Source organism: Meriones unguiculatus, chromosome 11 (genome assembly GCF_030254825.1).
Source record: "Meriones unguiculatus strain TT.TT164.6M chromosome 11, Bangor_MerUng_6.1, whole genome shotgun sequence".
Taxonomy (NCBI): Eukaryota; Metazoa; Chordata; class Mammalia; order Rodentia; family Muridae; genus Meriones; species Meriones unguiculatus.
In genome coordinates, this window is record NC_083359.1 from 2,479,572 (window position 1) to 2,545,534 (window position 65,963).

A 65,963-nucleotide genomic window follows, 5' to 3' on the forward strand; every position below is an offset into this window, starting at 1 on the left:
TCCGGCAGCCGCGGTCCCTGGCCCGGGTGGGCTCCTGTTGAGCTATTGTTCGCTTCTGTGAGGCAGGACCTCCTGGACCCTGGGCTGGCCTCGAACCCGCTAAGCTCCGGGGAAATGACCTTGAATTCCCGCTCCCGCCTCCACCGCCCGAGTGCAGAAGTCACGGGCGTGTCATCACCGCGCCTGCCCCAAGGGGATGCTAACGTGGGGGTGAACTCGAGGCCGCGTGGAAAAGAAGGGTGCAGCGCGGCTTGAGACATAAACGCTGAGGACAGACGGGAGAAGGTGTCCCGGAATAGCCACCCTGGGCTGGAGGTGGATTCCCGCCCCCGAAAGATGGAGGGGGATGCCTCCGGCCTCCCGGAAATCGGCTTCCGATCGTCACACGTGTGACTTCATTCGTGTTCACTCACACATGCAACACAGTTTTCTTTCGAGTAAAATGAAAGAGGGCGACGATGGAGAGATGGGTCGGCGGCGAGGAGCTCTGTGTGCTCTTCCAGAGGACCCGACTTCGGCTCCCAGCACCCACGTGGCTGCTCACAACTGTAACTCCAGGAGATCCAACGTCCTTGCACAGACATATGCAAGAAAAAAACACCAATTCCATAAAATCAAAACAAATAAATCATTAAAAAAGCCGGGTGTGATGGCACACGTCTGTGATCCCAGCACTCATGGAGACAGAGGCAGGCAGATGTCTGAGTTTGAGGCCAACCTGGTCTACAGAGGAAGTCCAGGACAGCCAAAGCTACACAAACCCTGTCTCGAAAAAAATAAATAGAGAAATAACAAATAAAAAGGAATTATGATATAAACTTGTACAAGGCCTTGGGGTTTGATTCAAACAGTAAATAAATGAACCAAAACGAAATCAATAAGTGCAGTAAAATGGAATGTTATACTGAAAAAACTTCTGTGGCCATTAGTAAGATACAACAAAGAAATTGTGTGTGTGCGTGGGAGAGAGAGAGAGAGAGAAACAGGGTTTCTTATATCCCACGATAGTCTCAATTTGCTATGTAGCCAAGGGTGACCCTAAATTATTTTATTTTTCCAAGACAGAATCTCTAATCCCAGGATGGTAATCAACTCTGTAAGTAGCTAGCCTTGAACTTCCAATCTTTGAGTCCTCCTCCAGAATACTGGGATTATAGGGATGTAGCAACACACTCCATTTTATGCGGTGCCAGTGATGAAAATAAGTGTTTGGTGCATGGCAGGCAAGTACTCTACTTACTAAGCCACATTGCCAAACCAAGAAAAAAACTTCTTTTGTTTTTCTGAGAAAGGGTCTCTCTGCATAACCCTGGCTGTTTTGGAATCCAAGAAAAAAAAATTTAAATAAAAAATGAATTATTAAGCCATATGCCTAGTAGGGTGGTGGTGGCTCACAGCTTTAACCCTAAGACTCGGGAGGCAGAGGCAGGAGGATCTCTGAAGTCAAGGCCAGCCTGGTCTGCGGAGTGAGTCCAGGACAGCCAGGGCCACACAGAGAAACGCCATCTTAGGAAAACAAAGCAACAAAAAGACCTAGACCTGAGCTTTTGTTTTGTGTTTGGAGATGTTCTGTTTTCCCTGGCGAGCCTGAACTCAATATGTAGGCCAGATTGACCACAACTCAAAAAGATCCTCCCCCTGCCTCTTCTGACTCCCCAGTGCTAGGATTAAAGTCAGGTGCCACAGGCCTGGCATAATGCTGGCTCAATTTTTAAAATCCTGCTTAAAACTGCCAAGCATGGTGGCGCATGCTTTCGATCTCAGCACTCCAAAGGCAGAGGCAGGCAGATCTCCCTTAGTTTGAGGCCAGCTTGGTCTATGTAGTGAGTTCCAGGACAGCCAGGGCCACGTAGAAACAGTCTGCCTTGAAAACCAGCATTTTTCAATTGTATGTTAAAGAACTTGATTAGCAATAGGCAGAGGCAGGTGGAGCTCTGTGAGCTCATGACCAGCCTGGTCTACATGTGAGTTTCAGGCAGTGTCTTTAAGCCAGGGAAATGTCTCAACAGGTAGAGGTACCGGCTGCCAAGCCTGGTGACCTGAATTCAGGTCCCCCATGGTGGAAAGTCAAAAACAAATTCCCGCAGGTTGTCCTCTGACCTCCACACACGAGCTGTGGCATGTAAGCATGGCCATACAAATAGATAAAATGTAGTAAATGTTAGCCATCTATAATTCCAGCTCTAAGAGACTGGACGTCCCTTCTGGCCTCTGTGGGCAGCAGGCACACATACATGCAGGCAAAACACTCATGTACATAAAAGTAAAGAACAAAAACCCTGTTATTAGGGGCTGGCAAGACTGATTGCTCAGCAAGGCTGCTTGTCTCCAAGACTGGTGACATCCACAGAACACTGTGGAGGAATTAAATGGAGACCTGGGAGGTGTCCTCTGACCTCCACCAGCAGGAGGGTGTTTCCACGAACATACGGGAAGGGCGTTTCCACGCACATACATACAAAACTATATTTTAAAAATCCTGTTAATTGGGGCAGTGGTGGCTGCCTTTGATCCCAGCACTCAGGAGGCAGAGGCAGGCAGTTCTCTTGAGTTCAAGGCCAGCCTGGTCTGCATAGTGAGTTCAAGGCCAGGGCTACACAGAAAAACCTTACCTGGGAAAAAAGATATAAAAGCCAAAATAGAAAAAAAAAAAAAAAAAACAACTATTAAGTAGAGTAGATCTTTTTCGTAATTCCATCCTTTGGGAGGCAGAGAAAGAAGGATTGCCAATTCCAAACCAGAGAGGGCCACACCAAGACTACAAACAAAAGAAAATAAACAGAAGCAATAACCCCTGTCAGAAGACAGGGGGTCTACATTTTACATAATGTGCAGGAGGATTATACGTGATGAATCTGGATTCTAGGTTAGAACGTGAAGTTGAGGCCAGTCTGGGCCCTTCATGAGACCCTAACTCAGAACTAAAAGAGGTTTGCTCACTTACTCAGTAGTGGTGCACTGGCCAGGATGGAGGTAGGCCTTAGATTCAATCCCTAAGAGACAAACTTTGCATATTTCCCTCATGTACAGAATCTATATTTAAACGTGTGTGTACACATCATGAAAGTGGGAGCGGGAAGACAGGTTCCCATCGGAAGAGGAAGGAGGTAATCCGGTGAAACAGCATTTCGGTTTTTTCTCACGAATCCAGACTCAACAGCACAAATACACTCATGCACGTGTTTATGACATGTAAACAAAAGGGGGCCTTCCAGGAGAGGAGTACCAGGGAAGGGAAGAAATGGGAGAAGGCAAGGGGCAGGGGTATTATGAGCAAGGAGCGATGATACGTGGATTTGGTATGCTAATAAAAACAAAAGAAAAACTTGAAAACAGGCCTGAGAACTTCCAGAAAGCTGAACATGAGAAAGCTGGTGGCCCACCTAGACAGGGTAGGAACGCCTCAACCCATCCCGCAACTCCGATTCCTCACCTCAAACATTTCTTCATCTGTATCATTTGCAGTGACATCCCTAATTTTTTCTTCTTTTCTTTTCTTTTCTTTTCTTTTCTTTTCTTTTCTTTTCTTTTCTTTTCTTTTCTTTTCTTTTCTTTTCCCAAAACAGGGTTTCTCTGTGTAGCCCTGGCTATCCTGGACTTGCTTTGTAGACCAGGCTGGCCTCGAACTCACAGAGATCCACATGCCTCGGCCTCCTTGAGTGCTGGGAGCACAGGCATGCATCACTGTGTGTGCTCTGCTTTGCTAATTCTGTTAACCAGGAGAGGTTGTGGGAACCTGATTTACAACTGGTTGGTCAGAAGCATTGTGAAAATGGCCTGGGACTTGACTTTGGCACCTGAAGTGAGAAACAGGCGGTTTGGGGGATTGAGCCCACAACCTGTGGGATCCGTCTGCGCCCTCTCCTGGCAGATGATGGAAACACACTCCCTCTCAAGGACTTCCCCTTAGTGTTAACTACGTGGTCTGTGTGTGTACACAGGTGTGTGTTTGAGCATCCGTGTACTCGCATGGGTATGGGTGCCAGAGGTCAATGCTGAAGGTTTTCTCAATCAGTTTTCACTGATGAAAAAGATTATTACATTCACTTGGAGGCAGGCACGGCATTGCACAACCCTCAAGGCTCTGGAGCTCCAACTCGGCCCCTCAGACGGAATGATCTCCGGAGCCTCTCCACCTTATTCGTTTAGTTATTTGGTTGGTTGGTTTTGTTTTTGAGTCAGGGTCTCTCTCTACATAGTCCTGCCTGTCCTGGAACTCTCTGCCTCTGGGGTGCTCCATCACCCTTGGTACCACTTTTTTTTTTAAGAATTATTTATTACTCATAGAGTATTCTGTCTGCAGGCCAGCAGAGGGCACCAGATCTCATTACAGATGGTTGTGAGCCACCATGTGGGTGCTGGGAATTGAACTGAGGACCTCTGGAAGAGCAGCCTGTGCTCTTAACCTCTACGCCATCTCCCCAGCCCGCACCTTGTTTTGATAAAGGGTCCCTCAGTGAACCTGGCGCTCCACCATTCCAGGAGCCCCTGTCTCCACCGCCCGGCACCGAGGTTGGGAGCACACTGCAGTACTGGGTTTTTACATAAGTGCAGGGATTCAAATGCAGGTCCTCGTACATCCCAGGCAAGGGCTTCACTAACTGAACCATCTTCCTAGCCCCTTCTATACCTGTTAAAGTCACAACAGTTTTCTGCTGACTATGGTGGTTGAAAGCATAGGAGAAAATGAATTTCGATTTAGTTTAGTAGAATCAGAAGTAAATGTCCTCATGGCAGAATTGTATTTAACCCAGAATAAATGTTCTCTTGTCTGAATTATTGGGTTTTTTTAAATATTTATTTATTATTGTTTATTATTTACACTCTGCCTGCATGTGAGCCAACAGGCCAGCAGAGGGCACCAGATCTCATTGTAGAGGGTTATGAGCCACCATGTGGTGCTGGGATTGAGCCTGGGTCCTCCGGCAGAGAAGCCAGTGCTGTAAGCCGCTGAGTCTCTTGAGCCCCTTGCTTCTTATTTATTGAGATGGAGCTGCTTCTGTAGCTCGGCTCACGTAGAGCTTACCATGGAGCCCAGGCTGGCTCCTAGACCTCATCTTTCTAAGGTCTAGGATTACAGGTGTGAGACACCATGTCTGGCCTCAGGTTGGTTGTGGAATCTGTTGTTTAAATTATTTTTTAATGTGCTTATTTAACTTAATGGGTGTTTTACTTGAACATATGTGTGTCGTGTGTGCGTGAGGTGCAGGTAGAGGAGAAAGGAATGCTGAATCCCCAGGGACTGGAGCTGTATGTGGGTCCTGGAGGCCAAACCCCGATCGTCCAGAGCAGTGCAAACTGTTTGTAGCTGCTGAGCCATTTCTCCGTCCCTTCGGCCTACTCTTGGCTGCTGTTGTTCTCATTTTATTTGGGGACTGGAAAGCAAACCAGGGCTTCCCAAGGACTCGGAAGGTGCTCTTCCTGGCCCCAGCTAGATGGGTTTTGTTTTTTAATGAAGATTTATTTATTTGTGTATTTTATGAATATGTGTGTTTTGTCTGCATTCACACTTGAACACCAGAAGAGGGCATCAAATCCCACTATAGACATTTGTGAGCTGCCATGTGGGTGCGGGGAATTGAACTCAGGACCTCTGCAACAGCAGTCAGTACTCTTAACCACTGAGCCATCTCTTCAGCCCCAAAAGACATTTTCCTTTCTTTTTCGTTCTTTTTTTTTAAAGATTTGTTTATTTATTATTTATACAACACTCTGCCTGCATGTGTGACTGCAGGCAAGAAGAGGGCACCAGATCTCACTATAGATGGCTGTGAGCCACCATGTGGGTGCTGGGAATTGAACTCAGGACCTTTAGAAGAACAGCCAGTGATCTTAACCTCTGAGCCATCTCTCCAGCCCCTTTCTTTTTCTTTTATTTCTTTTACTTATTTATTTATTTTTTGTTTTGGTTTTCTATTTTTTTTTTTTCTTTTTCAAAACAGAGTTTCTCTCTGCAGCCCTGCCTGTCCTGGAACTCACTCTGTAGACCAGGTTGGCATCAAACTCAGAGAGATCTGCTTGCCTCTGCCTTTCAAGTGCTGGGATTAAAGGCGGGTAGCACCATCGCCCATATACATATGTGCATATATATGTGTGTGTGTGTGTGTATGTATACATATTTTTAGTTTTCTATGTGCATTGGTGTTTTGCCTTTATGTATGTTTGTGTGGAGATGTTGGATAGGAACTGGAGTCACAGACAGTTGTGAGCTGCCATGTGGGTGCGAGGACTTGAACCTGCGTCCTCTGAAGGAGCAGCCAGTGCTCTTGACCCGGCCCTGCACATTTTAAGCAAGCACTCCAGCATTGAGCTACAGCTACAGCCCATTTTAAATCTTTTTATTTTGGGGGGTTTGGTTTTTTGAAAAAGGGTTTCTTCTGTGTAGTACTAGCTGTTCTGGAACTTGCTCTAAGACCACGCTGACGTGGAGCTCACGGATCCGCCTGCCTCTACCTCCTGAATGCTGGCATTTAAGGCCTGTGCCAGCACATCTGGCTGTAAAACATCTTTTCTATTTTATTCTGAAACAGGATTTCCCCAAATCTTTAAGATATCAAATCCACCCAGCACTCAGGGAAGCATAGGCAGGCAGATCTGTTTATTTTCATTGTTTGGGATTAAAGTTGCACACTACCATACCTGGACCTGAGCTTTTCCTTACATGAAACTTGCTCTATACCAGGCTGGCCTTGAACTCAGATCTGCTTGCCTCTGTCTCCTGGATTAAAGGCATGATTGTGTTCCAGCTGATCACACAGACCCAGAAGATTTTTGGATGTGATCTCTTGCCATAGTTATAAATTAAAATGCCTCTGCACACATGAATAAATAAATGAATGTAAAAAAAAAAAAAAAGCGAGGTCTGGAGAGATGTCTCAGCAATTTCGAGGACTGACTGCTCTTCCAGAGGACCAAGGTTCAATTCCCAGGAACCACATGTGGCTCCCAGCCATCTGCAACTCCAATACCTGACCCCTCACACAGACAGAGATGCAGGTAAAACACCAATACACATGACATTAAAATAAATTATTAAGAATGCTTTTGTATGTTTGTGCGCCCTGCGGTCCATCCCCGCACCTCCGTATAGCGGGCACGGTGCCACTCGCCAGTTCCCTCAGCACTAACAGGCAGAGGGTCAGAGGTCTAAGGTCATCCTTGGCTAACAGGGAGTCGGAGGCCAGTCTAGGCTAGAGGCCACCTCAAAACAACACAAAGAAGGACTGGCTGGCGGCACACGCTGTTAATCCCACACCCTCAAGGTGGAGGCAGTGAATCTCGGTGAGTTCTAGGCCAGGCTGGTGGTCCACACGGTGAGTTCCAGGCCAGCCGGGGATACACAGTGTAGACCCTTTATTGTCCCCAGGGTTTTAACGATTTGCTTTGGTTTTGTTTAGTTTTATTTTAGTGTAGGCGATGTCAACCTAGTAATAAAAAGAGTATTTATTTATTTGTTTATTTATTTTTACAAGACAGGCCTCATTTTCCCGGTGGGCCCTGAACCCCTGAGCTCAGGGGATTTTCCTAGCCCTGTCTCCCCAGTACTACACCGTCACAGCTACCTAGATGACCATGGCAGGCTGTCTGTGGTCTTTGGCACATCAGTCCTTCATGAAAGACCTTTGGATTCCCAAGACAACTAACAAGGTTGAGATGCCTATACCCTCTTGCTCTTTTCTCTTTCTCACAGGCTAAGACTAGGGTGCTCCAAGTCGCTAGGGCCCACCAGTGCTCCCAACTCTCTGGCTCTCCTCTCCCCCCAACCCCCCCGCCTCACCAGAGCAAAAGTCTCCAACCTGAAAAACCAAAGGAGCATCCTGTCATGCACTCCTCTGCCCAATACTACACCAGGGCAAAGCAAGCATGTTACATTTCATCCTCTACTAGTCTTTGCCCTTACTTCCCCTCTTTCAATACCTGAGGAATGTGCACCCCAGAGGCCTCTGGGTGAGTGTCTGTCTGGCTCGGCATCTGTGGAGATGGTCTCAGGACCCCAGTGCGGCAACAGCAGTGAGAGCTCTCCCCAGGGGACATCAATGTCCTGCCAGCGCCCTCATAGCCTCCCCTTCAAACCCAAAGCAGCGCCAGCCTTCCAATCCAGTCAGATCTTGAGCGCCTAGAGACTTGTACAAGCCAATGGCCTTCTCGTTCCAGTCCAGGACCGCCAGGCGGAACTGGGAGCACCCCTCATGCAGGCTGACCTGCAGGTGAACAGACAGACGCACTGTCTCAGACTCAACAGAGAAGGGTTCCGGCCACTGGCTGTGTGCACTTTTCATTCCTGCAGAGGCAGGTAGACCTGTGAGTTCCAGGCCAGCCTGGCCTACAGAGCAAGTTCTAAGACAGTCAGGGCTACACAGAGAGACCCTGTGTACAACAACAACAAGAAAAAAGGAAAATCTTTCCCATTTCCTTAGTCAACCTCTACACCCCCATTCTCGGGGTTGGTTGGTTGGTTGGTTTGGCTGACTGGCTGGTTTTTGTTTTTGTTTGGGGAGGAACTAGTTTGCAACCCCCACAGCTTTGCTCACCTCAGCCACCTTTTTGATAATTTTGGTACCAATCCCTTGACCTGTGTGGAGAAAGGGTGAAGGCACTATTATTTGAGCTGAAGTTGATATCAAAGGAAACCATAGGCTGAGGTTGGGGGCAGGGAAGGGAATGGGGTCTGAGGGTCCACGTGGGTCTGTGGGTACTGTGTGCACCCTTTAGCCCCTGCCAGTACCCCGATATTGCGGCATCACAAAGATGTCCTCCAGATAAACGTTGCGACCCGTCCACGTGCTGTAGATGAAGTAGTACAGCCCGTAGCCCACCACACGGGGCCCTAAGTGAGAGAGAAGGGTAAGGCTTCCACGGACACTCGGAGGACAGAGGACGCCTGGAGGGTCCCTTACCTTCTAGATCCCCAGGAGCTGGGACAATCTCTGCCACCAAACAGCGAAAGAAAGGGTTCTCCCCAAAGCCATCCGCTCTCAGGGCTGTGGAGAGTGGAGGTGAGGGCGGGGAGAACCCGTATTAGCCCCACTCTAGGAACCCCTCCTTCCACCCCGGCCTCGGTCAGGCCCCAGGTGCACAGCGCATCACCTTCCTCGTTGATCTTCACTTTATGGGACAGTTTCTCGTACTCTGCCAGTTCCTACAGCGGGAGTACCAAGGCAACGTTAGGGCAGGCAGGCCCTGGCGCCCCGGGAGCGGGGTGCGGAGGCCCAGCCCTGGCCCCAGGCCCTCACTCCGGCGCGCTGCGCCCACCCCTCGGCACTCTGTCTCCCGGCCCGCAAGTCCTCACCCGGATCATCCTCATAATGTGGCCGCAGTCTCCCTCCCGGGCCTCTCGGATCCTCACGGACGCCATCCGGATCCTCCTCACTGTCAGGGATCAAAGATCAGAGTCAACCCCACTTCCGTTCCAGCTCGCGCCTCAGGGCCGAGGGTGCGGGCCGGGGGGCTGCCGGGAGCTCCCACCCGGGGGCCCGGCTCCGCGGTCTCCTCTGCGGGCCCAGGCCGCGAACCCCCGGCCCTCCCTCCGCCAGTCGGTTGCTGTTTAGAGCGTTTCCCCGCACCCCCACCCCGGCCCCGCCTGGCCCCGCGGTCCCGTGACCGGGCTGGGAGCCCGCAGCTCGCAGAGCAGCAAGTGTCTCCTACACTGCTTGAACTCAAGTGTGCGCCCGCTGGCCGCTTTGGCTTTCACGCTTCGTAGTCTTGCAGCCCAGAACCTGCGTGAGCCCAGGCCCCCCAGCCGGCTCCGCCCCGGGCAGCCTAGCCTCTTCCGCTCTGTCCCTCCCTCCGTCTTTGGTTCTGGGCGTTAAATGCTGCACCTCTGCACTTGCTGAACAACCCCTTCACTTGCTTCCTATAGTTGTTCTGTGGCTCAGAGTGTTGTTCTCAAAGAAACATTTGTGTTTAAAATTTTCCACATTAGGTCCTATAATAAATACGTGTAACTGAGAGTACTGTGTAGCTCAGGCTGGCCTCAAACTCACAGAGATCCATCTGCCCCTGCCTCTCCAGTGCTGGGATTACAGGCGTGTGCCGCCTTTTCGGTGAGTGCTCTGTGTGTGTGTGTGTGTGTGTGTGTGTGTGTGTGTGTGTGTGCGCATGAGCAGCGGGCACAGGTGTGTGGAGGAGCAAGAGGCCAAGGCTGAGCGTCTTCTCCACCTTAACTTGAGACAGCCCTTTCGGGGCACCTGGGGCGGCTGGCCGGGGAGCTGCAGGCATTCCCCTCTTCAGAGCCCCACAGCCTCTTCTTCCCGGCACTAGGGGTGTCAGAGGCGAGCCCTGCCCTGTCCCGGTGCTATGTGGGTGGACAATCAGCTCTTCGCGTTTGTACAGCAAGCGCCTTACCTCTAGAGCCGTCACCCAGCTGAGCTCTGAGCTGGGCACTCAGACTCGGAGGCTGAGGTTCCATGTGCCGGCTTCTCTGGGCTTGTGTGTGTGTGTGTGTGTGTGTGTGTGTGTGTGTGCTGAGTGTTTGACCTGCATGTGTATCTGCACACCACATTTATTTCTGGTGCCCTCAGAAGGCGGAGGAGGAGTCCCTCTTCTGAGAGCCGCCAAGTGGTGCTGGGACTCAAACCCAGGTCCCCCGAAAGAGCAGCCAGACTCTCCAACTGCCTTTTTAAAATTTTAAAAATGCATTTATTATTTTATGTGCGTTGGTGTTTTGCCTGCACGGCGGTCTGTGTGAGGGTGTTGGATCCTCTGGAAGCAGGTTACTTACAGTCGTGAGCCTCCATGTGGGTGCTAAGGATTGAACCTGGGTCCTATGGAAGAGCAGCCAGCGCTTCAATCACCGAGCTGCCGCTCCAGCCCCTGTGCCTTTGGGGTTTGTTTGTTTGTTTTGTTTTAGTGTGTTTATTTTCCGGGCTGCAGAGATGGCTCAGCAGTCTCAGAGACACCAGTCACTGCTCTTCCAGAGGACCTGGGTTAGAAGTTGGGTTCTTCCTTTTTCATTTGAGACAGGGTTTCTCTGTGTAGCCCGGGCTGTCTTGGACTTGCTCTGCAGACCAGGCTGGCCTCAAACTCACAGAGATCTGCCTGTCTCTGCTTCCCGAGTGCTGAGACCAAAGGCGTGTGGCACCACGTCTTTTTAACATATAAAAATTTAAATTTCGTTTTATGTGTATGGGTGTTTGCCTGCATGTGTATCTGTGAACCGCTCACAAGCCTGGAACCTGCACAGGCCAAAAGAGGGTGTTGGAGACCGTGGAACTAGAGCTCCCGCTGGTTGTGAGCCATCATGTGAGAGAGGGGAACGGAAGCCGTACTCTGGAGGAGCAGCCAGCGCTCTGAACCCTCGAGCCGTCTCTCCCATGCCACCACCACCCCCACCTTTTTCTTCCTTTTGAGACAGGGCTATGTAGCCTTGGCTGGTCGAGAACTGGCTGGCCTGCACCTCCCTCTGCTCCTGCCTCCTAGCTGCTGAGAGTAAGGGAGGGGCCTGAGTTCGGTTCTCAGCACTCAGGTCAGGAGGCTGGCAAACACCTGTGATTCCAGCTCCAGAGGACCCAACGCCCTCTTCTGGCCTCCCCTGGCCCTGCAGCCTCATGCCACAGACAAATACACTTAACTAATGATCATTTATGGCTGGCCTGGAATTTGCAATGTAGACCAGGCTGACTTCAAACTCACAGAGATCCACCTGCCACCTGCTTCTGCCTCCCAAATGATGGGACTAAACAGAGTATTTATTGCTTCTTAAATTATATTTCTCCTTCCTTTAAAAAAACAAAAACAAAACATTTGAGTGTATGTGTGTGTGTAACATGTGCCTTTGCACACGTGTGCACGTGTGTTTGTGGAAGTCAGCAGAGAAGTTTCAGGAGTAAACCTTCTCCTTGCATCATCTGGATGCTGTGCTGTGAACGGAAGTCACTATGTCTGGCAGCAGGTGCTCTTAGCCACTGAGCCGTCTACCCCTCACCCCACTTTAGAGAACAGTCCTTCTGTGTAGTCCAGCTTAGGCGAGAACTCACGACTTTACCATCTCCCCAGTGCTTCGGTTATTGGCAGATTTCTTCTCAGCATCCACTAATACACATGGGGCTGTTCTTGTGGGAACAGCCCCATGGGTCTGGGAAAATGAAGGGAGGCATGCTATCAGCCCCTGGGGAGCTCTGCCTGCATGGCTGCCGTCTTCTGCACAACTCACGTAAAGGCGGGACTGTGCTCCTCGGCACAGACAAGGCCAAGAAGCAGAGGTGACGGGAGTCTCCCAAGGCCAGTCACCGAGATAGCTGGAGCCCACGCCTCGCTCTGGCCCAGATAGAGGATGCTAATTAAGCAGGAGGTCAGTTTCCAGATCTCGAGTCTACCAAGGCAGCCTTGTGTTTGGAGGAGCCGCACTGGACAGCAGGGGAGGGGAGGAGACTGGCAGCCTCACACACATATCTTGGCTGCAGGGGGACCACAGAGGAGGGACTCTGTCCCTCACCTCATTTGCCTTCAGAGAGGCCACAGGGTCAATGTCCCTATCTCCTGTCCCCCTTCTTCCCACGGAACAACCTTTAAGCCTCACCACCCCTGTGCAAGGCCGCCTCCCCCGTCTGGCTCTCCTCAGACGGCCTGAGCCACAGAGCGGACGGCAGCTAACTATGGGGACCGGAGACTCAGCGGGCTCCCAGCACCGGTGGCGGCTGCTGCTGCTGCTGCTGCTGCTGCTGCTCCCACCGCCCCACATCCAGCAGGGTCAGGCCCAGAGACTCGGAGTCCCTACCCAGGGGCAAAACGCGGTAGGCCTCTCATCCCGGTGTTTCACCGAGCTGCACGTGGCTCTGCCTTTCTCCCTCCTCTCCTCCTCTGACCCCGTGGCCTCTACCTTTCTGTCTCTGAAATGTCTTTGGTCAGCTCATTTATCTTTTTGTTTGTTTTCGGGTAGAGTGCTCAGGTCCCTCCTGCTAGGTACCTCAGCAATGGCCCAGGACCGGAGCCTGTCATTGTTATGACCGTCGACCTCACCAAAGTCAGCAAGTATGGGAGTCGCTTGGCCTCTCAACCTAGCTCCCACCCGGACCTCTCCCCTCATCTCCTAGTCCCCTTTCCCCATGTGTTATCTGCCAGGTACCTCTTTCCCCAGCCCCGAAACCCCACACGCCCCCCACAAAGCCTTTCCTCGGTGTCCCCCAGGCCCTATTCCTCCTTTGAGTTTCGAACCTGGGATCCAGAGGGAGTGATTTTTTACGGAGACACCAACACTGAGGAAGACTGGTTCCTGCTGGGGCTCCGGGAGGGCCAGCCTGAGATCCAGCTACACAGCCCCTGGGCTCGGCTCACAGTGGGCGTTGGCCCTCAGCTCAACGATGGGAGATGGCACCGGGTGAGAGCGCTTTTCCTGTGTGGGGCGGGGTCGCCGGACCCGCTCCGAGGGAGGACGTAGCGCGCTTTGGCTGTGGTCCTCCGTCTGGGCTGCACACAGTCCCTGTGAAGCAGCTGCCCCCGTCCCTGCTTCGTCAGGTGGCACAGTCAGCACGTCGGCGTGAGCCTCGGTCGTGCCCTCGAGAGCACCTTCTCTCGACTGCCCCTGAAGAAGGTGGCGGGCTCAGGGCCTCTCATTCCGCTTCCGACCCCCCCCCCCCTCCTGTAGGTGGAGCTGAAGATGAACGGGGACTCGCTGCTGCTGTGGGTGGACGGGCAGGAGCTGCTGAGCCTGAGACAAGTCTCCGGGTCCCTGTTGGACCGTTCCCAGCCTAGCATGAGGATTGCGCTAGGGGGGTTCCTCCTCCCCACCTCCAGCCTCCGGTTTCCGGTAACTACATCCCGGGCCAAGCTTCGGAAACCTGAGTTCAGGTCTCTGGGCGAGGGGGTGGAGTCAGAGCTGCGACGGAAAGCTAAGATGCCCTGGCTCCGCCCCCTCAGCTGGCTCCTGCCCTGGATGGCTGCATTCGCCGAGACACCTGGCTGGGCCAGGAGCCTCAGCTCCCACCCTCCGCCCCGGGGAGCCCGGGAAGGTGTGACGTGGACTGGCAACCTGGACTGTTCTTTCCTCCAGGGACCCATGCAGAATTCAGTCTCCGAGGTAGACTTTTAAAAATTCTCCAAGGCCAGCTCTGCCTTCCCCTCCTTAACAGTGTGTCCATCTCTTCCTAAAACCCAAATCTTACACTTAGTTTATTGTTTTTCGAGACAGGGTTTCTCTGTGTAACCTTGGCTGTCCTGCACTCGCTTTGTAGACCAGGCTGGCCTCCAAATCACAGAGATGCGCCTGCCTCTGCCTCCCTGAGCGCTGGGATTACAGGCGTGCGCCACCGCACGCGGCTTGGGTTTATTTTTTATTATTTTATGTGGGTGGGTGTTTTGCCTGGATGTGCACCACGAGACTGCCTGGTGCCTGAGGAGGTCGTGAGCTTCCACGTGGGACCTGGGAATCGAGCCCTGGTCCTTTTAACAGCAATAACTGCTCTTAACCACTGAGCCAACGCTCTGGCCCCCAAGCCCAAGCCTCAAGGCCTGAGGAAGGTCATTTCTCCCCTAGACATTCCACAGCCTCACGCAGCCCCCTGGACCTTCTCTCTGGAGCTGGGATTTAAGCTGGTGGATGGCTCAGGATGCCTCCTTTCTCTTGGGACAGGAACAAATTCTTCTTGGCTTACCCTTCACCTGCAAGATCAGGTAAAGGGAGAGGGTGGGCGGCTGGCTCCGTTTAGTGGATTCTGGGAGAAATACAGCGAAAGGGCTTCAGTAGCAGGGAGGGTGAAGAGGGCATTCAGATCAGGGGACTACCTGGTAGCTGTTCACACATTGCAAACATGTGTATTGGGGGCTGGAGATGGTTTCGTAGAATGCCAGGCCAGGAAACCGCATGGCAGGGTAGACCAGAGGGGCCAGCGCTGTGTTGGCCCATTCTTCCTCCTAACCCCGGCTCTGCCTGCACGCCGCAGGAGGTGGTGCTGTGCTCCGAAGCAGACTCTAAACTCGTGTTCCCCTTGGACATGGGGCTCCCTCTCCAGCTGAAGCTGGATATATTCAAAGTGGTCCTGAGCCAAGGACAGAAGATGGCAGCCCTTTCTGGGTCTCTTTCGAGAATTGCCTCCCTCTGGTCCCAGCCTCAGGGCCACCTCTCCCTTGGGGCTTTACCAGGTAAGAGAATGCTATTTGAGTAAATCAGCTAAAGGGAAGGAAAGCAGGTTCTGAGGGGAAGGACACCTCTGGGGGGCCTCTGGGGTGCTGCCCAGGCCCATAGCGTGAACCTAGCATGCACGAGGCCCAGGGTTTTATAACTAGAAAAGAAAACAGGAGCAAGAAGGGGGCCAGGTGTGATATACGTACTCACACATAAGTGTGTGTGTTACAATCAACACCGGGAGGCTCATGAAGAGTGCATGTGCCAGGCTAGCCTTGGCTACATAGCAAGCCTTGGTCTAAGTGATTGTGGGAGTTCAGACTCTGGGGCTGGAGCCACAGGGCCTGAGTCCTGATGCTTTGTGTCACCTCCCTCTAGGAGAGGTCTCTTCGGTCTCCTTTTGCCTGAGTGATCTCTGGGTGCAAGGGCAGAGACTGGACATAGACCGGGCCCTGAGCAGAAGCCAGGGCATCTGGACTCACAGCTGCCCTCAGAGCCTGGGCAATGACACCCGCCCCTCCCTGTAGGGCCCCTTTGGGAAGCAGGCGTGGTGGTGCATGCCCGTAAACCCAGGAGAGGCGATGTTGGGTGGGTAAGGACTCAGCGTCACCGTTGGCTACATGGCATGTCTGAGGCCAGCCTGGGCTATGTGAAACCCTGTCTTTAAAAATAAAGAGCTTTGATTGCAACTCACCCATTTATTCAACAAATGTTTACCGTGCTCTGGCAGTGAACTAGTCAGGGTGGCAAGCACTGAGGTGCACTGAGGAGCAAATGCAACTGTGCTTCCTTTTGGGGCTCCTGGACCCGTGGGAGAGACGGGTTCGCTTCACAGGCAACAGATAGAAGCATAATTGGAAATTATGTGCTGCAAAAGTGCAGTGGTGCAAGCGCAGAGACCGGGAGGCTATGCCCTAGAAGGGAAGGCAGAGAGTTTTCCCGAGGCTGAGCCCAGGAGCCTGCCCTCTCCCCACGCCCCACCTAGGCTCAAGCTTCCCTCCTTCAAGTCAGTGGAAGAATTCGGCAGGGCCACTGCTGTCCAAGAAGGGGCAGCAGGGGGCGTAAGAGCGCTGCAGAAAGATGGGGAAGGCGTTCTGGGAAAGATCGGGAAGGAATGGAAAGGAGCGAGGCAAAAGGGGCAGAGGGGTCAAAGCAGCAACTCTCCGCGCTTCGTCTTCCTTGCTGTCACAGAGGATTTAGTATTCTCCCGTTAAACAAAAACTGGTCTGTCCTGGTTCCAACTGGAGAGAAAAGGCAGATTCAGGAAAATTTCTGCAGTCAAAGAATTAAGAGAGGGACTGGGCGTGTTGCTCCCTCCAGCACGCTGGAAGCCAGGGAGGGTGCGCGGCATCCGGGAGGAGGCGTGGTGGCCAGTGCCTGAGCAGGACCTGCAGTTCACCGGCGTCCTCCGTGCAGCGCGGCGGAGACCTGCGGGTCTGCCTGCGTGTGCTTTGCGGTGCTGGGGATGGAATCAGGACGTGTGCGTGCTAGGCAACCGCTCTCCCACCAAAGCTCGTCTCCAGCCTGAGACCCTGCCTAGAAATAAAAACAACAGGGCGAGCCAGTTCACTTACCGCGCCGGGAGAACACCGCGGCCCTCACTGTCCCCGGGAACCTTCACGCCCCAGCCTCATGTCTCAGCTCTTACTGGAGGAGCCATTGTGTCAGCCGGGCAAAGCGGCGCACGCCTGTGATCCCGGCACTCGGGAGGCAGAGGCAGACGGATCTCTGTGAGTTGGAGACCAGCCTGGTCAACGAATTGAGTCTGGAACAGCCAAGGCTACACAGAGGAACCCTACCTCGAAAGAAAAAGAAGGAGGAGGAATGGTTGGGGGGCAAGAAGAAGAAGAGGGGGGGGAAGAGGAGGAGGAGGACAGTCTTTGGGTTCTAGCTGCTACAGTCACCAGGCTCAAGCAAGCCCTCAGTTCCGTCCTTCAGTCTCACTCTGTAGCCTTGGCTGCCCTGGAACTTGGGAGGTAGAGCAGGCTGACCCCACATAGAGTCACAGAGAATAGAGAGAGCTTGTTTGTTTTTTTTTTATTTCTTTTTATCAGTTACATTTTATTAACTCTGTATCCCAGCCGTGTCCCCGATCCCTCATTCCCTCCCAGTCCCTCCCTCCCTCCCTCCCTGAGAGAGCTTGTTTTAATTTAGTTACTTACTTGTTTTTTTTTCACTCCCCACCCCATGGCAGGGTTTCTCTGTGTAGCCCTGGCTGTCCTGGAACTCAGTCTGTAGACCAGTAGTCTGTAGTCTCTCTCCAACTTGCAGAGAGCCACCTGCCTCTGCCTCCCAAATGCTGGGATTAAAGGCGAGTGCCACCGCTGCCTGTTGTTATAAACAAAGATGAAAATCCCAACTGTTCTATTTTCCTAATGAAGACGCAGGAGCCAGATGCTGAGGTGAAAACCTGCTAGCTCAGAGAGGCAGAGAAAACACCCAGGGGACCTTCCTCCTCAGCTCTGCTCCAGATGGGAAAACAAAAACAACAACAAAAACCCAAAGGCTCTCTAGCTCAATTCACAGCCCAAAAAGGAAAAGACCAAAAAGCCCAAGGCCAAAAGCTTGCTAGCTCAAATCCCAAAAAGCCAGGGAGCTGAGGAGCTGAAGCCTACGCTAAAGCCAGAGTTTGGGCTAGTAGCCCTTTCTTCTCCACGCTGTCTCAAACACCCCTCAGCTCAAGGTCCCTCCTGCTCTTCAGTCCCTGCCAGCTGGTTTCTTGCTCTGCTCTTGGGCGAGACCTCTATTGTTCGCAGAGAGCTCCTGCGCTGAAGGAGCGTGCAAGGCTGAGGCACACTATCAGCTGTTTGCAATAACAACAGCTGCTGGGCTAAAAGTGCGCCACAGGGCTCAACCACACCGAGCAGGAGACGGGGTTCACAGTTCAGTTTTGGGGTTCATGATGGGATCAAATATCTTGCAACAACTGCCAGGCCTTTCTTCAGTCTTCAGTTTTTATTTTTTTCGGTGGGGAAAAAGATCTGCTGTAATCCATGCCGGCTTCAAAGTTGATCTGTAGTCCAGGAAGACCCTGAACCTCTGCTCCTCTGCCCGTACTGAACTCCCAGGTGTGGGTCACGAAGTTAGAGTTATGGGGCCTGGAGAGAAACCCAGGGTTTTGTGCCTGGTAGGCAGGCACCCTACCAAACACCACGCTGCATGCCCCCCGGAACCCAGCCGTGGGGTCTCACCCCCGGACGGCAGAGATCAGCCAGGGTAGCCTTGATGGCTGCAGACTGAGGAGGTGTCAGGACGGCACAGCCTGGCGCCCCGCACACACACACTGTGCCCCTCAGCCTCTCCGCCAGCAGCACATTTGGAAGAATGCTCAGCATGACCAGGGAGCCCACATTCAGGTCTGAGGCCTGCCTTGTGTTTGGCCACCTGGGCATGCTCCTTCAGCCGACAGAGGCTGTGTGTCAACCTCTGTCCTGGCCACCTAGGCCACGTTGGTGAAAGGACACACACAATTCTTACTGCTGTGGCTCTCGCTGTATGGTGGGAGGGGACAATAATGCCAGGCAACAGCAGGTGGCTCCTGCCAGTCATCTCAGGGTTTGGAAGGAGACAGCATGGACAGCCTGGGCTGCAGAGACCCTACTTAAAAACTCAAAACAAAACAAAAACTGTACTTAGGTAGCTCAGTCTATAATCCCAGTGCTTTGGGGGGCAGAATCAGAAGGAACAAGGACTTCAAGGGCCATCCTTGGCTATAGAGAGTCAAGGCTAGCCTGGATTATATGAGACCATGCTTTAAACATCAAACAAGGACGCTGGAGAGATGTCTCAGAGGCTAAGAGCATTGTGATTCTTCCCAAGGATTGAGATTCCTTTCTCAGAACCCACGACTGTCTGTGACTCCAGTTCCAAGGGATCCAGCACCCTCTGCTGGCCTTTGTGGGCACTGCACACACTTGATGGGTAGACACCTATATACAAATAAAAAAAAAAAATTCAGGCTGGGTGTAGTGTGCAAGCCTTTAACCTCAACAGTTGGAAGTCACAGGCAAGAGGATCTCTGTATCCCTGTGAGTTCAAGGCCAGCCTGGTCTACACAGAGAGTTCTGATCCAGTCAGGGCTACATACTGAGATCTGCCTCAGAACAAAAAACAAAAACAACTTCCCTGAAAAAAGCACCATTTCAAATAGGGAGTAAAAGCCAAGACCAGAGTAGAGGGAGGAAGAAGTGGCTGTCCTGGGTGGGGCAGCAGGTAATCAGGAAAGGCCTCTGAGGTCTGTCGCTGGCATGGATACCTGAATAATGAGACGTCAGCGGGTGGAAGCCCCGGGTTAGGGAGCAGGGAGCAGACTGAAGAGCCTGTCTACACACAGGAGTCCATCAGGGAGGGCTGGGCTCTGTGTCCTAACTTCCTGACTTTGTGTGCCCAGAATGTCTCAGAGGCTGGCTTTTCTCCTCTGCCTCTACCCTGTCCTCTGCGGGACACTGTGCCCCCAACCTTTCTTCTCCAGCCTGCCCTAGATTCCCAGATTCCTGACCGCGGTCCAGAGCTGTCTACACTCTTTCATTAAGACTGACTTTGCTTCGACGCAGACTTTGCCAAGCCCCCACCAAGGGCATCCACTGTGCCCGCTCAACATCCCTCGCCTTCTCCAGCCCCCAAGCCCCCGCCAAAATAAAACTTTCCAGATTTGGCAGCACACCCTGAAGCCTCAAGGCCTGGCCTACTCCTCTCATCCACCCTGGCCGCTGCCTCTCCCTCCCTCCCCGCTTGTCTGCCCCATCCTCTCTCTCTCTTTCTTTCAACTAATATTTATTGGCTACCGACAGGACGCCAAGCCCTGTTAGGTCATTGCAGGGTTCTAAGGACGAAGCAGGCCTGATGGTCCCTGTAGACCCTGGGTGTTGAGAGACACGTTTCTGAGATGCTATTAAGAACAGGCTGGGCCCTGTGGCGCACTCCTTTAATCCCAGCACTCTGGGAGGCAGCGGCAGGCGGAGCTCTGTGAGTTTGAGTCCAGCCTAGTGGACAAAGCTAGTTCCAGGACAGCCAGGGCTACACAGAGAAACCCTGCCTGGAGAAACCGAAGTAAGCAAATAAGTAAGTAAGTAAAGGAAGGAAGGAAAACAAAACCCCATAAAACGGGACACCAGGTGACCTAGATATTAATTTCATCAAAAGGATGAGCTAGTAGAGGCTCAAAGTTGAAGAAATGACTTTAACTCTCAATCTCCACCATTTTACCTAGACAGAGTTTAACTCTGTGACTCCTGCTGACCTAGAACTCACTGGTAGACCAGGCCAGTCTCGAACTTACAGAAGTTGGCTTTTCTGTGTCTGGGGGTGCTCCGAAGATCTGACGGAGTCACGGAGGTGAAAACACCTACCGCAGGGCTTGTGAAAAGTGCCCCAATGTGAGCTCGCCGCTGCTTTTTATCGATGCCACGCTTGAAGAGTGGATCTCAGGCTGCTGAACCCACAGAGCGAGGGCCTGTCACGTGGCTGAGCCGTGGGCAGCCGGAGAGGGAAGGAAGCAAGGCTCCTTGGGTCATGTGATGGAGGCCTGGTGTGTCCTGCTGAGAGCCTGGGCTCCATCTGGTCAGGGCAGGAACATTTGTGTTTTCATCTTACTGTTTTGTTTTGTTTTAATTGTGGCAAAACACAAGCAACCTAAAACTTACCCTCCTAACCACCGTCAAGTGTTCATCTCAGGGGCACAAAGGACATTTATTCGCATGTTGCACGAATATCGCCTCTACCCATCCAGAGGGATTTATTTTTCAGTGCTGAGGGCACATCTTACTGTCTCACACTTGCTCTATCACTGAGCTGTACCAAGAAGCTTCCTTCCAGCTTGTAAAAAAATAAAAACAAAAAAACCTGAGCTTTCCTAGTCTTTGCAAAGATCTACCTTGTTTAACTCACCCATCAAAATCCTGCTATTAGGGCTGACTGGCTCGGCTGGTACCAAGCGGCTACTGAGCATGACTCCCCGAGTTTCATTCCTCAGACTTCTGTAAAATGGATGGAGAGAACCGAGTCCCACAAGTTTAAGTTTTTGATAATTTATTCATTTTATATCCCAACTGTCACCCCCTGCCTCGTCTCCTCCTGGCCCCACCCTCCTACCCTTTTCCCACTACCAACTTCCCCTCGTCCTCAGAAAGTCCTCTCTCTCTCTCCTCTCTCTCTCTCTCTCTCTCTCTCTCACACACACACACGTAAATCATGGGGGGAAAAGGCTAAATCCTGGAATTCTGGCATGTGAGGGGCATAGACTTTTGGCTGTAGACCACCCCTGCCTCTGGCAGTGAGAAGGGGCAGAGCCTGGATGGAGGCAGGTTCCAAAGAGCAGATTTTTCTCCTCTTGCTCCCTCTTTGTTTGGGACTGGCCCAGGGCTCTGTACACAGAGGCCCGCTGTAGCCAGGCCGAGGCTGGGTTTAATGATTTTTTTGCCCCCAGGTGCACCATGGGGCCTTTCTCAGCTCAGCTCCCTCTGAGTACAGGTTGGAGGTCGGGCAGTGGGTACAGAACTGGTCCCTCCCTCCCGGCCCCTCCTTACCTACAGAAGTTACAAGGGGGGTGGGGGTGGCAGGCATCCTGTTCAGTGACCTGTCTCTAGTGGCCAGAAGGCATTCTCCCTTTCTTTTCTAAGCAAGTGAGCCTGGTGCCCAGGATAGAGACTAGAGACGGAGACAAGAAGCTGGAGGCCACCACTGGCTGTATTTGCCACGTGTGTGCGTGCGTGTGTGTGTGCGTGCAGGCGTGCTTTCAATTTAGTGCCCCTCTTCTACTGGAGACAGCAGACTGCTTTCCTGGGGTTTCTTGCAGGAGACGCCGTTCCAAGTTTCCGTTTAATTCACCAGCAGCATTATCTTGCTAAGATAAGGCCTACTGTCAAGGAGCCTGGAGCCTAGGGTGGGGGAGGATGGTTCAGGGATAGAGCCTTCACCTGTTATATTTAGGGCCCTGGGGTTCAGCCCTCAGTACTGGGGTGGGGAAAGCATAGACAAGGCGAACAAGTAAGTTCCTGATCCAGGCGCTCCGGAGAAGAGCTGAGGTCCGGCCCGGATTCCTTTCGCTGCCTTATTCCCACTGTTCACCTGCTTCTGGACTAGGTCTGTGACTCACCCTCACATCTCGGTCTTCAAGTCTGTCGCCTCTCCTACTTCAATACGCCATAGGGGTTGGCTTCAAAACTCATCCTCACACACTCAGTTTGTATTACCAGCATGGCTTAGCACATCTGGCTCCCTTCCTCTTCCTCTTCCTCTTCCTCTTCCTCTTCCTCTGAGTTAGCATCCAATCCTGACTGACTCTGAACTCCTGGCCTCAACCAACCCTTTTACCCCAGTCTCCCAAGAAGCTGAATCCACATACGGTCACCGTTCAGTTTGATCGTGTCATTTCACAGTTTCAAATGCTGGAATTACTTTCTCGAAGCTTGGAGTAAAACTGGAATTACGATCAGATGTGGCCACGCACACCTGTAATTTCAGCAGAGGAAGGGGGATCGCAGCTCAGGATTTGGGCTGGCGCTGGATATGATGGTAGACACCGGTAACCCCAGCATTCACGAGTCGGAGTCAGAGGATCAGGAGTTCAAATTCATCCTTGGACACTTCAGATGAGTGTCCCCGAGCAGCCTGGGATAAATGAGACCCTGTCCCAAGAACAAAACAAAAACCGGTGTTACTGCAATCGTGGTGGTATGTTTTCCTAAATCCAGAATTTGGGAGGCAGAGGCAGGAGCATCTCTTCAAGGCCAGCCCTGTGCTCCACTCGGTGGTGAAAGAACCAACTCCAGCAGGTTGTCCTCCGACCCCCGAAAGTGGGCCTTGGTGTTCCTGCCACATAACGAAGCGGAGAAGATGACCGCTCTTCTCCTTAAGCTGGTAGAAGCTGCGGCTTCAGTCTACCGGCTGGCTTGGCTTCCTCAGAGCTGGAGCACCGTTATGGGGAGCGGAAGCTGACCTGGGCGCTGGGAGGCTGTCGGGCTAGAGTGCGGGAGGGGCTGTGATTCCGGGGCTTCAGATAATGTGTGGGGAGACGGCAGGGACCCCAGGGCACGGAGGACAGGTAGGCTGGACAAAGGGGCCAGTGGGACTAAGACACAGAAGGGCGTCCTGTGGCGGCGTCCCTCCCCGCCTGTATTCTAGTTTCTTGGCTCTTTCTCGGGGGCCTGGCGCTTTCTCTATTCCTCTCACACGCTGCCCTCTGTTCCGGAGGCTTTCGAAGTAACTGCCATCCCTTGCCCCGTGCCCCCACTCTTGAGGACGTTTCAGCTTGTCCTTCGGCTTAGGCGTCTTCTCCACCGAGACACACCCTCTGCCCTCCTTTCCCACCCTGTTCCGGTGTAGTACCCGGGGTCCGGGGTAAGGCAGAGCCCTCTAGGACCAGAGCACGCAGCAGGGGGCGGGCCCAAGCATCTCCAAATTTGCATATGCATGAGGTCTCTGGGGCGAGCCGCGGAGAGGCGGGGCTCGTGGGGGTGGGAAGGGGGCGGACACCCTCCGAGTCACCGAGTATAAAGACCGCGCGCAGGGCCCGCGCTCCTGCGCTGCCGACGAGCGGAGCCTCCGTGCGGGCCCCTTCTCCGGCCCGTCCCCCGCCGCCGTCCCCGCCCCAGCTCCCGCCGGCTGGGCCAACTGCGGTGTGGCTGTCGCCGCGTGTCGGAGGAGCCTTAATCGGCCACCTGCCGCGTTCCACAGCCTCTTCGCGTCTTGGATTTCGGGGCGGCTCCCTCCCCCATCCTTCCTTGCTTCTTTGCACCCCGCGTTTTCTGCACCTCGCTCGGGTTTGGTAGCCGTCTGTGTTTTTGCACCCCTTTTTGTTTTGCCTCTGGGTGGTGTGCGGGGCGAAGCTGCCTTGGCATCCCTTCCCCCGGGTCTCTTTCGACAGCCCCCCTTGCCACCGCAGTCGGGGGGCCTAGCCTCGGCGCACCTCCGCCGCAGAGCACAGCGCGCGGCTGTGGACCCCGGGACTCGCAGCAGCCGCTCGTCCGGCCCGAGGCCCCCCGCCCGGCTCCCCGCGCGCGGCGGGTGCGTGGAGGGCTTCAGCGCGCGCCGCCCCCGCTTCCCCGCAGCCCCCCGCAGCGCGCCGGGACTCGCCCCGCGCCGCCGAGATGGTCATCCAGAAAGAGAAGAAGAGCCGCGGGCAGGTGGTTGAGGAGTGGAAGGAGTTCGTGTGGAACCCGCGGACGCACCAGTTCATGGGGCGCACCGGGACCAGCTGGGGTACGCGGGGCCGGCGCGGGCGAGGTGGGAGCGGGCCGTCCGGCGCCGCCTGCGGGGCGCGGGCTCCTGCCCCCGGCGGCCGGCTCCCGCTGTCCGCTCTGGACCGGGGAGGGGCCCGGATCGGCGCTCTAATCTCTCCGGCCGTGCGGAGGCGGAGAAAGTAGGTCACCGCCGCCCGCCCGCCCCCCGCGGAGCCCCCTCGGGCGGGGGGTCGCGGGCTCCGCGCGCGTGTCCGTGCCGCGGCGCTCCCGCTCCGGCTCCGGCCCTGCGGCTGCGCTCGGGCACCGTCCCCCTCCCCGCAGACTGCCCGAACTCTGCCTCTGGCTCTCGCTAGCTAGCCAGCCTCGTCTATTTTTAGCTCTCACCCACCTCCCTGGACCCTGGGAAGGTTCGCGAGGGGGCGGACCTGGCGGGGGTCTTGGTGGGGGGCGTTCTCTGCGGCGGAGGTTGCTTGTCTTGCTCCGCCGCTGGGCGCGCGCAGCCTTCCGCGGCCGCTCTGTGGGTGGGGGGCCTGCCGGGAGGGGCGACCCTCCTCCAGGCGGCAGAAGCGGAGGGACAAACGGTCACTGTGCTGATGGGTGTTTCCAAGGGACTCCGACGCCCGGGGGACTCACCACCCTTATCGCAGGGCTGTGCAAGGTTTTTTTTAAATGTAGTCGGGGTCCCCGGGCCGGCACAGGTGAGGTGTGGGTGACTGACGTTCTTGCAAATGACAGTGTCAAGCCGGAGAACTGAAGCACGAGGGATTCTGTGTGACATCATTACGTTATATCCACACTGATTGGACACAGTGTTCATCAGACCACCCACCTAAGACTTAGGGCCTCCGAGCCGCCCTTGCCCTCAAGGAACCAGAGACCCCTGCTTGAGACCGCTTCACAGAGGAAGTGTGTCTCCCTAGGTGAAGAGACGGCTAGCTCAGGGTGCAGGGAGCAGCAAGCCCTCCTCAGCAGGCCTAGGAGAGGAGTGGTGGGAGATGGTGCCAGGCGAGGCTTCTGGGCTGGGGGTCTGGCTTCTCCTTGACTCTGGCCGGGGTCTTGTGTGGTATGGGTGCTGAGGTTCTGTTCTGTCTTAGAGTCTTTGTGGGCTGGGCCAGTTAGTGCCTCATTTCAGAAGCTGCTTCCTCAGGGGGTGGGAGAGAGAGCGAGCAAGCAGTCCATCCTGCTATTTGAGCCCTGGTAGCTAGGCTCTGGGGTGGTAAGAATTTGGCTGAGAATGGAGGCCAGTACCAGCTTGGGGCCCTTGTGCTAGGACATCCCTAGGCACGAGTTCCAGGGCAGCAGGCACAGATGCTGTCCATGCCTTTTCAGGACCGCGCACGGTTGAGAAGTTGGAAATGTAATTAGAGGCAGAGTGACAGTGGCCTATTCTTGGAGTTGTCACAACAACTACAGTTTAGGTCTCTGGTGGCCTCCAGAAGGTCGGACTTGAGCGTGTCCCAGGAGGAGGCTGGGAGTCGGGGCTGGAGCTGGGCTTTGCCTGCCTGCAGCTTGTTTCTTGGGCTCCCAGGGGAAGGCCCTCAGACATCCTGTGGCTCCTCGGCCTAGCCCAGTGCACAGCCTGAGAGGGAAGGGTGGGGGCGGGGCTAGGTGGGGCCATGCAGGACACACAGGACCTGCTCACTCTAGTTCCTCCCCCCAGCCTTCATCCTCCTCTTCTACCTCGTCTTCTATGGCTTCCTCACGGCCATGTTCACCCTCACCATGTGGGTGATGCTGCAGACCGTCTCTGACCACACTCCCAAGTACCAGGACCGGCTGGCCACACCAGGTGAGTGCAGGTTCTTACCAGCCAGCCTCTCTCCCAGCGTGGAGTCCCCCTCCCACCCCAACTCACAGTTGTCTGCTGGAGCTTGGTGGGGAGCTCTTGAGCTTGGCCTTCCTTGCCTTGCCCTGCAGCCAGGAGTCATGTGATCTGGAGAGGCGGCAGATGCCCTCCCAGGAAGGCAGTTTCAGACCCTTGCACCATCCCTTACCCTTACTCTTCACGTCTGCTTTCTTTCCTTGCCGTGTCTCTTCTTGTCTTACGCGTGACTCCGCATCTTCGCTCGGGTTGGCTCTAGGCTTGATGATTCGCCCCAAGACGGAGAACCTGGACGTCATTGTCAACATCAGTGACCCCGAGAGCTGGGACCAGCATGTTCAGAAGCTCAACAAGTTCTTGGAACGTGAGTGTGGGGCCGGCCTGTCCGGGAGCTTGGGAGGACCCGGAACCACGGACCCCACAGCAGGGGCCTCTGACTTGCTCTTTGTCCCTCCGGCCTCCCAGCTTACAACGACTCCATCCAAGCTCAGAAGAATGATATCTGCCGCCCTGGGCGATATTATGAGCAACCAGATAATGGGGTTCTCAACTATCCGAAACGTGCCTGCCAGTTCAACCGGACCCAGCTGGGCAACTGCTCTGGCATCGGGGACCCTACCCACTATGGCTACAGCACTGGGCAGCCCTGTGTCTTCATCAAGATGAACCGGGTACCCGTGACGCTGGTTCCTAGGGAGGAGGAGGAGGGGGCTGGGGCCACCATCTGCCAAAGAATGTGTCCTTTCACTGGGGCCGGTTTTTGGTTGTTCGTGCTATGAGGCAGGCTATGGGAAGCCTATGGGAAAGCTAGACGCCAAGAGGTGGCTGGTTCTAACGCCGACCCTCTTCTCTCTCTGCAGGTCATCAACTTTTATGCAGGGGCAAACCAGAGCATGAATGTTACCTGTGTGGGGAAGGTGAGTGTGCGGGCCCCTGCCTGCCCAGCTGTGTGTACGTCGTGGTCTCTGGGTGCTTTATCCATGTCTCCCTGTCTCTTTTGCTTTCAGAGGCCCCAGCACTCTAGGGATAAGGGGGTAAGAGTGGGCCCCACGCAGCTTTAGCTCTGAGGGGCTCTTGGCCCCATTGCTTCTTTCTAGGATACAGATGCCTGCTCTGCCTCAGACAGACCCATGCCCACCCGCACCGAAGCCTTGGCCCCTGGCTCCTTCCCTGTGGACTTTCTCTTTCACCTCAGTTGTCTGTGTGTCTCTTCCACTCGCCCTTCTGTCTTGCCTTGCTCCTCAGTTCCCTTCAGATGTCTGGTAGCTGCTGATCAGTTAGCACCGTTTGCTACAACTGCTTGTTCTTGGAACCCTGTACCTGACTATGTCCTCTCTAGAAACTTGCTGCCTGACCCCTCCTCCCCTCCCCCCATTCACCTCCTCCTTCTTCCTGCGGAGCCCTTACTGTTTATCTGTTCTTTCTTGGCTCTGCTCCAGAGACCGATTCCCAAGGATGGGGTAAGAACTTGGGGTTGATAGTGGAGTAGAAGGCCTCCGCTGTGTCAGCACCCCTAGATCTAGTCTGCTGGGGAGACAGGCCACCCTTTCTGTAGGTGTGAACATGTGTGCACACACATGCACACAAACACACACACACACCTACAGAGCAGATCCACAGCTCAAGGAAAACAACTCTGAGAGGAATAGTTTGGGGTGAAGGAGGTAAAAGGAAAGTCTAGTGAGCTCTTCCGGTGCCTGCTGGTCCTGACATCCTCTCCCCTTAACCTTCCTGCACCCCACAGAGAGATGAAGATGCCGAGAATCTTGGCCACTACATCATGTTCCCTGCCAATGGCAACATTGACCTCATGTACTTTCCCTACTATGGCAAAAAGTTCCACGTAAGTCCCAAGGAAGGCCCTTGATGGTGGCTCCTGACGGGGATCAGGAAGCAGGCCAAGGTCCCAGAGGCTTGAGTCGTTGTCTTCTTCTGGCCTAGGTAAACTATACGCAGCCCTTGGTGGCTGTGAAGTTCCTCAATGTGACCCCTAACGTGGAGGTGAACGTGGAATGCCGAATTAATGCTGCCAATATCGCCACAGACGACGAGAGGGACAAGTTCGCCGGCCGAGTGGCCTTCAAACTTCGAATCAACAAAACCTGAGGCTCCCTTCCCCCACCTCCCTTCGGATGCTCTGGACCGGCCTTGACCCTGCCTGACCCCTCCCTCTCCCGCCCCAAAGGTATTTTTTATAACAGAGCTATGACTTGTCTGAGCCTCACACCCCTGCTGTCGGGTTCTCCACCTAGCCTGATCCCCACAGTCTCAAACATCTTCCCACCGTAGCGTAGCCAGAGACAGATGGGCTCCCGAGATGGCCACAGAGGAGTTAGGAGACTTCTGGTTCCTCTGTGAGAGAGGACTTGCCTAGCGTGCATGAGGCCGAGTGCTGCTGGAGTTTCTCTAGCTGGAGCTTGTTTCTGAGAGGCCCGTACAGCTCCTGCTTCCGTTTCTGCACCCCCCAAGAGCTATAGAAAGTGGGGTGGACCCCACCCACCTTCGTACTCACCACACCCACACACCACATACCCCTGGCTGTCTTTCAGCCCTTTGTTAGCCAGGGCTGAATACTGTTTTCCCTCCCCTTCCAACACTCTGGCCACTCTCCTTTTATCTCCTCACACATCTGTCACCTAGCCAGTATCTTGGTGGCTTGGACTTCTGGTTCCTCCAGCAGGCCTGCCCTCTTCTCTCCCCTTCCCTGTACCCTCCGAGAAGCTGCCATTTGTAGCAGAGTACAAGTTGGTTCTGTGGCCTTTCCACCTTCCCAGTGCATCCTGCGCCTCCCCCCATTGTGACTCCAGAGGAGGACTGGAAGAGAAGTCTTTAGTTCTTCTAGAAAGTTCCCTAGTAGGCCTAGACTTTAACATCTTCCTGGCCTCTTCTGTCATCCAAACAGCTCCTACTCAGGCGGGCTTGACCTGCTCTGAATATCCACTTTGTTTTTAACTGATGGCTCCCTTCCCCCACCGGCCTTCCCAGAATATCTTTCAAGTTCTGCTTCCCAGGGAGCTCTGGGGGAGGGGCCTCTGTCTTGGCTCCATCCCCAGTGGCCACCTTGGAAACGTCAGCTGCCTGGGGGGACTCCCTGAGCCCAGATCTGCCCACCCCCATCCTCTCTGGCTACTCCTTGCAACCACTAACTTCTTCCCTGTCCGCATGCCAGCCTCAAAGTTTCAGGCAGCCCCCTCCAGCTCAGCTCTCAGCTTCTTGGACCCATCTCCTTCAGACTCTTTTGCCTTTAAAAAACAAAGACAACCCCTCTAACGCCCCTAGAATGTAAAGTAAGGGTCTCCGGCTCTGAGTTTTCTTCCATTATGGAGGCATTTTCCTTTGGTTTCTCTGCTTACCTTTATCCTGCCTAACCTCCGCTTCCTTTAACACTGTAGCCCTCATCCCACCCTCAAGGGGATCCCCCTTCTCCCTCCCACTGGATCTGTGTCTCTTCCCGTTGGGTGCCCAGGTTTTCCTGCTCTTTCTTCTACCCAGTGGTCTCCCTCTGCGGTTATTTAATGCCTGTGTCAGATCTACTGTAAAAAGAGGATAAAGTACAATAAAATGAGAGCGATTATATATATAAATATATATCATACACAGAGCCCTGTGTGCTTGTCTTCTTCTGAGACTTTGGAAGAACCCTGAGAAATGGTTGGAGGATGGGTTTGGGTGTTCCTGGGCTACCCGGGCCTTGAGCGTGGACGTAGACTGGCATGTGGACCTCTGCCTTCCAGTGGCCCAAGCATGGCTTCCCCCTTCCGTGTCATTCAGTGAGTGCACACTGCTGAGATTTAGAACGCGCCTCTGTGTGGACTTCAGGCACACACTAGGAGTACACACGGTGAGAAGGGCCGAGTCCTTGGCCCCACGTTAACAGACACAGAAGAAGCACGCTGGAGACAGGCATAAAAGGCAGACCTGGGCTTCGAGGAAGGAGAGTGAGCCGGTGACCACAGAGTCCGGAGTGGCCCACTGTCAGGGCCTCCGGGGTGGGGTGGGGGTTCTCTTAGAGGGGACAGCACCCAAGCTGGGGCTGCAGTTTAGGAGACAAGATTCGTAAGTGCTTTGAGACAGATTAACTGACAAGGTGAAGCTGATTCCGAAATACCAAAACTGGGAACTCTACGATTCTAATATATATATATATATTATTTGGAACTTATGGTAACTCTCCTGCTTCGGCCTTCTGAGTGCTGGCACGCACTACCTACCATGCCTGTATCTACCTCGGATCCTAACCTATAGAGGGAAGGGATGGACTGTAGCTAATGAGAATTTTCTTTCCTAGGGCTTGGATGCCATCTTTGCTTTGGCATTCATGATGGTACGAATGCAAAGTTATTCTAAGCAAATGCTGAGGCCAGCTCAGTGCCAAAGCCGCTGGCCTGGAACTCCTGCTCCTTTTACCTTTGCTTCTTGAGCGCCGGGATTGCAGGTGTGTGCCAGTTCCTAACTTTAATTTTTACTTAAAAAAAAATTAAGACTATGTGTTCACATATGTGTCTGAGTGTGGGCTTGTGCACCTGGGGAGGGGCCTGAAGCGGCCAGAGGCTCCGGATGCCCTGGAGCTGAGCTGGCAGGCAGCCGGGAGGCACCTGACGCCGGGCCTCCAAGCACTGGTTCCCCGGACACCAGTGTGCATCTCTAACCGCCGAGTCCTCGCCTCGACCTGGCCTGACTTGAGAGGATGCTGTCTGACGTTTTACAGCAGTGAATAGAGTTCCCCATCGCCCGCCCTTTTCAGCATTGAGTTTTGGGAAGTGAACCGTGCGTGGTGCAGCATAGAGCCCTGTGCCGGCACTCACTGCTTTGAACCGCTATTGGCGACCTCTGGATACTTAGCCTGCCTGTGGCTTTGTGATAATTTTGGTTGGAAGTGCAGTTCAATAGGAGAGAACACGCTTGGCACGCATGAAGCCCTGAGTTCACCTACAGCACCACCTCCTCTCTCTCCCGAGCCAGAAGCCTGGGAATGTGGAGAATATGCTTGCCTGACCTACCTGAAGCCCTAGGGTTAAATCCCAGCGCCACACAAAACTGGGCATGGTGGTGGCGCCTGCCTGAATCCCAGGACGCAACAAGGTTGGAACTTGCTGACTAGGTCTAGAAGTCCAAGATTATCACCCCTGCAATGGGGATCTGAAGTCAGCTCGAGCTATAGGTTCTCTCTCATGAAAAGCAAAGCTCCCCGTTTCTGAAACAAAGACTGGACGAGGGGGAGGCTGGTCTCCAGCTTGCTTCTGTCCTCCTGCATTGGCCTCCCAGGCACTGGGATGACTGGCATGGGCTTTTCTCGTTTGGAGGAGAATCGGTCTCAATTTCAGTACCTCTAAACTTTATTTCTGTTTTATGTGTATGTATGGGTGTTTTCCACGTATGCGTGTGCGCTGCACTCATGGCTGGTGCCCAAGGAGGCCAGAAGAGAGTGTTGGACCGCCTGGAACGAGTTACAGATGGTTGTGAGCCAGCAAGTGGGTGCTAGGAATGGAAGCTCAGCTCCTCTGGACAAGCAGCCAGTGCTCTTAACTGCTGAGGCATCTCTCCAGCCTTTTGTGGTCTTCTCCAATGCACTGAAACCAAAATTAGTGGGTAGCCCAGTATAGTTTTCATCCCAACTGAAAAACGATCTTAGCACCTGCTCCTGGTACTGAGCTGCTGGATGAACAGCTCAGGAGCACAGTGTAGCCTGGGCCAGGCCCTCAGTCCACTTTCAATATTAAAAAAATAAAAAAATAAATAAAAAAGAAGACATTCCGTTACCAGTGCAGTTTTTAAGAAAAGGCAGTTGTAATGTAATCATATTTTTCAGCACCTGTTGATAGGATCATATCACTTTCCCTTTATTTTGTTGCTGTTAGGAAGTATGTTGATGGATTCTATGCTGCTAAGTAAGCCCTGGCGCTGGGATAGCCTGGTTGGAGAAGACCACAGTGTCTCTCAAATTCAGCAACGTGTTTGGTAATGTTGGGTATTTCGCACCAATACTTCTGAACTAAGTTCTTTCCCACTATTTTATTTCAGCACTTTAAAAGTTTCTTAAATACAAAAAATCTTGGTTAACTGGACCCGTCTCGCCCTTCTTATCCGCCTACCTCTGCTTCCTCACTTCCGGTCTATGGAGCGCGTCCCCTGCCAGGATATGGGATTAGTCTGGTGATGGGGAGTCAGGCATATTTGGTAAATGCTCTACCAACCAGTTCTATTATGAGCTTGCTTGCTTTTGGTTTTCTTTCTTTCTTCTTTCTCTTTCTTTCTTTCTTTCTTTCTTTCTTTCTTTCTTTCTTTCTTTCTTTCTTTCTTTCTTTCTTTCTTTCTTTCTTCCTTTCGAGACAAAGTTTCTCTGTGTAGCCTTGACTCACTTTGTAGACCAGGCTGGCCTTGAACTCACAAAGATCTGCCTGCCTTTGCCTCCTAGAGTGCTGGGATTACACGCAGTGCTGCTGTGCTCAAATGTTTTTTATTTTTTCCGAGTCAGGGTTTCTCTGTGTAGCCCTGGCTGTCCTGGAACTTGCTCTGTAGACCAGGCTGGCCTCGAACTCACAGAGATCCTCCTGCCTCTGCTGGGATTAAAGGTGTGGGTTGCCCCAGCCACCACTACCCCCTGGCCCAGCTTTCTTTTTTTCACTATGGATGGAATAAAGGGTGTCTAGCATGGTAGGCATCTACTCCACTGAGCCACCTCTTAACCCTTAGCGGATGTGATTTATTTATTTATTTGTTTGTTTGTTTGTTTATTTATTTTTTATTATTGGATTTTTGAGACAGGGTTTCTTTGTGAAGCCTTGGCTGTCTTGGACTCACTTTGTAGACCAGGCGATCCTTGAACTCACAGAAATCCACCTGCCTCTGCCTCCCCAGTGCTGGGATTACAGGCGTGGACCACTATACTGGCTATTATTATTATTGCCAGGGTCTCACTGTAAAGCCTTAGCTGGCCTGGAGCTTGCTCTGTAGATCAGGCTGGCATCTAACTCACATAGATCCACCAGACTCTGCCCCCCAAGTGAGTGCTGAGACTAAAGACGTGGCCACACGCCACCCTTAGCGTAATTTTAAATAATTCAGAGTTTTCGTTCTTTCCCTATGGCCCAGAACAAACAGTGGGGCATTTGATTATTGATAATTTTCCTTTCGTCCTGGCTCAGTTTTTGTTTATTATGAGAAAGGATCTCCTCATGTTGGCCAAGCTACCTGGCATTCCTACTCTCCTGCCTCAGCCTTCCTCAGCTGTGGTTTTTTGTCTGTTTGAGACCCAGGCTCACTATGTAGCCTTAGCTGTCCTAGAATATCTAGGTAGACTAGCCTGGTCTTGAACTCATAGAGGTCCTCCTGCTTCTGCTTCCTGAGCACTGAGATTAAAGGTGTGTGTCGCCATGCCATACTCAGATACTTTACTTTTAATGTGGGGAATCGAAGATAAGGCCTTCAGGATGGACTCATGCTCTAACAGCTACACTTCCAGTTCCTGGGTTTCCTTCCTTCCTTCCTTCCTTCCTTCCTTCTTTCCTTCTTTCCTTCTTTCCTTCTTTCCTTCTTTCCTTCCTTCCTTCCTTCCTTCCTTCCTTCCTTCCTTCCTTCCTTCCTTCCTTCCTTCCTTCCTCTCTTGCCTAAGCTGACCCCCGGTTTCTGAGCTCGTGGATGGCCCTGCCTCGGTGTGGGGAGGTGGAAGGCTTGCAGCTGTGTATCACTTCCTCCTTGCCTTTTTTTTTCTCATTCCCTTTCCCTCTCTTTCCATTCCCCGTTTCCTCCTGTCCTCTCCTCTTTCCTTCCCTCTTTTGGTGAGCACTGGGCATGGACCCAGGGTTTGCACATGTTGAGTCCTGCTGAGCTACACACCCAAGCTTCTCGCTGTCTGTATAGGTTTTTAAAGTTCCTGACTTGGATTTACTCTTTGAATCAAATGTCAGTAATTTATAGTTTTTATTTTAGGATGAGCACTGGGCTCCTTTCTTTTCTTCTTGAAGATGTAGTTGTTTGTCTTATCTGTGTGTCTGAGTGTGTGTATGTGCACCGTATGTGTGCAGGTAGCTCTGGAGTAGGGAAGAGTTGAATCCCCTGGAGGTGTGTATTGGTGAGCCACCTGACTGGGTGCTAGGCATGGAACCGCAGTGCTCGGGAGGAGCAGGGTGCCCTCGGCCGTTAGCCCCCTTTTTATTCTCTCTCAGACCACGAAAGCACTTAGGGCCAGGTATTTCCCTGAATATCTGGACTCACTCTGCAAACCAGGCTGCCCGGAGCTCACAGAGATCCGCCTGCCCCAGCCTCCTCACTCTGCGCTTCTTTTTTGTTTGTTTGAGACAGGATTTCTCTGTGTATGTCCTGGAACTTGTGCTGTAGCCCAGGCTGGTCTCAGATTCAGAGATCCAGTATGCTTCTTTTTGTGTTTGTTTTTCTGGACAGGGTTTCCCTGTGTAGTCTTGGCTGTTCTGGACCTGCTTTGTCCACCAGCTGGCCTTCAACTCAGAGAGATCCACTGACTGCCTCCTCCTGAGTGCTGGGATTACAGGGGACCCCAGCTATGGGGTTCCGGCTTTTAAACTCATGGCACAATGTGTGCTCAGCATGCCTAGGCCCCACGGCCAGCACCTCACCATGTGTCCAACAAAAAAGAAAGACTATATTGACCTAAAACGTAGAGGAGGGCAGAGTTGTGGGGAGATTGGGAGATCTGATTTTAGACCTCAGTGGAATAAGGCCTAAGGTGTTTACCCCTGAGCAGAGGTCAGACCTGCCACAGGCCCTGTGGATGCCAAGCACTGTGTGGAAGGGGTCCTGGGTGTGACCTGGCAGGTTAGTGACTCACTCCTGTGTGGGTACACAGAGGAGCTGCCAGCAGACCCCACACTTCGTTATTCTGGGCGTTGATACCGGCTCTCAGAGACGGGATTAGATTCGCCAAATGGAGCTGCTTTCTGAAGACATGGTAGCAGAACAGAATGAAGGACCAAGGGCAGGGCAACGTGGAAGGAAGGGAGTGTTGGCTACTGGTCTGGCCCAGCTCTAATCCCTGCACTTGGAAAGCCAGGTAAAGAGGCCAATTTGAGGCTAGCCTGGGCTACTCAGGTAGCAAGATACTGTCTGAGAAGGAATGATGGCTGAGCAGAATGGTAGTGCTGCAGCCTTCCTGTCAGAGAGCTCTGCAAGGAGTCCTAGCTGTGTCCTCCCCCCACAGCGCCAACTGTAGAGAGAGCTCCTCATTTGGCAATTGTGTTACCCCCACTCTTCTCTTTGAGATAAGGGGCCCTTGATCACACTTCTTTGGGTTTAGTTATATCTCAGTAAAGCTGTGGAACAAGAGGGGAAAGGGTGGTGGGAGGCAAGTTCTTGTCGGTGTCCTGAGTGCAGGAAGAAGAGAGATGAGGAATTCCAGCTTGCCTGGCCACCGGGGCCCCTGGCTACATGAAGGGTGTGACTAGTTTTGGGTTTGATTGGCATCACACATTCATACAAAATTAAAAGTGAAAGAGGTGGACCCTGGTTTGCTGTGAGAACATTGAGTACCCTCAAAAAAGTAAAAAAGGTGGTCTTGAGGAGAGAGAGCTGGTCCCTTCCAAGTTGTAGCGGACCCTTGGGTAAGGCAAAGGGCCCCTCCTGGTACTTTAACCTAACCCTGGTAGACAGGCAGAAGACAGTGGCCCCAAAGTCCCTCTGGATCTCAGTACCGTCTCTCCATCACCAAGAGACAAGGCCAAGCAACGTGCTCACTGCTCTCCCTATTGGCACTGGCTCTGCCAACAGCAGGCTATGGGGAGAGCCTGGCCTAGCCCCCCTCCCTGGGAGCCAGCAGCACTGAGGGACAGGGTAAGAGGGTGTTGGGCTCCCCAACTCGGACTCTCCTCCTACCCCAAGAAGCCCTTTCAACGATTTCCTGGCAAAGTGCAAAGCTTCAATTCATTGAATTGCCTGGCAGGAGGCCCAGGATAAGGGGATGCTGGGAAGGGCCCACCTCTCACCTTAACTGCCCCCGGTTTCCTGGGACCCTGGCTGGCAGGCCTACGCTGATCTCTGCGTCCAGGGGAGGCCACCCCTGCCCTGCGGAACCCAGGCACCCTGATCCTTTCTTGTGGAGCAGATGGTCACTCCAGAGGCTCAGGCTTGCTAAATCAGACGTTTAAATCCCGTAATCCTTGGTGAGAGGCTATGGGGAGGACAGCAGCCCAGCCTAGGGGTGGGTGAGGACTGTGTGCCAGCCCTGGAGGACGGACAGTCGGTTCCCAAGTTATGAATGGAGTCACCCTGCTCCCTTGTTGTCATGCAGCCCACAGGCTGCCCCAGTGCGCAGCTTTGTTCCTCTTCTGGAACCGCAGCACGCCACCCCTGACTCCGACACTGCCCGGAATCATCATCCCTGCACCTGGGACCCAAGGCAGCCTATGCTGATAGCGACTCCTCAAAAACATACAAGTGATAACAAAATTTTATTGTAAAATAAGAAACTGGTATATAAAAAGGGGTATAAAAAGGGAAGGGTAGGGAATGAATAAAATGTGGACAGGCTTTGCAGAGTGGGAAGAAACTGACCCTGAGCCCAGGGTGGAAAGAAAATGGGTCTCAGAGGATATGGACCCTACGAGAGCCGAAGATAGCATCTTACAGGGTGTGGGATGGGGTGAGATTTCATCTTAGGTGCCAGCAAGCGGCTGGATAGGATTTCGCTGGCCCAGCAGAGACCTGGCAACTACTGACCATTCCCCAACCGGGGCCGTGAACCAGCACTCCCGGAGGGGCTGAGCCCTAGCTACAGGGTAGTAAAAGGCAGTGGAAGGGACACACACTCGCTCCTCCTCTCTCAAGCCCTGAGAAGTAGGAAGGCTGGTGTGCACTTCACAGCCTGTTCAAGTCGGGAGAAAGTAAACTCGGTCACCACTGCGTGTGGCCAACTGTAAACTCCACCCCACCTACGAGAACCTTCCACTCTTCGAGCCTCTCCTCAAAGCCACAATCTTAAAAGCTAGGTGCTCCCACCACCCTCCCCAGATCAACCCAAGCGGGGGTCCAAGCACCCAAGTCATAAAATGGCAGGGAAGGAGGTGTGGGGAGGGAGGCAGAGGGGGGTCAGGAAGTAGAGGGGTCAGTCTGAATCAGGCTCCTCTCTCTTGATCATCGGATTCTTCCGAGGGGAGGTAGACTTGTCCTTCTTGGTCTTCAGACAGCTGTAGGAAGACAGAAGGGGGCGGTGATATGGTAGAACTAGCAATTTGGGCTTTTCTCCTCAGCAAGCTTTAGGATAGAGGCCTGAAAAAAAGAAAGAATTTAGGACAGTCTCTACCATGGATAGGCATATTCACAGGACGTATTGGAGTACTTCTAAGAACCAGTCATCCCCCTTCCTCCTCCTCCAACACCACCACCACCATGAGACAGGGTCTTGCCATGTAGCCCTAGCCGGCCTAGAACCTGTTTTACATAGTTTATGAGGGATTCAATCTTCCAATAACCCTCCTGCCTCTGCTCAGATTACAGGAGCACCGTATCCCTCATCCCACTTCACAGAGCTTGAAAGGACCGTAAGGAGGCCACATAGGGCCTTTAGCATTCAGCAGCCTCACTCATCAGGCAGATACGGTCTAGTTCTTGTCTTTTACCACAAAGTCAGAGTTGGAGGAAAAGGGTGGAGCCACAGCAGGGAGCTGCCCAGCCACTCACCTGGCCTGCGCCCTGCCATCTCCCGACTCCCCTGCAGCCTGTGCATCCTTCAGTTCCAAGGCTTCATTCAGCTCCCGGAAGACCTCGAAGCGTTTCCGCCCACGGATCTGCAGCAAGGGTGAAAGGGGACACAAGTATTGGGCAAAGTCACTGAGCGACTTTTAGGCCTTCAACTACTTTGGTCTTTCTGAAAGTTTGGTCCCCAACTTAAGGTGGCTTGACTCACAGTTCTTTGGGGGACTCTATGGTGGTGTAAGGGTTAACAGGCATCACGCCTGCATCAATGTGGGTCTTGTCAGCCTAGGATGGTCTGTGGGTGCTGCTGGCAGAACAGCCACAGCTCCCGGCAGGGGAAATTCAATCCGGGAAATGCGACGTGTTGCTGAGCTGTGGAGTCCAGTCGGTTAGGTGGATTAAATGTACCACGTGTGCCACCAGGGACGGAATCCACAACCTGGTGCATGCCAGGCAAGTCTTCTGAAACTGAGCTGTGTCCTTAAACCCAAGTTTTCCTTTTTTTTTTTTTTTCTTTCTTGCAAGCTTCCTCAGTTCTGAGATTACAGGTATGTGTCAATCATGCCTGGCTCTAATGCATTTTAGATATATGGTATTTTTTTTCCCTGACACAAGTATTTTTTTTTTTTTTTAGCCTTGGCTGTTCTGGAACTTGCTCTGTAGACCAGGCTAGATCACCTGCCTCTGCCTCCCGAGCGCTAGGATTAAAGGCGTGGTTGGTATTTTCAACCAGTGATGATTTTCCGAGGACGCCCTCCCATCCTAAGCGGAGGACAAGTTAGTGTCCTCAGTCAGGCACAACCAACAGCCACTGTCCCGGGTGCCCACTGCCCCTGGGAATGTGTGCTCAAGCTGATGTCACAGCTAGAGACCGGCCAGCGGAAAAAGAAAAGCACTTTGGGCACTAGACTTAGAACTTGAACCTGGCAGTAACACCGGCTTTTTACACGCAGGAGGCAGCAGAGGCAGTAACGGACATAGCTTTGATGTGTGACTCTCCCAACCTCGGTACCTTGAGGGTGAAATATTCTCCGTCAGCTGGTTTCCTCTTTGACTGGGGAGAGGAGCTGGTGTTGGTGGGCAGGGCTGCGGAGGAGGAGGGCAGAGGTGAGAGGGTGACTGGGGGTGACGCTGAGCGGCCCCTGCCACCTTCCACGGCCCGCCCGCTAACCTCGCTTAGCACTCCCTTGCGGCAGCTCTGGGCAACGTTGCTTTTTGCGTAAATTTTCTTCCTCTGTGCGGCGGTCTCTCCCAGGACATGCGCAAACGCGGACCTCAAAGCTGTTCCGGCCCAGCAGGTTGCCACTGCCCAGGAGGTGAGAGAAGGAACGAGACAGTAAGAAAGCAGGAACCTGCACTGACTGTTCTGCAAAGCGGGCCCCTCCCGCCCCCAACTGCCCCGGTCCTATCTGGAGCCAAAGCTCCAGCTGCAGGGACCCTGAGAGGCCACAGATAAGCGCTTGAGAGGGCATCGGAGGCGGCGGGGCTCACAGCGGGGGCGGGGCGGGGCTCACGCGGGGGCGGAGCCCACTTCGGGAGGGGGGGCGGGGCGGGGCTCACCGCCGCCGGCCTCCGCAGCTCGCCGGGGTGGCTCGGCCTGCGCTCCTACCTGGGGTCTTCCAGCGTGATGATGGTGAGGATGGGCCGGCGGTTCATGCCGCCCATGCAGGAGCTATTACACATGTAGTTGTAGTGGATGGTGGTGCAGTCAGAGCCGACCTGGGGGAGGAGACAGGATGCGGAGAAGCCACTCCCAACTCGCCCCAGGGACTCCGGAGCTTGGCTGCAGGGCGGGGATGTTCACCCGTTCTGCACACCCCTGGAGTTGTGGGCTGCTGGCTAAGAAGCGAGTGCACTGGACACGGGGCACAACGCGCTTTGCGTGTGCGAGGGGACAGGCCTCGGCGTCTCCACAGCCCCTCTGGGTGGCAACCCCTTCCAGCCCCGCTTCTCCTGGCTGGGCGGGGCAGTTTACTCAGGAGGCTGAGGCAGGAGGATTGCTGCAAGTTTAAAATCGGCCTGGGCTGGAGCAAACCAAACCCTGTCCTTAAAGCAAACCGAGACGACGGAAGCACAGACCTCGGGCGACTCATAGGGCACCAGCACGCTGTGGCGGAAGGTCTGCCTGTCGTCCACGTACTCGGCATGCAGGTTCCCTTCCACGCGGATCAGATGCTGGGGAGGGGCCCTTCCACGCGGATCGGACGCTGAGAGGAGTAGAGAGTAAGCCACAGGCCCAGCACCCAGGGCAGCCAGGCCTCCCCTCACAGCCGGGCACGGCGCTCACCTTCGTTTTCCGAGCAGCGCTCGTGGTGTGGGCAGCGTCGCACAACCTCTGTCATGTGCTGTGAGTTTTTGTAGATGGCCATGGCGCGGACGCGGGTGCCAGGGGGTGGGGCGGAGCTGACCCACAGCTGCACGGGGCATGTCTTTGCCAGCTGGCAGAACAGCTTATTGAGGGAAGGGGAGTACTGGAAGAGCAGAAAGGATGGAGGATCAGGGGAAGGCCAAAAATGGACAAGGTCAAGGGGGGCCTGGACGGCAGGCGTGGAGGTGGAGGGCAGCCCACAATGACAGGCTCGGGGTCTACGCTGCAGGCTTCTCTCCGCCTTTTGCTCCTTTTTGTTGTTTTCTGAGACAGGCTTTCTGTGTAGCCCCAGCTGTCCTGGAGCTCACTCTGTAGACCAGGCTGGCCTTGAACTCACAGAGCTCTGCCTAGTTCTGTCCACCACACCGGCTTCTCTTCTGTACCAAGGACGGCCTTGAACTTAGGCTGCTCCAGCCTCTCCCTCCCTTGGCTGGACGGGAGGGCACCATCCCACTGGCTGTTCTTGTCTTGGGTGGGAAGGGGTCTCGCTATGCTGCCCGGGCTGCCGAAAACTGCTCTTCCTCAACACCCCAAGCAGCTGGGGCTGCAGCGGATGCCACTGTGCCTGGCTTCACAAGATTATTTTCAAAAGCCAAGAAAGGAATGTGAGGAAAGAGAGTTCCATGTCCCCTGGAGAGAGGCAGAGCGCAGGAAAGGAAGGATAAAAGGCAAAGAAAGGTTCAGGGGGGAACGAAACTGAGACGCAAGTCAAAGACCAGAGGCTAGAGAGGAACCCCAAAATCTAGACAGAAAAAAACAAAAAGAAAACAAAACAGCAACAACAACAGGCATGGAAGGGTCACAGAAAGCCCACTCCTCAGGCCCACTGACCGTGCATGTGACAGACTTGGCTGTCCCGGATTGCAGGAAGCCCAGACGGAAGCCATAGTTGCCCTGGAAGGTTTTATGGGAAGGGACAAAGGATGACAGGGGCCAGGAAGCGGGCGGTGCAGGGGCCGCTGGTGCGGGGGCCTCAGGCGCAGGGCCCTCCGCCGGAGCTGTGCACACGGGGAGGGCCTCGTCCGCGTCTCCCAACCAGCTTGTCACATCCTGGGGCAGCAGTAGATCCTCCATAGGCTCTAAGGCGGACTGGACGTGGGCCAGAGAAGAGCCTCAGTGCTGCGTTCTCAGTTTCCGGAACCCTCAGTCCTCCCCACCCCACTGCCCTTACCAGAAGGTTCTTTGGAGGAAGCCTGGAAAACAAGAGCAGACAGTTAGTGGCACTGATGTCCTTTATTACGGAGACAGCCTTCCGCTTATCCCGGGCTGGCTTTGAACTTGCCAAGTGGTGAAGAGTAACCTCAAACTTCTGATCCCCTGGCCTCCCAAATGCAGGGATTACGGGCACCCAACACCAAACCCTGTTCCGGCACTACTGTTTTTGCTTCTCATGGCCTCTGCTAGGGTACAGGATTGGGGGACACCTTAGGGACCCCATAAACTCACAGTTTCCACAGGTCTGAAAATGTCTCCTGACTCAGAGGGGGCTCAATGCTGAGATCCGACTGTGGCTCTTCCATGGCAGTATCCAAAAAGCCAGCCAGGCTGCTGTGAGCAGAAAGGTGAGGGCTTGTGTAGAACAACTTGTTTTTCCCCCTAATGCTGTTGTAGCTCCCAAGTATTACATTTCTTAGTAAACTTTAAAGCACTAAGTCCCAGTGTTCCAGCCGTCCACATTGGTTTGGACTACCTCCCAGCCCCGTACCTGGTCAGCTGACACCTTGTAGCCCTGGCCGCCCCTGCTCCATCTCTGTCCTCAAGGCAACTTCAGGAAGGCAACCTTCACTATAGATCCTTCCATCTGTTTCCCTCCCACCTGGGATCGGAAGTCCAGCCCGTTAGCCAATCGGAGGCTCTACACAACACTGAGACGGGAGATTCTCCACAGAAATGATAATGGCCCCAGCGGGCTGCAACCAGACCTAGGCGCTCAGTAATCTGCATCAGAATACACAGAGCACCAGGCCATCCTCCACCAGAGGTGAAGCCTCTTCCAGGGCGGAGCTCCAGCCCTCCTTGGAGCCTTATCAGTCTCTAATCTCGGGAGGAAAAGATAAGCCGAGAAGCACCTCCCCCCTCCCCTCCCGGCCCTCCGCCCCAGGCACACCTGTCCGGCTCCCCAGGAGCACTCCTCATACACAGCTTCAGTTTTCAAACTCTTTATGGCAACCATCAGTGTCTGGCCGGTTCTCTAGGCCAGCTCCCCGATCCCCGGCAAACTCAGGCCAGCAACTTGCCTTCAGCCCTCCCTGTGGGCTCCAGCTAGCACTTCTGGTACAATCAGCACGGTTCCTTGTACAAGAGCAAGGCTGCTGTTTCTGTTCTCCCCGTGGCTAGGGGGTAGGTCACCCTGCATGCCACAGGTCCCCAGGCGTGCTCAGCCGCAGCCAGGGAGCTCCAGCAAGCCTGGCCATGAGGCCGCTACACTTCCTCTAACTCACTTGCTAATCATTAGCCACACAGCCATCACCTCACTTTCTCCGGACTGGCTTTCACACGGACCCACTGGGCTTTCTTAAAAAACTTACTTCCTTATTTAAACATTCACCTGTTTAGTGTGTATAGGTGCAAAGAGCCAATGTGGAGTCAGAGGACAACTTGCAGGATTTGTCCCCTTCTGCTATATGGGTCCTAGGGATTGAATCCAGGGGCAGGATTAACTACCTCTGGCCAGCCCCAGGACATCACAGGTTTCCTTTCTAACAGCAAACACAAACCTTCCAGGACAAACTCTGCTCATACTATAATCTGAATACTCACTTCCGAATTGATGTGGGTCAAACACCGCTTCATTTACTTAAGACTTTGACTAGAGAGACCAGCTGCTCTTCCAAAGGTCCCGAGTTCAACTCCCAGCAACCACTTGGTGGCTCACAAGCGCCTACAGAGAGATTTGGCGCCCTCTGCTGGTGCACAGACACAAATGCAGGCAGGATGCTGTACAAGTAACAAACACCCTGAGAAATCCTTTCCTCTGTCATGACACCTGCCAAGAGCACACAGAAGGAAGGCAAACGAGCTCATTATTAATGATGGCCACCCAGGCAATCCAGGGTGTAGCAGGCTCTTTGGCCCATGTCTCTTACAATCAGCTAAGGCAGGTTTATACTGTAGCCCCTCCAGTCTGAGTCCTGAGGTGGCTGGTGTTGGAAAAGCCCAAGGGAGGCCCAGAGCTTCTTGAGATTAATAATTAAAACTGTAGACATCCATGAGTGGGTGTTCGGAGGGCAAAGGTCCCAAGCTGGACACTTCACTGTTACGCTCATGTAAGATGCGCCTGTCAGAGAGGGTCACCATTCCCGAGGGTGGAGCTCAGCAGTAGTGCTTACCTAGTCTGTGAAGCCCTAGGTTCAGTGCCTCCAACAGTACCTGAACACACCTGTAAACTGAGACAGGTGCCTGGCGCATGGAGGAGCTTAGCCATGTTAATGTGTTAACGTGACTGCCTCCTAGCCACAGGCTAATTAACGGCCTCTATGAGCTGGCAGGGCTTCTGTGGTACTAACGGCTTCCCCACCCCCGCCAAGTTCACCTGGTCAGAGAACTGCGTGTGTGCGTGTGCGTGCGCGCGCGCGTGTGACAAGCACACAGGCCGTCTCTCTGGCCTGTCACTCAGGCCATTAATAGCAATTACGCTTTCAGTGTTTCCTGAAATTAACAGTTGCCAACATGGACCATTTTTGAGCAGGGACTTCTCACAAGCACCAGATCAGGAGGCCACAACATTAAGGGTTTTTTTTGTTGTTGTTGTTTGTTTAATTTAAAATCAAGTCAAATGAGCAGGGAGATGGGATGTTTAACAAAATACAAAACACTAGGTGGGAAGGCAATAAACCCGGAAGAGGCTTGAGCACAACTCTGGCTGCTAGCCCAGGCCCAGCAGGCCTGCCTTTTCAGGGGGCTCCTCTCATTCGCTCCGCTGAGAAAGCAGGGCAGGCAGGCAGGCAGGTGGAGACTGGCGCCCTTGCCGGGCACAGACCAGTGTCTTCTGACTTACATAAACTATGTAGTTTTTCTGCAGATCGTATTTGTTACCCAGTATGTTTCTGAAGCGTCTGTGAAGAACTGTTTTATTTGTGTTTCCCCTCCAAAGGGTTCTGTTGTAAGTGCTCCATGCTGAGCACGGAGCACGGAGCTGAAGACCTGGAGTCCCAGCTCCATGGCTTGTCCAGGGCCACCCTCCAGCCCCCAAACAGAAGGGACAAGGCTGCATCAGCCCGCCACCAAAGGATGGGAACCAGGGAAGTCAGAAGCCACATCCTACTTGGAACAAAATTTTCTCCCAGTGTTTCAGAGTTTATTATAAATATCTTCTGGGCTGGCAGTGTAGCTCAGTGTGCCATGCCCTGGGTTCAAGCCACAGCACTGGGGGAAGGAAGGGGTAGGTGGGTCTTGAGGGCGTTGGTTCTAAAACGTAACGAGTGAGGGTCTGGTCTAATTTAACACAAAACCACGTCTAGGTACACTTCCTAGAACAGTGGACAGGGACAGCGGGAGGCCTGCCTGAAAACACCGTCAGCGTCATTCTGGATGGGGGCGGAGAACTCAGAACAGAACCAGCTGGCGGGGAGCACACAATGAACCGGCCTTCTCAAACGCTTCAGAAACAGATCAGCAGAAAAACTCTAAATAGTTTATAGATCAGAAAACATACGGGTCCGAGACTGGAAAAGGCGCTTGGTACCAAGATTACCTCCAAACTAAATCTTGTCGTCAACTGACCTCTACATATACACTGATACATAACCACAAACATGCGAGCGCACACACATGCACACACACATACTATATAATAATTAAGTGGACCATTATTCTATTTCCCAAAAACTTTATTTATTTATTTATTTATTTCTGAGACAGGGTTTCTCTGTGTAGCCCTCACTGTCCTGGACTCACTCAGAGATCCACCTGCCTCTGCTTCCCAGAGTGCTGGGATCACAGGTGTGTGCCACAGCACCAGATTTTTTATTTATTACCTTTTACTTTCAAGACAGACTCTATGGCAATTCTGTTGCAGCTTCCTGAGTGTTCTGTCCACAGGTGTGAGCCTGGCTTAGGACTATTATTTTATAAACAGCTATGAAATGTGTGAAAGACAGCAACCATAAGAAAAAAAAATCACAAGACCTGTGCAGGTCTCAGGAAGCGAGTTGATGGGACTAAGGCTGGTGGTCAGAGAGAGTTTGAGATTTATTAAACAAGAGAAGGGTGGGGAAAGAGCCCACACATTGCTTATTTTATGTACCTAAAATGTGGAAAGTACTAGTCTGGCAAATTTTGGGATTGTCTCCCAACCCACCCTGCACCAAGACAGAGACACTTGGTGCATTCTATCTGCCAGAGACAAGAAACCAAACCAACCAAAGAAAATGTAAAGTTAGGTGTTCCCGGTTAGCCTTCCTCCTAAAAGCTCACCAGTGTTTGTTTAGGTCTCCAAACTGCACCAACTTAACAAATAAGGGGTCCAAATTACTTTTGTCTCTTCCGATAGGACTTTACCTTGGAAAATGTAACTTTTGGAGCCTATTCCTTGCCCCCTTTCAGGGTCTATGTATTCCAGGCTGGTCTTAAAATCACCACTGACTGTTAATCTCCGCAGTGCTGGGATTCTAGGCACTCAGTTGGCTGTGAGGGTTGTTCCAAATCTAATAAAATAAACCAGGTGGGGGGGGGGGTGGCGCACACCTTTGATGCCAGCACTCAGGAGGCAGAGGCAGGTGGATCTCTTCAAGGCCAGCCTGGTCTACAGAGGTCCAGGATAGCCAGAGAAACTCTGTCTCAAAAACAAGCAAGCAAACAAACAAGACTCAGCAAGACCCAAACCATGAACAGGAGCAAAGGAATGGAGGGAAGGATGGAGCATACAGTCAACTGCCTTTTCCCCACCTGCCGAACCACTCATGGGACTTTCATGCTGTGAATAACACAGATCACTGCTTGATACCAAGACAACAACCCTCCGACAATCTCGTTTGTCACGCTGGGTTCAGCCTTGGTTTTCGTGGTTCCGGCACGCTTGTCAGAGTAAACATGGACCACAAGCTGCATCTCCGTGTTTTGTTCTTTGACAAGGTCTTGTCATGCAGCCCAGCTTGGTTTTCAACTCATGGCAATCCTCTCGCCTTAGCACCCACGGGGGGTCCTAGCACTAGCGGCACTGCCACGTCTCCCTCGTCTCTACTTTTCACGTGTTTTCTTTAAGACAGGGTCCCACCTGATACTTGTATGTATCAGACACTGTGGTCCGGGGCTGGAGATCCTCCTGCTTTAGGCTTCCTAGTGCTGCTGAACTGCTGCTGTCAGGAAACGTAGTCTTGTGTCTGCGTGAATAGTAACATGGGCGGCTCCTCTATTTCCTTCCTACAGGGTCTCACAGACACCTGCCTGTCTCTGCCTCCCAAGCGCTGGGATTAAAGGCAGAGCCCCTGGCCCATCCTCCCTCCTTTTATACTCAACACACTTTAGCATGTATTTGAATAGCATTAGGTCATAAGTTAGCTACAGATGATTTAAACACCGGCAAACCCATCCTAGCTCCCAGAAGCCACTGCACTAAATTTTCCAGAGAGACTGAAGAGCTTCGTAGATAACGATAGTTCTCCAAGTTGTCTTTATAAAAAAAGCAAATATTTACATATATCTACATTTGTAAATAGGGGTGGGGCTCAAGGGCCGCCCCTTTCTTTTCACATTCCAGACACCAAACCTAGTCAAGAGATTACAGAACAGTTCGCCTATCTGCATAACAATTCACGGGATTGTCCTCCACTGCTGGGGTCCTCTTCACGCATAGACTTAAGTGTAGTCACTTGTACACTTCTCTGTAAACTTGAGTTACCTAGACTTCCTTTGAGTTTTATACCTTAAGGTCCTGTCTCCCTATTGCTCGCTTATTCTCTACACTAAAACCACTAAACCTGCAGGGGGACAAAGAGACATTTATTCTCCTTTCCAAGCGCTGTGTGGAAAGACTATTTTACTTATTTAGTTTTTCGAGACAGAGTTTCTCTGCACAACAGAGCCCGGCTGTCCTGGACTCGCTTTGTAGACCAGGCTGGCCTCAGACTCACGGAGATCCACCTGCTTCTGCCTCCCCGAGCGCTGGGATTAAAGGCATGAGCCACCATGCACGGCTGAACACGCTATTTTTACCAAAAGGAAGGAAAGAAGGAAAGAAGAGAGACAGGCAGGACGCTGGGGGTGCGGCACACCCGGGCAGCGCCCCGCCACCCCGCGCCGGGAACCGGCCCCCGGGGGCACCGCACGCAGGACCTGGGCAGCCGCTGGCCAAGGCCCGCCCCTTCCGCTCTCGGGACGTGCGGAACGCGTCCACGGGGGGACGGCTCACCCCAAAACCGGATACCCTAAGTGCTTTTCCGGCGGGCACGGACGGGGGGGAGGGCGGCGGGCGCCCGGCTTCCCCGCGCCTCCGGGCCCGCCGCCCCCGCGCCTCCGGGGCGAACAATAACAGAGCGGCGGGCCGGGAGGCGCGGCCGGCGAGAGAGAAAGCCGCAGGGGACAAAGGTCCGGAAGCCGCGGGGCCCCCCGATGCCCCGATGCCCCGGCCGCACTCGGGATCGAGGCCCCCGACGCACCGCTCCGTGCACCTGACCCGGGCGGGCGGCCCGGCGGCGCCCCCAGCCCTGTGCGTGCTTCGCGGGGCGAGCGCGGCTGTGCCCACCTCCGCTGCCCTCGCGTCCACCCCGCCCCGCGAGCCCCTCACCGTGCGGGCCGAGCGCCGGGCCTTCGGGCGGCGTGTCACCGGGCGGGGAAGCGGGCCGCGCTGCCGGGCACCCCGGTCCTCCGAGCTACCTGCAGGGACGCTGGGCGCTGGAACTTTCAGCCAGTGTGAGCACATGGGAGGGGAAAGTCCCAATCCCAGCAAGCCCCGCGAGACTGCTGGCACAAAGCTGGACGGCCGCCATGGCAAGTGAGGGCAAGTCGCCCCGCGGGCTGAGGGCAAGAGGCGGGGCGCCGCCGCGGAGCTGCGAGCCCCAGGCCGCCGCCGGGTCCGGCTGCAAGGGCGGAAAGGATGAAGCGCTTGGCGTCTGCTGTGCGCTGAGCTCCGCTCTTCCCCGTCGAGCCGGAGGGCCGTGGGCGGCCTCTGCAGCCAGGGCTGGCCTCGAACCCTCGGCGGCAGGTTGCTTTTCCCCCTCACCAGCCGAGATGGCGCGTTGGAAAGGCCTCAGCCTGAGGTGTCCTCCGAGACCCCTCACACCGCGGCGTCTTTCCTTTCCCGTGCAGCCCCCACCGCCGTCTGAAGAGAAGGCTTTCGTGGCCCTCAGTTTCACAGCATCGAAAACCTTGTGGGGATGGAGAGCTTACACGCGATTCCACTAGTTGGCATTTCTCCAAAGCCTTGAACAGTGCTGGGTGGGAAGGAAGAACTTGGTAATAAATACTGAATGAGTAGAGGGGGGAGGGGGAAGGGAAAGGAAACCTCTCTTGGAGGTTGCCCGACCGACAGTCAGGGCGGGCAGAAACTGGACCGCTTAAGCGCCCTCTGCAGGCCAGGGAGGATGGCCGCCTTGAGAATTACCCCGGGACGCGGCAGGGGGCGCCCGCGCACTTTCTGTCACGGCCGAGGGTGCGGACTACAACTCCCAGAAGCCTCCAGGGCCGGGCGACCTCGCTCTTTCCCGCCTTCCCGCCCAGCTCCGCTCAGGATGCGGGAGCCTATCGGAAGGAGGCCCGGCTCCCGCGAGAGCGAGAAGCTCTAGCGGCGCTCTGCTCGCGGCGCTGGGCTCGCCGGTGTCTGCCTCCGGTTGCGGGGCTCCCGGAAGTGGGGAGCGGGGTCGGGGCGGCGCTGCGCCCGCGTCCCTGGGAGCTGCGATGCAGCGTGGCCTCGCGCGGTAGCGCGCGTGGAGGCTTGCCCGGCCCTGCCCGCCGCGGGCTTGCTCTGCGGGATGAGGACGTCGGAGGAGCGCCTCTTAGCCCCGGACAGCCTCGCTGCTGACCAGGCTCCGGCCCCGGCGCCCCAGGCGTCCCCCGTGGCTACAGATACAGCGTCTGAACTGGTGCCACCGCCGTGCGCTGGAGACCACCAGCCCCCGGCAGCCACCGAGGCCGTGGCTGGCCCGGCTGTGTCCCCGGAGCCGCCGCAGGGGGACCCAGGCTCTCCGTCCGCTCCCGTGGAAGTTCGTACTCCCCGTGTGTCGAGTCCTCGAACCGAGGAGCAAGGACTTTCGGAAAACGCGAGCCCTCCTGTAGAAGACAGGATCCGGCCTGAGCTGGCGCCAGAAGAAGCCGTGGAAGGAGTGTCTGAGGAGCCGGCTGCGGTGGATGAGGGGGACATGTAAGTGACCGTGGAATCTGAGGCGCCTGGACGTGTGAAAACGACAGCCACCAGGCCTCAGCGTCATTCCAGACCCGTTTCTCTGACAACCCACGTTTGTTGTTTCCCCATGTCCTTCCCAGCTTCTGGAGCTACTGCTTCTCGCAGGCGCCCCGGTACCTCAGCGGGTCCTGGTCCGAGTTCGGCACCCACCCCGAGAACTTCTTGAAAGGTTGTAAGTGGTAAGTATAACGGGCAGGGAGATGGCCACTTTCCAGATTTGCATTTTAAAACCCACCCACACTTGGTCCCTCGTGGTGGGACCATCTTGTAATCTCAACATTTGGGAAATTGAGGGAGGGTTGGGAGTACGACTCTATGCCTTGTCCATAGAGTCTTAAAACAAGAACAAAGCTGGGCGGGCGACTGTGGCACACAGCTTTGATCCCAGCACTTGAGAGGCAGAGGCAGGTAGGTCTCTGAGTTTGAGGCCAGCCTGATCTACAGGTCCAGTAGGTCTAGTTCTGGGACAGCAAGGACTACACAGAGGAACCCTGTCTTGAGGGAAAACAAAACAAATGAAAGTTAAACCCCAAACTGGGGCTGGAGAAATGGCTCAGAGGTTAAGAGCACTGGCTGCTCTTCTAAAAGTCCTGAGTTCAATTCCCAGCACCTGCGTGAGATCTGATGCCCTCTTCTGGCATGCAGGACTACGTGCAGGCAGAACACTGGATACATTATAAATAAATGAATATTTAAAAGAAACATACCCCAAACTTCTGTGAAGGTGGTTAGGTAGTGATAGGATCCTGGTGAGTGCCGAGATTAAGGTTTTTTTCCTTCCTTTCTCCTGTGGGTTTAGCCCAGGATGTCTAGCATGCTGGCCTGGACCTCACTACTAAGCTACATGCTAGTCTTCTTTTGCTTTAATTTGAGATAGGGTCTCACAAAGTTGCCCAGACTGGCCCAGAATTTGGCCTGATGCCTCAGCCTCTCAGGTAGCTGGGGCTATGTGTCACCACCCTCTGCAGGAGCTTATGTTTCCCTAGAGCTGGGGCTCTTCTCAAGCCTTCCACCTGGAAATGATAGCTCTCCAGTGTTCTAATTTTCCTGTATTTTTAGGGCCCCCGATGGCTCCTGTATCTTGACCAATAGTGCTGACAATGTCCTCCGGATTTACAACCTCCCTCCGGAATTGTACAGCGAAGGAGAGCAGACGGAATATGCAGAGATGGTAAGGATGGGGGCTGCCTCCCTCCTGTGCCAGCCCCTGCGCAATAGAGCCCTTCCTGACAGTGAAGAACTATGTCCACAGGTTAGCTGTTCTCTGACAGGACCTTCCTTCACCTTGGATTTCCATGTGCATCATTCCCTGCCTTGAATTCTGAAGTCATCTAAAGACTGTCAGCCCCTTTAGGCAGGAGCCTGTGCTCTCTGGGGTCAGGTTGGGGTTTCTGTGACATTTCTAGTGCTTATTGGTGGTTTCCAATAGACCCTAGGGATGTGGCCCGGTCAGCTGGTAGAGTGCTTGCCTACCAGCACACAAAGCCCACACTTCGTCAGCTGTGTGCTTGCTCACTTGGCATTTAGCACTGCAGAGGTGGAGGCAAGAGGGACAGATCCAAGCTTGTCATTAATGGCCTAGCAAGTTCTAGGCCACTCCTTTTGGTTGGGCTCACATAAAAGTGAAAGATGGATGAAGAGCTGGTTGTGTTTTTTTGGGTAGCAGATGCATTATCAATAAAAAAGATCATTGCACATTAAAACAAATGCTCTGAAAGCCTCAGGCAGGAATTTACTTAGCCTGGGAGCTACCATGCAGCCTGGCCAGCATTGTGAGACCTTAGATCTGTTTGCTTTAATCCCAGCAGCCTGGAGGCAGAGGCAAGCTCATCTCTGTGAATTTGAGGCCAGCCTGGTCTACACAGGGAATTCCAGGACTGCCAGGGCTACACAGAGAAACCCTGTTAAAAAAAAAAAAAAACTAAACAAACAGAAGATTTATTTTTAGTTTTTCAGTGTGTGTGGGTATCTGTATGGGTATGTGTAGTTCACCGTCAGAGCTGAGGGAGTCTCTGCAGTTGTCAGGCAGGAAAGGGAACCTCACAAGAGGTGAAGATGAAAATTCAGTTCAGATTGACTTGAACCGGGATCAGGATGTTGGGGAATGTGATCTCAGGTGTCTTATTCCCGATAGATGTAAACAGTCTAATTTGGAGAAAGTTTCCTAGTGTAATGAATCCCTGGTGCATTAATTAAGTTGAAACGCGTGGTATATGTCATTTTGTCATTTCTTCCACGAAGATGGTTTCTAGAGACAGGCTACCTGTACTAGCTTAGGTTGGGCCTGAAGAGGGGTCTGTCCTTGACTTAGTCATACAGATAGCGTAGAGGTCATTTGGGCTATTGGCCACTTCTGGTCCTGGTTGTGGAAGCTTGGGGAACCCCTGGTCTTAAGGGCCATTTAGATTGCTAGCCACCTCCCGTCCTGGCTGAGGGAACTTGGTATGGCCTGGCTCAACAGATAACAGGGGTCACACCCAAATCCCAGCTCTCTGGGTGGAAGAACAGGGTTTTACGTCTCTCCCATTGGAAGGAGTCCTGCACACCTAACATTCCTGGTTTCTCTAGAGATGTAAGCACAAGGGCCTTTGTGCTCCCACGGAGGAGCGAAGCTGGGGTTCACAGGTAGTTGAAGCCATCTGACATGGGTGCTGGGAACTGAACTCTGCAAACCTGAGATCTCTGGGATCTCTGCAAATCTCTGAGCCACTTTTCTGGTTTTCCTCCCTCCTTTCAGGTGCTGAAGCTGCAGGCATTTGTTGCCGCACCAGGTGTGTGACTTTTCTCTTGAGGTTTAATTTTTTTTATGTGTATGAGGGTTTTGCCTGAATGTGTGTCTGTGTACCACATTGCATGCAGCGACCATGGAGGCCAGAGGAGGGAGTCGGATTCCCTGGGACTAGAATTGCAGACAGTTGTTAGCTGTCACGTGGGTGCTTGGAATGGAACCGGGCCTTCTGGAAGAGCAGCCGGCGCTTCGCTGCCGAGCCTTCCCTCCAGCCCTCAGTCCACCCTTTTGACCCAAGATCTTACATAGAGGGGGGCGTCCTCAGACTCAAAGTAGCTGTGTAGTCAGGGCTGGCCTTGACTTCTTGATCCGCCGTCTCCGCCTGCAAGTGCTGAGCTCGATTGCACACGGGCCTGAACTCCCAGAACTGTCAGGAAGACCACATCCTCATTTTACAGGCTGGAAAGTTCAAGGTTAAGGCAGCATATTGCAACATCTTAGAAATGGTCTCTCTTCCTCGCTCATGCTCACCTCCGCCCCCTCCCCAATTGTCAAGCTTCTGCCACTAAGCTAAAATGCTAGCCCTTTCTTATATGGCCTCATTTAATCCTATTTCTTTTTTGTCTTTGTTTTGGTTTGTTGTTTGTTTTGAGACAGGGTTTCTTTGTGTAGCCTTGGTTATCCTGGACTCACTCTGTAGACCATGCTGCCCTCCAACTCACAGAGATCCGCCTGCCTCTGCCTCCCTGAGCGCTGGGATTACAGGCGTGCGCCACCACACCCGGCTGGTTTTATTTTATTTTTTGAGATAGGGTCTTACTGTGTAGCCTTTGCTACTGTGAAGCTGTATTAACCATGTAATGTGTGTGTGTTTTGCCCGTGTATATGTATGTATGCTGCGTGTGGGTCTGGTGCCTGTAGGGCCCAGAAGAGGACATTGGAAGTGGCCACAGGTTATGATCTGCCCTGTGGGTGCTGGGAATCAAACCCAGGTCCTCTTGATGGGCAGCCTGTGCTCTTGATTACTGAGCCATAGCTCCAGCTTTTTTTATGTTTCGTGAGATCATAAAAACTGTGGGGCTCTGGCTGGAACTCACCATGTAAACCAGACTGGCCTCGAACTCACAGAGATCCACCTGTGTCTGCTTCTGGATTGTCAGCACACACACACACACACACACACACCTGCCCTGAGGTAAGCTCTCATCCACAGCCCTTGAGGTCCATAGGTAGCTGAGGATGACGTCGAATTTGTGATCTTTGCTCTTCCCAAGTGCTAGGATCACAGGCCCGAGCTTCTGCACCCTGCGTGTGTGTGTGTGTGTGTGTGTGTGTGTGTGCGCACGTGTATGCGTGCATTCTGGGCCCCGCAGAAGTCTGAAAACAACCCTAGGTATTGGTTGCCGCTTTTCATGTTGCTTGAGACAGGGTTGTTCACTGTCTGCTCACTCGTGGCCTGCAGGCTTCTGGGGGTTGTCTCTGCCCTGTGTCTTGTAGCAGTTGTGCAGAAGCTACTGCGTCTGTGGGAGTGGGTTGTGGGAGTTGATTGAGGTCTCGACCCTTGTGCAGTAAACTCTTGCCCCGACCCATCTTCCCACCCGATAAATGTGATTTGGTGGCGTAGAGTCATTGTAGAGTAAGTGAACCCGATGGTTGGAGATGGCAAAGCCAGTTTGGTGACGGCGCCGCCCACACTTGACTGTAGGAGTGAGGGGCACGGCTGTGGTCGCTGAGGAGGTGAGCGCACGGCGGGCAGCAGGCCCACGCTGAGGTCTACGGCCACGGCCTCTCTCCAGCTAGCAGCACTTGTGTGTTTGCCCGGCACACTTAGCCACGGGGCTGCAGCCCCGCCCCCACTTCATGGTTTTGTTGTGCTTGTTCTTGCTTTTCAGCTTTGGAGACATTTGAGTTCCACAGTGAGGTTAGCCACGTGGCCACAGGCAGCCACGGGGTGAGAAGAGGCATTTTAGAGAGAGTAAGATGGATCAGAGAACCTTTTCACAGGAAGGGCCAGGCGGCCTCTGAAGACCGAGCAGGAGGAAAAGCAAAGTCATCGCTTAGAGATTGGACGGAACCTCATGGTGACTCATAGGGACCCAGCCTTGCTTTTGTGATAGTCTGCATTGCCCGGCCTGGCCCCAAAGCAACACTTCAGAGGTCTTCCTGCTTCGCCCTCAGCGACTGTGACTGTAGGTGCATCACTGCGCCTAGCTTGTTCAGTGCGTTGTTGAGCATTGTGTGAACAGGCCATGTTTATGTCAGGTCCCTGCCCTTAGGAAGCTTGCATTCTGTGGGAAGAAATAGGTCCTAAAGAAGCAGTAGAACATATACCTGGTATGTGCCACAGGAAAAGTGAAGCAGGGATGTCACAGGGTATGGGATAGCCAGGAGCCAAGTTCTGGAGGGAAATGGAGTTTCAAGAAGACAAGAAGTAAGGGAGATTTCAGGTCCTGAACAAATACCGAGGTCCTTCCCTAAGGACAGGTTTCGGGCAGTGGGCTCCACCTTCCTGGTGCTGCGACCCTTTGATACAGCGCCTCATGGGTGGCTCCAACCCTAAAATTATTTCCTTGCTACGTCATAACTAAGTTTGTTACTGTTATGAGTCATATGTAAATATGTGTTTTCTGATGGTCCTAGGCAACCCGTGAAAGGGTTGTTCACACACACACACACACACACACACACACACCCCGCAAGGGTTGAGACCACTGGCCTGGGGGAACTGGCCAGAGGGACGTGAGGCAAACTGTGGAGTGGCGTTTGTGTCGAGGTACTGCTGCTGCCTGAGGCGGGTGGGTATGTCTGTGCAGTCTTTGTTAGTGTCCCCCCAACCCCATCTTGTCAGACAGGGCTTCTCTGTGTAGCCCTGGCGGGAACCCTGTAGACTGGCCTTGAACTCAGAGATCCATGTAGTGCCCTGATATAATAGTTTTTAAACTATTTTATTGGGGTTTCTCAAAGCCTCTCCCTTCCAGCCCCCAACCCTAGCGGGGAGAGGGGTCGCAGGCCCCGTTACTTCTGGCTGTTTAGAGTTGATGGGTTCTTTTGGGGGCTACACTAATCGCCATCAACAGCAAACAGCAAGCAGTCTCCTCCGAGCTGCTGCAATGAAACGTTTCCTTCCGTCTGTCTCCATGGTCCCTGGTCTCTCCAGACTGCCCCTGGACATGCTTGCTCTTTCTGGGCTCTCATGTATATCCTCAGAGCCAGGCTGTTAGCAGCTGGCAAAGACCACGCCCCACACGAGGCAGTTATCAGCTGTAGACAGTCTAAGGGCCAACCAAAATCCCATTTACATAACATAACTGAGTTTTTAAAGAAGCCAAAACCTCCGTTATAGGTCCTCCTGCCTCTGCCTGGGCATAAAGGCATGCACCACTACTGCCCGGCTTTTTCTTCTCAAGATTTATTTTTTATTTTCCATGTGTACATCTGTGTCTGTGCAGGGGGTCAGGTGCCAGTACAGGCCAGAAGAGAGTGTTGGATCCCTGGGCACTGGACTTAAGGGGGACGTGAGCTGCCTAACACAGGTACAGGGACGGAGCCTGGGTTTTCTGAAGGAGAGCAGACTTGCTCTTAACTGCTGAGCCAGCTCTCTTGCCCTGGATGGTTCTTTGCTGGTGTTGTTTTGGGGGCAGTCTGTATGTGTCCCTGGCTGGCCTGGAACTCACTGCGTTCCCGATCAGGCAGAAGCGTAGGTCTTGTGGTGATCCTATTTTGTCTCCAAGTGCTGAGATTGCAGCGTGTGTGCCATCTTGACCCACCAAAGTATCTGGAAGTGGCTTCCCTTGTGGCTTCCAGAAGGAAGGGCGACCTGGTGCTAGGTGGTTGCTGGGTCAGAGGCTGCAGGCGTTTGAGTGAGAAGATGAAGAGCCCAGCTCCCAGAGAGACGCAGGGACGAGACCAGGGCTGTGCTGTGGTGGAGAGGCTGCCTCCGGCAGGAGCGGCCAGAAGACGCTGGGCCTGCAGGGTGGGTTAAGGCACACTGTTCTCAAGACGGGGCGCTGAGGTGTGGCTGTCTTTTTCTTCGCTGTGACAGTGTCTTACTGAGCTGCGGAAGAAGAGTTCCTTCTAGCCACAGCTGGAGGGTACGGGCCCTGGTACTCCACCCAGGACCCACACCTGTAGAGCGGGCCTCTCACAGGTACAGAGGGTCCCAGTACATCAGTCAGTGCAGCCCAGAAAGGCCCTGACCCACGTGACAGGTTTTTCTCCTGCGTGGCTCAGGAAAGTTGACAGTCAGCATCAGCCCTCACAGACCAGCATGGTGGCATAGCCGGTAAAAGCAGTCGACATGCCAGCCTGGGGACTTGAGATAGACTCCCCAGAGTTCACACAGGGGTGGGAGGAGCTAACAGCTCCACAGATCTGTCCTCTGCCACGTGCGCCGTGACACCTGTGCCTGTGCATTCTCAAGCACAATAGTAAATAAATAGTCACAGCTATTAGCCACACAACCCAGTGTGAGTGTGGCTCTGAGGCAGAGTGATGCCTAGCTTGTGTGAGGACGTATGTCCATACACATGGGTTGGGGAGGGAGGAAGAGAGAGAGAGAGAATGTGAGAGAATAAGATTGTAGTGTGGCCGGTCATGGTGGCGCACGCCTTTAATCCCGGATGTAAAGGCAGAGGCAGGCGGATCTCTGAGTTCGAGGCCAGCCTAGTCACAGTGCGTGCGTATGTTATTCTTCAAGACATATGGCCTCTGGAGGCCAGCTGGGTGTGGTAGCCAGTGCCTGTATAGTCTTAGCATGTAGGAAGCTGAGGCAGGAAGATTGAGGGTCAAAGTGACCCAGCTCACACAGCGACACCCTGAAGTGTTTGTTGGCTCTCCCCTTGAACCTGAGCGGGCCTTTCCCTTTCCTTCTCTTTCAGGAAAGCCCCTTTTGTTTTCCTCCGCTTCCCCTTCCCTTTTCTGTGGGTTTTTTTGTTGTTTTTGTTTTTATGAGACAATCTTCCTTTGTGACACTGGACTTCAGAGATGGGCCTGCTTCTGCCTCCCTAGTATTGGGATTAAAGACATGATCTGTAGCGCCCAGCAAAAAAGCCAAAGCAGGTTCTTTGTTTGTCTTTGTAGACCAGGCTGGCCTCGAACTCACAGAGATCCTCCTGCCTCTGCCTCTCTGAGTGCTGGGATTATAGGCGTGCGCCACTGTGCCCGGCTTGTAATATGAAATTTTATGTGTGAGAAATATCTTAGCTCCCACAGTCTTAGCATATAAGACGTGTATATATGTATATTTGTATGTGTATATATTTCTCTATATGTTAGGGGTTTGTGATACAGACATTTGTTTTAAATTTTTTTCATGTGCCTTTTTGCAATATGTGGGTGAGTTTGTTCTTTCATAACCTCACTCCCTAAGTATTCTTTCCTGCTTTGCTCCCACCCCTGGCTTTGAGGTTCAGACCCTTGGCCTTACACATGTTTGTTAGGGCAGAGCTATGCCTTCCCCTCCCCCTCCCTAATTTGTCCACTGGGTCTCAGATCCGAAACTGACCCAAGGTTCCCAAGTGTGGGATCACCCGAGTGTGTCCTTAGTTTCCCTGTTCTCACTCGCGCCTGAGAGCTCAGTGTTGGAGACAGATGAGCTCTGTAGAGGAGTGCGGCTGGGGCGCTTGCCGAGAGCACAGAGACAGTTTGGGATGAGGCTGGCCCTCTGTCCATGTTCTGCATCTGTACAGCTGCAGGTCCAGGACATCTGATGAAGACATGGAGTCTGCTGACCACACGTGTTTGGAGCTTTTCTTTTGTGTCATTGCATTTCCTAAACCATCCAGCACAGCTGTCTACGTGACGCTCACGTTGTATTAAAAGTCATTAAAAGTAATCTAGGGATTGGCACATCCACGAGACTGTAGGAGTTCTGTGCAGATGCTGCAGATTTCACATGATCTGCAGGGATGGCCATCAGCAGGTTCTGCTGTGCTGTGGGACAGTGTCCTGGGGTCAGGACAGTGTCCTGGGGTACTGAGTGGTGACTGAATTTCCATATGCCGTGCGAGCTAGGTCCTTCTCCCTGTGTCCTCTCCCCTCTTTATCTTTATCTTTTCACGGAGCTTGCTAGAACTAGCTCCCCAGCCTGTGTCCTGACTTCTTGGCCCATGCGGTTCTTGCTGCCGCTCTGGCCCTCTAAGACACTTTCACATCCCTTTTCAGGCTGGACATGGAGGAGTCCTCATGCCCCAGCACCAGAGCTAGGCAATTGTTCTTTCATCTGTGCAAAGTCTTTTTCTGATTCTCCTACTTCTGAGGCTGTTGGAGCCTCATAGCCTTTCTGTGTCCCTGAATCTCTACCATCTTTGTGGTCTGGGATGCCCAGGCTGGAAGCCGTTGCCCCTTCTCACCCTGTAAGCCCCTCGCCTGCCCTCCGCATCATTAATTCCCACATCCCATTAAGCCTGGCTGATCTTTCTAATCACCGGCTGCACTCCTTCACTCTTTGGACCTTAATCCAGGATCCAATTATTTGTGGTCTTAAGTTACTGCAACAGTGTCTGCGTTTGTCATGAAAACATTGCTCACTGGGGCTGGAGAGGTTGCCCACAGGGAAGAGCACTGTGGATCTTGCCACGGACCCAAGGTCCATTCCCAGCACCAGAAGTGTGGCACGAACATAACCAGAGGAGTAAGTCCTTTGCCTGTGAGCTTGACCCAGCTGTGGAGAAGACACTGATTGAGGCAGATGGGACATTCCCTGTCGGCAGAGATGCTGTGAGGAGCAGCGAGGGCTGTGGAATGTCGAGAAGCTGGGAGGGCGAAGGCGTGTTTCGGCCCCTAGGCCTGGAGTGATCCAGGCGCCATCATCTAGGAGTTACAAGGGAAGGAATGGAATAGTATTCCGGAGACTGCTCTTGGAAGGCCCGTGGCTTAGAATATATGGAATTGCCATCTCATGGGGCCTGAGAGTCAAAGTAGTGGCTGTTGTGATTTTTGTTTTTTTTTTCTCTTTTTAACAATTTATTTAATTGTGATTGCTCTATCTGCACGTACACCTTTGTGCCAGAAGAGGGCATTAGATCCCAGTATATATAGATGGTGTGAGCCACCATGTGGTGCTGGGAATTGAACTGAAGACCTCCAGAAGAGGAGCCAGTGCTCTTAACCTCTGAGCAGTCTCTCCAGCCCCATTTGTTTTTTGTTTTTTGTTTTTTTGTTTTTGTTTTTTGTTTTTTTTTTGAGACAGGGTTTCTCTGTGTAGCCTGGCTGTCTTGGCACTCTGTAGACCAGGCTGACCTTGAACTCACAAAGATCCACCACAGCTGCTTGGTGGGTGTTGTGGTTTTAAAGGACATGAGTAGAGTTGCAGGTAGGAGCATTTGCTGGAAGTCTTCATAAGGAAAGGGGCTACATAGAGTCTCTAAATTACTTGAGGACAGTGGTAGAGGAGATCTGGACAGAACTCAGGGTGTTGCAGAGACGCTGCAGGAAGGCAGAGCCTTGGATGGGTTATCAGGAGGGGGGGGGAAGGGGACCAGAAGGGAACCCTGGGGAAAACTGTTGGATTAGACCAGGAGTGGAAAGGGTGGTTGAGGATGGGGTGTTGTCCTGGTTTGCTTTTCTGTGGCTGTGATTACAAACCAAGGAGCAACACTGCCTGCTCACTGGCTGTTCCCGCGCTCCTGTTCAACCACTGCTCTTATGTAGTCTGGGCTCACCAGCTGAAGGATGGCACCACTGCAGCAGGCGGAACGACCCTACACCAACCAGCAGCATTTAAAAGTGCTTGGTGCCCTTTTCCTTCCTGGCATCATGTCTTCCATTTTGGTTTTGTAGTGGTGAGGATCAAAGCCAGGGCTTTGAGCTACACTCGGGCACACTGTCGAGCTTTGGGTTATTTTGTTTTTATTGTTGTTTCATTAGAGTGTGTTTGTGTGTAGGTGTGGTGCAGATGTGCTCCAGCCCTTTGGACACCAGATGACAGATTCGTGTTCCGGAGACCAAATAGAGGTCGTCGCATTTGTACAAGCACCTTCTCCCACTGAGCTGTCTCACCCCTGCCCGTTTTCTTTGTTGTTTTTGTTTTGTTTGGAGACAGGGTTTTGAGTAGTCCTGGCTGCCTTTGAACTTGCCATGTAGCTAAGGATGACTGTGAACTTCTTCTGCCTCTGGAGTACTGAGATCACTGGGTTGCCTGCTCGAGCCACTTGTGCCTGGTTTTATGTGGTGCTGGGGATCTACCAGGGCTTTGTGGGTACTAGGGAAGCAGCCTGCCAACTCAGTCACGGCCCTAGCCCTTGTGTTCCAGTTTTTGAGGCAGGGTCTTCCTGTGTGGCTTAGGCTGGGTTTTGTTTTAGATTTATTATTTCTGCTGGACAGCGGTGGTGCACGCTTTCAGTCCCAGGACTCAGGAGGCAGAGGCAGGAGGATCGCTGTGAATTGGAGGACGGCCAGGACTACAGCGAGGAAGCTTGTCTTGGAAAAGAACACAGAGCACACAGGAGCAAGCAGGCACACTCTGGCACTCTTGTCGTGTCAAGGCTGGCCGTGGTGCTCAGTCAGTGCTTTGCCCACTAAGCCGCCTCTCCAGTCCTGGCTGGAATTCTTCAGCTAGTTCAGGTTCACTGTGGACTCACCACAGTTCCTCCCATCTCAGGTTCAAGTAAATGCTGGCAGTTGGGGCTAGAGAGATGGCTTGGTGGTAAAAGCACTCGCTGTTCTTCCAGAGGACCTGGGTTCAATTCCCAGCACCCACATGGCAGCTCACAACTGTCAGTAACTCCAGTTCCAGGGAACCCAACACCCTCACATAGACACACATGTAGGCAAAACAGCAATGCACATTAAAAAAAATAAAAGAGTTGTCACATCACGACTTCTTCAGCTGGAAGTTTGTGGTAGGCAGCCTCATGGCTACCGGGCAAGTGCTCTACCCCCAAGGTACATCCACAGCCCTTGCTTTGCTTTTGAAGTGTTTGAGCCCTGGCTGAGCGGTGGCCTGGTAAGTAGAGCACCCGTCTCACAGGCCCAAAGCCCTGGGGTCCTTCCCAGCAGGACAGAAGCAGGGTCTGGGAAGGCACACCTGTGGCCCGCCTGTGGGGTGGAGGTTCAGTGCCAGGCTGGGATCTGTGAGCCCTGTCTGGGGTAGGAATCTGAGGTATGAGAGGAGAGGGCCCATTGGCTTCAAAGTCGTGCTCCCCCTCCCACGGGTGTGCACACATGTGCTGGGTGTGAGCGTGCACACACAGCATTTTAACATCTTTGCGGTTTTGGACTTTATTTTGCATTGCTGGGGTCAAACTCAGGGCCTTGCAAATGGCAGACCATCAGCTTTGCCACTGAGCTAAATCTCTAAGACCTGATAATCTTTTTGAAGTGTAAAGTGGCACAGAACCAGATGGGTTCTTTGTCTCTAAATTAGGGTATTGTTTGTGTCTTTCTTTATGTTGTTTTGTGAGACAGGGTTCCTCTGTGTAGCGCTGGCTGTTCTGGACTAGCTCTATAGACAGGCTGGCCTGGAACTCTCAGATCTGCCTGCCTCTGCCTCCCAAGTGCTAGGATTACAGGTATGCACCACTGTATCAGGCTTTTTTGTGTCTTCTATAAGTGCTTTAAAAAATGATCTCTACTGCGTTTTGGTGGCCGAGTCTGACACTGCAGCCTGAGTTAAATGCTTGAACGCTGAAGAGCCTGCTCTTTATGCCCCATCTGCTTTCCACTGCCTGGGTAATCTCCCACTGTGTCACAGCCTCCTTTGCAGGGGTGTGGTGTGGTGTGGTGTGTGCATGTATGTGCATATGCGTACAAATGCTGGATTGCTTTCTCCTGTCAGTGACCCAGCGTTCCCATGTCTGTCCAGGTTCCTGTCCTCCGAATGGTGGAGGGTGACACCATCTATGATTACTGCTGGTATTCTCTGATGTCCTCCTCCCAGCCAGACACCTCCTAGTGAGTGATGTGTCCCCTGCCCGTGCTTGGGAGGGAGGAGTGCTCAGTGTGTTCTTCCAGGGGGAGCTGAGAGGGCTGGCACGCGCTTCCTTCCTTTCCTCTGACAGCCAGTGCCAGGCCTCAGCGCTGTGTTTCTCACAGTGTGGCCAGCAGCAGCCGCGAGAACCCGATTCACATCTGGGACGCCTTCACGGGAGAGCTCCGGGCTTCCTTCCGCGCATACAACCACCTGGTACTGCCTTCCCTGCCCAGCCCCTGTTGCCTAGCCCTCCCTTTGGAAGTCAGCTGAAGCTTTGCGGGCCCGTTTCCAACTTCCTCCTCGCCCCTAGGACGAGTTGACAGCGGCCCACTCACTCTGCTTCTCCCCGGATGGTTCCCAGCTCTTTTGTGGCTTCAACCGGACTGTGCGTGTGTTTTCCACATCCAGGCCCGGCAGAGACTGCGAGGTGCGACCCACATTTGGTAAGCCTCCCAAGGGGCAGGGCATGACCGTGCAGAGACACCTGTGAAGGCCTGCGTGAGCTGGGGTCGGCTGTGGGGTTTCTCATCCTCAGGGCAAGCCTGCAGACACGTGTCAGCTGCTGGACAGACGGCAGCCTCCCAGCTTGGATGTCCTCCCAGGGCCAGCCATTGGTTAGAAAGCTGGTCAAGGGCTGGAGAGCTGGCTCAGCAGTTAAGAACACTGACTGCCCTTCCAGGGCGCCTGGGTTCAATTCCCAGCACCAGGCAGCTCACAACTGTCTGTAACTCCAAGATCTGACACCCTCACATAGACATCCATGCAGGCAAAACACTGTAACACATAAAATAAAACTAAGTGATTATTTAAAAAAGAGAGCTGGGTCAGCCACCAGGCATCACAGGCATCACCCTGATACCTGTCAATATGCAGTTTGTGGTCTCAGAATTTTGCTAACTCCTGGAAATTATTCTCATTTTGATTCTTTTTTGCAGGGCCTGGGGTTGGACCAGGGCCTGGTGTTTAGCTCTGTACCGCTGAGCTTTAGAAAACTGAAGTGAGCGGGAGTCCATTTCCCGTGGGCCTTAGGCTCTCCATCCCTTCCAGGGAACCTGGGATGTGAGAGGGTTCTTGGTTGTGAGTGCTCTGGGAAGCATCAGAAGTCCTTACTTGAGACAGATGTGGGGGGTGAGTGGCGGCGTGTGAGTCCCGGGGCAGGGTCCAGAAGCTCCTAGCTAGTAGCGCCCTGTGCTAATTGCTCTGTTTTTCCTCCAGCCAAGAAGCAGGGCCAGAACGGCATCATCTCCTGCATGGCCTTCAGCCCGTCCCAGCCCCTCTACGCCTGTGGCTCCTACGGCCGCACCCTGGGCCTGTACGCCTGGGACGATGGCTCGCTTCTCGCCTTGCTGGGAGGCCATCAGGGGGGTATCACCCACCTTTGCTTTCACCCTGATGGCAACCTCTTCTTCTCAGGAGCCCGAAAGGTATTGGTAGAGGGTTGGGGGCATCACCTGCAGGAGTGGGGGTATCGTTTGTAATGTGTTGAAACACACTAAGTTTGAAACACACTCAGGCTGAGGTGGAGGCAGGGGAGAGAGGGAGAGAGACTGACCTCAGACTCCCGCTGTTGTCTGCAGGATGCTGAGCTTCTGTGCTGGGATCTCAGGCAGCCCGGCCACCTCCTGTGGTCCCTGAGTCGGGAAGTGAGCACCAATCAGCGCATCTACTTTGATCTGGACCCGTAAGTGGCCGCACCCAAGCTCAAGGATGTCAGCCTGGTGCGGGGTCCTCTGTCCCTGCGTGTGAATGGCTTCTACCCAAGGCTGCTGCCTGCTGCCACGTCTTTCTCCTTTCCCAGGAGTGGGCAGTTCCTGGTGAGCGGCAACACCAGTGGCATTGTCTCCGTGTGGGACATCAGCAAGGGTTTCAGCGACAGCCAGCAGCTGGAACCTGTGATGACCTTTCTGCCCCAGAAGGACTGCACCAACGGAGTGAGGTCCTCTGTTCGCTGAAGGAACTCGGGGCTGGGGTGTGGGAGAGGTGGCGTCCTCACCTAGGTGCTGACACACCACTCTCTCCTCCAGCCTTCACCCCAGCTTGCCTCTGCTGGCCACTGCTTCCGGCCAACGCGTGTTTCCAGAGCCCACCAGTAGTGGGGATGAAGGCGAGCCGGAGCCGGACCGTCCTCTGCTCTCCCTGTGCCACACCCACCCTGAAAGCCAGCTTCAGCTCTGGTGGTGCGGAGGGGGACCAGACCCCAGTAGCCCTGATGACCAGGATGAGAAGGGGCGGGGAAGGATGGAGGGCTGTGAGCCAATATAAAGAGTTTGTCTTACACTGGAGTCACTGTGTCTGTGTGGGGTGTCACGTGACTGGTGGGAGTTCGGTGGGGCGTCGGTAGGTTCCTTTGTCCAGCATCTGTGGGGTCTGGCATATTGTTCCCAAAACCAGGGGTTGAGAGGTGGGACCAGGCGGGAGCCAATGAGGTGCTGAGCATGGTGTGAAGTCAAGTAGGTGGGGTGGGGCCTCCTGCCATTGACTGGATGGTTGCTAGGCAACTTGGTAAACTGAGGAGCAAACCTGTTTGAAATCTCACTCCTGAGGTAGCTGCACCAGGGGTCAGGGTGAGCCGGCCTGAGCAGGGGTGGCAGGAGCTGCACGCAGACTTTTGAGTGTGACCGTGACAGGTCGGCGCTGAGGGCTGCACACCGTATTCTTTACCATCTTCCAGCTGCAGAGGGGAAGGGCACAAGAGCACTGTACCCCACTTCACCCCAGTAGACAGAGTCAAGAGCACCCGGAAAGGAGGAGATGGGAAAACACAGCTTCATACCGGTCTCCCTGTAGAAGGCAGTGCCAGGGCAAGGGCCTTTCTTGTTCGGCTTGGCGTTCCTCGTGCCTGCTTCTCCATCTGTCCAGTCTCCCCCTCCCAGCACACCTTGTCAAACACCCAGAAAGGGAGTCTTTGAAGAGATGCTGTCAACGGGGGCGGCCTGCCGGGGACCTTACTCAAAGGGGAAGGAGCAGTCTGTGGAGGATTGAGCAGGAAGGAGAGGAATGTCAGCCCTGCCGGGAGGTGCTGAAAGCCTCAGTTCTTACACCCAAGAAGGCAGCTCCTCCCTTCCCCCAGGATAATTGGAAACAGCCCTTCCTGTGGGTTGCAGCTTTGGGGTTATAGGTACCCCCTTTCCTCTCCCGGTCTCCTCTCCATGATCGCCTAAGAAGGGCCAAAGTGTACTCCCGCTCTCTTCACCTAGTCCACGGAAAACAGCAAAGGGTCAGAGAAGCCGGGACAAAAGGAGCCCAGGAAAGGGGCTTCCGCAGCCTAGGCTGGGTTTTCGGGTTTTCCTGAACTCCCCGGGTGACCTTGGGCAAGTCACGGGCCCTCTCACCCTGAGTAGCTCTGCCCCCTCCCACTTCACACAGGTAGGCCCTCCATGTAGCCGGACCTGGTGAAGCGCCCAGCCTTCAAGGTTATCAGTATCCTCCCCGGGCGGCTGGGATGCAGCCGTGGTGCTCTGGAATGGAAGGGGAGCAGGCTGCGGGAGCAAAGGGGGAAGGGTTTTCGGGGCGGAGAGGGCAAGAGCCTTTCTGGATGCTAGCGAGGAAGAGTCCAACCGCTCGGGCCATCAAGAGGGCGGGAAGGAAAGCAAAGCCGAACCTCGGCCAGAGACGGACACTGCGAGAGACAAAGGGGGCGTGAGAGACCCGCCAGGCGGGGTGGAGGACGGGTGGTGCGCGAGGTGAGGGAGGTGTGGGGGGCGTGGGCCGCAGGATGCGGCGCCCGCTCCGCCTGAGCTCCAGCTCCGGTTTTTCCCTCCGCCATGCTCTCCCCCTCCCCGCCTCTCCTTTAACTCCCCCCTCCTGGGCTCGGGACTGGTTTCCTCCCTTAGCCCGCTGCCCTCAATCCCGGCGAGGCTGGGGCTCCGGCTCGGTGTCCCCTTCCTCGCTGCCTCGCCC

At 53.7% G+C, this 65,963-nt stretch overlaps 6 protein-coding genes and 1 long non-coding RNA gene across 12 annotated transcripts in view; 4 read left to right on the forward strand and 3 right to left on the reverse strand.

Annotated features, from left to right (window-relative positions):
- Positions 1-7,442: 7,442 nt before the first annotated feature.
- On the reverse strand, positions 7,443-9,759 carry Sat2 (spermidine/spermine N1-acetyltransferase family member 2). Its single transcript, XM_021648177.2, has 7 exons — positions 9,646-9,759; positions 9,290-9,369; positions 9,088-9,139; positions 8,898-8,981; positions 8,726-8,827; positions 8,532-8,572; positions 7,443-8,201 (listed from the first exon to the last, which is right to left on the reverse strand). Exons 2-7 carry the CDS (start codon positions 9,353-9,355, stop codon positions 8,034-8,036), a joined length of 513 nt encoding a protein of 170 aa, XP_021503852.1. The 5' UTR covers positions 9,356-9,369; positions 9,646-9,759; the 3' UTR covers positions 7,443-8,033.
- Positions 9,760-11,865: 2,106 nt separating this feature from the next.
- On the forward strand, positions 11,866-15,742 carry Shbg (sex hormone binding globulin). The gene is made up of 8 exons (XM_021648122.2): positions 11,866-12,731; positions 12,878-12,969; positions 13,126-13,315; positions 13,583-13,744; positions 13,855-14,014; positions 14,471-14,607; positions 14,877-15,075; positions 15,437-15,742. Exons 1-8 carry the CDS (start codon positions 12,465-12,467, stop codon positions 15,583-15,585), a joined length of 1,356 nt encoding a protein of 451 aa, XP_021503797.2. The 5' UTR covers positions 11,866-12,464; the 3' UTR covers positions 15,586-15,742.
- Positions 15,743-15,753: 11 nt separating this feature from the next.
- LOC132646271 (uncharacterized) lies at positions 15,754-20,663 on the reverse strand. The gene is made up of 3 exons (XR_009584387.1): positions 20,337-20,663; positions 17,221-18,987; positions 15,754-16,594 (listed from the first exon to the last, which is right to left on the reverse strand). It is a non-coding gene; the product is annotated as an uncharacterized LOC132646271 (long non-coding RNA).
- Positions 20,664-24,121: 3,458 nt separating this feature from the next.
- Atp1b2 (ATPase Na+/K+ transporting subunit beta 2) lies at positions 24,122-29,660 on the forward strand. The gene is made up of 7 exons (XM_021648207.2): positions 24,122-24,256; positions 25,898-26,026; positions 26,319-26,423; positions 26,525-26,730; positions 26,920-26,976; positions 27,804-27,902; positions 28,001-29,660. Exons 1-7 carry the CDS (start codon positions 24,145-24,147, stop codon positions 28,163-28,165), a joined length of 873 nt encoding a protein of 290 aa, XP_021503882.1. The 5' UTR covers positions 24,122-24,144; the 3' UTR covers positions 28,166-29,660.
- Positions 29,661-36,458: 6,798 nt separating this feature from the next.
- Positions 36,459-47,949, reverse strand: Tp53 (tumor protein p53). Of its 4 annotated transcripts, XM_060364990.1 has the most exons (12): positions 47,812-47,947; positions 42,849-43,074; positions 41,535-41,636; positions 41,260-41,281; positions 40,920-41,177; positions 40,008-40,191; positions 39,800-39,927; positions 39,330-39,439; positions 38,892-39,025; positions 38,733-38,806; positions 37,706-37,812; positions 36,459-37,212 (listed from the first exon to the last, which is right to left on the reverse strand). In XM_060364990.1, the coding sequence occupies exons 3-12, from the start codon at positions 41,606-41,608 to the stop codon at positions 37,131-37,133; spliced, it is 1,173 nt and encodes a 390-aa protein (XP_060220973.1). In that variant the 5' UTR covers positions 41,609-41,636; positions 42,849-43,074; positions 47,812-47,947; the 3' UTR covers positions 36,459-37,130. The 4 variants fall into 4 exon arrangements, with proteins under 4 accessions (XP_060220973.1, XP_021503848.1, XP_021503851.1 ...); XM_021648173.2 differs by lacking the exon at positions 42,849-43,074 and having other exon boundaries at positions 47,812-47,949; XM_021648176.2 differs by lacking the exon at positions 42,849-43,074 and having other exon boundaries at positions 36,459-37,294; positions 47,812-47,949.
- An 853-nt stretch (positions 47,950-48,802) lies between these two features.
- On the forward strand, positions 48,803-64,338 carry Wrap53 (WD repeat containing antisense to TP53). Of its 2 annotated transcripts, none has more exons than XM_021648172.2 (10): positions 48,803-49,383; positions 49,506-49,604; positions 50,485-50,596; positions 61,956-62,044; positions 62,186-62,276; positions 62,374-62,506; positions 63,279-63,487; positions 63,641-63,744; positions 63,862-63,994; positions 64,088-64,338. In XM_021648172.2, exons 1-10 carry the CDS (start codon positions 48,995-48,997, stop codon positions 64,154-64,156), a joined length of 1,428 nt encoding a protein of 475 aa, XP_021503847.1. In that variant the 5' UTR covers positions 48,803-48,994; the 3' UTR covers positions 64,157-64,338. The 2 variants fall into 2 exon arrangements, with proteins under 2 accessions (XP_021503847.1, XP_021503846.1); XM_021648171.2 differs by having other exon boundaries at positions 48,809-49,383; positions 63,862-63,999.
- A 1,218-nt stretch (positions 64,339-65,556) lies between these two features.
- The window catches only part of Efnb3 (ephrin B3), a 6,293-nt gene continuing 5,886 nt past the window's right edge, over positions 65,557-65,963 (forward strand). The window contains exon 1 of one of the 2 annotated variants that reach the window (XM_021648218.2): positions 65,557-65,963. This exon is cut by the window's right edge and continues 431 nt beyond it. The gene's annotated coding sequence lies outside the window, so the exon portion shown is untranslated. The other variant, XM_021648219.2, reaches the window with a different exon arrangement.

Coding starts and splice junctions, on each gene's coding strand:
- Sat2 (XM_021648177.2), bottom strand. CDS start 9,355: ATGGCGTCCGTGAGGATCCGAGAGGCCCGGGAGGGAGACTGCGGCCAC. Junction 8,573..8,725: donor TGTGATGCCGCAATATCGGG/GTACTGGCAGGG, acceptor TTCTCCACACAG/GTCAAGGGATTGGTACCAAA. Junction 8,202..8,531: donor TTATCAAAAAGGTGGCTGAG/GTGAGCAAAGCT, acceptor GTTCACCTGCAG/GTCAGCCTGCATGAGGGGTG.
- Shbg (XM_021648122.2), top strand. CDS start 12,465: ATGTCCCTATCTCCTGTCCCCCTTCTTCCCACGGAACAACCTTTAAGC. Junction 13,745..13,854: donor CCTCCAGCCTCCGGTTTCCG/GTAACTACATCC, acceptor CCGCCCCCTCAG/CTGGCTCCTGCCCTGGATGG. Junction 14,015..14,470: donor TGCAGAATTCAGTCTCCGAG/GTAGACTTTTAA, acceptor TTTCTCCCCTAG/ACATTCCACAGCCTCACGCA.
- Atp1b2 (XM_021648207.2), top strand. CDS start 24,145: ATGGTCATCCAGAAAGAGAAGAAGAGCCGCGGGCAGGTGGTTGAGGAG. Junction 26,424..26,524: donor GCTCAACAAGTTCTTGGAAC/GTGAGTGTGGGG, acceptor CCGGCCTCCCAG/CTTACAACGACTCCATCCAA. Junction 27,903..28,000: donor ACTATGGCAAAAAGTTCCAC/GTAAGTCCCAAG, acceptor CTTCTGGCCTAG/GTAAACTATACGCAGCCCTT.
- Tp53 (XM_021648173.2), bottom strand. CDS start 41,608: ATGGAAGAGCCACAGTCGGATCTCAGCATTGAGCCCCCTCTGAGTCAG. Junction 39,928..40,007: donor GCGCTGCTCGGAAAACGAAG/GTGAGCGCCGTG, acceptor TACTCCTCTCAG/CGTCCGATCCGCGTGGAAGG. Junction 39,440..39,799: donor TGCCCTATGAGTCGCCCGAG/GTCTGTGCTTCC, acceptor CTCCTCCCCCAG/GTCGGCTCTGACTGCACCAC.
- Wrap53 (XM_021648171.2), top strand. CDS start 48,995: ATGAGGACGTCGGAGGAGCGCCTCTTAGCCCCGGACAGCCTCGCTGCT. Junction 62,277..62,373: donor TCCGCGCATACAACCACCTG/GTACTGCCTTCC, acceptor CCTCGCCCCTAG/GACGAGTTGACAGCGGCCCA. Junction 63,745..63,861: donor ATCTACTTTGATCTGGACCC/GTAAGTGGCCGC, acceptor CTCCTTTCCCAG/GAGTGGGCAGTTCCTGGTGA.